At 39.5% G+C, this 72,089-nt stretch overlaps 1 protein-coding gene and 2 non-coding genes across 4 annotated transcripts; 2 read left to right on the top strand and 1 right to left on the bottom strand.

Annotated features, from left to right (window-relative positions):
• Positions 1–24,483: 24,483 nt before the first annotated feature.
• On the bottom strand, positions 24,484–40,716 carry usp46 (ubiquitin specific peptidase 46). 2 transcript variants are annotated; one of them, XR_008807860.1, is made up of 10 exons: positions 40,390–40,716; positions 36,181–36,261; positions 33,051–33,264; positions 30,868–31,109; positions 29,785–29,861; positions 29,584–29,667; positions 28,623–28,820; positions 28,193–28,271; positions 25,565–27,181; positions 24,484–25,506 (listed from the first exon to the last, which is right to left on the bottom strand). XR_008807860.1 is itself a non-coding variant. In XM_056259806.1 (9 exons), the coding sequence occupies exons 1-9, from the start codon at positions 40,423–40,425 to the stop codon at positions 27,080–27,082; spliced, it is 1,113 nt and encodes a 370-aa protein (XP_056115781.1). In that variant the 5' UTR covers positions 40,426–40,716; the 3' UTR covers positions 24,484–27,079. The 2 variants fall into 2 exon arrangements, 1 of the variants encoding a protein (XP_056115781.1); XM_056259806.1 differs by having other exon boundaries at positions 24,484–27,181.
• Positions 40,717–42,102: 1,386 nt separating this feature from the next.
• Positions 42,103–42,222, top strand: LOC130091862 (small nucleolar RNA SNORA26). Its single transcript, XR_008807868.1, has one exon. It is a non-coding gene; the product is annotated as a small nucleolar RNA SNORA26 (small nucleolar RNA).
• A 162-nt stretch (positions 42,223–42,384) lies between these two features.
• LOC130091863 (small nucleolar RNA SNORA26) lies at positions 42,385–42,507 on the top strand. The gene has a single exon (XR_008807869.1). It is a non-coding gene; the product is annotated as a small nucleolar RNA SNORA26 (small nucleolar RNA).
• The last annotated feature ends 29,582 nt before the right edge of the window (positions 42,508–72,089 follow it).

The following is a 72,089-nucleotide window of genomic DNA, read 5'->3' as shown; positions in this document are numbered from 1 at the left end:
TGTTCACACATTCAAATAATGAGATTCTTATTGTATATAGGCTACTGCTTACAAGTGCTGTCAATGTTAACGCTTGCGATTTAAGTTTGTCCAGTTTAATGCAGCGTCATCCTTGTATTGTAGCTAACTATCGTTACATTATATGAACTGCAAAAGCTTTTTTTGCATCTATGCGCGATTAGACTAAAGAGAACGCGCTGTATGTGAATGTCCTGATGCACACACTCATTCATTCATTCCATTCCAGCAATGACGCACACACGACGCGCAGAAAGACGCGCAACAGTATCGTGTGGCCAGACAGCGCGCCGGAATGGAATTCTCTTTCGCACTTAAACAACAATAACACAAACCATTATGCCAAAATCTCCGACTACGGAAGCCTTTTAACTCAAAGGCGCAGTGCTTTCTTGCAATTGGGTCGGTTCATGTTCACACCGTAAACGAACCGTACCAGAGTTCGTTTGGAACCGTACCGAGACCACCTCTTCAGCTGGGTCTCGGTTCGGTTGTTTGGTCCGCACCCGAGTTCGATTGCTGTATTCACACCTGCCCAAAAGGTCCGCACCAAGGGGGGAAACGAACTAGAGTTCGATTCAATCGAACCAAACAAGGCAGGTGTGAATACACCCTAAAAAAGACTGACATGATTGTTACAAATCGCATTGTCTGGGGGCTCTGAAGAACTCAGAACTACTGTTAGCATAAAGTTATAAGGTAAAAATAACTGCCATTAAATTATAGTATCTTACTACTATGCAATTAGATAAACTGTTCATTCATTACATCACTTTACCTCTGTCTTTATCCCCTTGTAGCCTCTTCTCTTTGGCACTGTATCTATCGCAGGCTGTAATGCTAATTTAAATGTGTCATGAAAATTCGGCCATCTGTCACAATGAGGTAACTTTCACCGTGTCTAGACCTGGCGCAAGCTGCCAGGCCCGTTTCTAGTGCTTGAGTGTGTTAAGCGCCCTCAAACGAAAGCAATGCTGTCTACATTGGATGCGGCGAGGGGCGACGCTACACAACAAATTACCAACAGTAAACTGATCGCGCGCGCTCTGTTTCTGGCGCACTTCAAGCACTCGCTGGGCGGGGGAAGATTGATGCGCTGGACCGGAGTCGGGGGACTTAGTTAAGTTTTTGTGGAGTTGTTTTGCTTTATTTTGTAGTATTTCGAATTAATGGTTTTAAAATAGTATTAGTAAAAAAAATATATATATTTTAAAAAAAATTCACTCGTTCACTCATTTTGGCGCCCCTATTGAGTGGTGGCGCCCTTAGCATTTGCCTATACCGCCTATGCCACGGGCCGGCCCTGGATGCCGCCGTCGAACATCACTCGTTCGAATCAGCTATCGCGTCTGTTTTAAGCGATTTAAAACGACATTTTTTTCTAGATATTTTAATTCCTTTCACAATGATGCTAGTTCCCAATCTGAGTGCACGCATTTTGGTTAATAGTATTCATTTGAGAAGAATTGTTTAGGGATTTATACCTGTCTTTTGTTTCTCCACATGCGGCTGCCGAGTCATCTGCCAAAGGGGGTGCTGGAGTTTGAGAGCACCTTTTATACTCCACCACAGGAAGTTGAAGGAACCAACTCCTGGCCGTGGGCAGAGGGACTCTGAACTACAAAGTTTTTAATAACACAGCAGCATGTGGATATTATGTTTGTTAGGTTAATATTGGGTTTCAGTAGTGTTTGTTTGTACAGTATATTCTTATGGTTGGTGGTTGGGTTTATTTTGGGTCTTTTTAATTGTAGTCAATTAAGTTTTCCCCCCTTTGTGTTTGGTGTAGGCTAGCCTGTGTGTATATATACCCCCATTTTGTGTCATTCAGAAGGTCGGATTTGTTACGTTCAGACTTATGTTGTGGTTCTGTTATGTTGACCTCAGTTTAGTTGAGACCCACTTTGATTAATTCTGTTGTTACTTTTTTTCTATGATTTGAAACTTTGTTTGATTTGTAGGCTAAATAAAGCCATTTTTTTGCAAATCCTTGACCTTGTGCCTTGCCTTTACTGCTTGCTGCGTGACACAATGTAATTATACATTTATTATGATGTTATTATACATTATAGTGTTATAATATGTTTGTTACAATGTAATTATACATTATAGTGTTATTATACGCGTATTACAATGTAATTATACATTTGTTACATTATTATTATTATTATTATACATTTGTTACATTATTATTTTGTTACATTATTCTTTTTGAAAAAAGTAGCGATTTTTGAAACGCTTATTGTTATCGTTTTCTCAGAGTTTAGGCTCCTGTGTAATAGCCTGGGCTATTCAGCAACTCAAACAAACCAAACCAAAAAGTACTAAAAACACACAAAAACATCTTGGTTACGTATGTAACCCTCGTTCCCTGAGTAGGGAACGGAGACGTTACGTCGGATGACGATGAATGGGGTTTCGCTTAGAAAACCTATCAACTTCGAGTATTACAAAACGAGCCAATGGCAAAGAAATGCCATGGGTCTGCGGAATTTGCATGCCGCAACTCTGCCCCACCTCGTGGGTATAAAAGGAGGACGCTGGCAACATGCAGATATGTTTCTTCGCTGAGGAGCCAAGACTGAGCTCAGGCGATCCCTGCGGCACAGCGGAAGTGGCAGGAAGACGTAACGTGTCCGTTCCCTACTCAGGGAACAAGGGTTACATACGTAACCGAGACGTTCCCTTTCGTTGTCACTCCGAGTTACGTCGGATGACGACGAATGGGGTTACCAGTCTAATCACGCCACCTTCACAGCTGTCTTCCAGTGCCCTGCGTAAATCTGAAATCCCTGTCGTGAGACTAGTACGGACGAAGGACTCCTATTTAGTACAGGAATACCAAGGTACACTGGGAAGCATATCTCAGTGGAAATATGCAATCAGTGCCTGCCCGAAGGGAGGACTTACAGAATACACATATGACCCGGAGGGGGGTGCATATGGGGAACACTGGGGTGTCCTGCCGAAGGTGGAATATTTCAACCCCAGGGGTAGCAAGGTAGCTTGCCAAGGGAAAGACACATGCTCAGAGAGGCTTACAGTGGATATACACATGCACACGGAGGCACCTAGCCAACGCACTGGCAATAGACACTGGCGTCGACGTCAGGAGTGCTGGAGGAACTCAGGGCTTGTCGGGGAAGCTCACCTGAGGAAATATCGCATGTATCCAGTCCGTGGAGTGGAATGGCGAGCAAGCGAAGACACCTGAGGGGATCCTATTGGCTGTTTGAAGCGAGTACACGAGAGGACACAGGCTCCACTCGGAGATTGTAGAATCTGGTGAATGTGTTGGGTGTTGCACAGCCTGCAGCTCTGCAGATGTCTGTTAGCGAGGCGCCATGCGCTAGAACCCAAGAGGAAGCCACACTCCGGGTGGAGTGGGCAGTCACACCAAGGGGGCACGGTCGACCTTGCTGCTGGTAATCCAAAGCAATGGCGTCCACTATCCAGTGAGACAACCTTTGCTTGGAGAGAGCCTTTTCCTTCAGCTTCCCACCATAACAGACAAAGAGCTGGTCTGAGGTCCTGAAACACTGCGTTCTGTCTACATAGGCACGGAGAGCACGTACTGGACAGAGCAGTGGCAAGGCTGGGTCTGCCTCCTCCAGGGGCAGCGCTTGCAGGTTCACCACCTGGTCCGGAAAGGGAGTGGTGGGAACTTTGGGCACATATCCAGGCCGGGGTCTAAGGATCACGTGAGAGTCGGGATTCAGTCTCCTCACTCCTCTCAGCAACATCCTCCAACCCATCTTGCAGGAAGGAAAGCACGACACTGATCGGGCATCTCCGGGGGTCTTCTCGGTGAGAAGAGCACCAGTTGACGAAGAGGTTCCACTTCAACGCATAGACATGTCTCATGGACGATGCTCTAGCGGAAGTGATGGTAGCCACCACCCCTGGTGGTAGGGTACTCAAACCTACCTCGTCCCGTCCAGGAGCCACACATGGAGGTTCCAAAGATCGGGACGAGGGTGCCATAGGGTGCTCCGTCCCTGAGAAAGGAGGTCCTTCCTCAGAGGAATTGGCCAGGGAGGTGCTGTCGCGAGGAGTACAAGTTCGGAGAACCAGGTCCGGGTGTCCAGGTGGGCCAGAGGCACGACCAGAATGACCTGCTCCTCGTCCTCCCTGATCTTGCACAGGGTCTTGCAAGGCTCACTGGGGAAAACCCATATTTGCGGAAGATGCGTTTAGCCGTGAGCATTTTGAACGGCAGCCTGTGAAGGGAGCAGTTCAGGATGCGCAGGTCCAGGATTGGCCGTGACCCACCGGATTTCTTCGGGACAATGGAGTAGGGGCTGTAGAAGCCGGACCTCATTTCGGCTGGAGGGACAATCTCGATCGCACCCTTCGCCAGTAGGGTAGCAACCTCCGCTCTCATGACAGGGACATTGCCACCGACCATAGTGGAGCGGACTCCCCTGAAGCGGGGAGGAGACCGCGTGAACTGAATCGCGTAGCCGAGCCTGATAGTTCGTGCGACCCAGCGGGACAGATGGGGAAGCTCTAGCCAGGCTCCCAAGAATTGCACCAGCGGGGTCATGCGAACCACAGACATCCCCTCGGTGGGGCAGCGAAGCGGAGTGACCGGCCCGGACGTGGACGGCATAGCGGCCCGGACGTGGACGGCATAGCGGCCCGGTGTGGGGGCACGGTCATCAACCACACCCTGACAGAGGAGGCCAGGGAAGGACCAGCATTCCGCGGGGGCCTGCTCTGCCAGGGGTCTGGTGACAGAGGGGGATGAGAGCGGTACGGTCCGGGGACGGCACGCACTGTCATCCAACTCTGAGACAGAGGAGGACGAGGGGTGCACGGCTCGGGGGCGGCACACCGTGTCGTCCGAGAACTGTGTGCTCAGGGGTGAGGATGTCACTTCTTTCTTTAACCACATTAGGGTGCTGCCCACCCGAGGGTGAGCAGCGGGGAGTGGAGAACAAAAGATTCTCCACCGGGGGAAGGAGTGGTCCTGCTACCATCTCCTGTGAAGTGACAGTCATCCCTGAGGAGCCCGTCTCAGGAGCGCCACTTGGCCCGGCGTTTATTGGGGGGCGGGGCTGGAGAGTGCCTTCTTGCGGCTTCTTCCATGACCGGGCCCGGGTGAAGGCTGCTGGTTGGGCCAGGCAGGAGGGGCGGGAGCCGCAGGAGGGCGCCCTCGGCGGCAAACAGACTGAGGAGTCTGCCCGGTCGGCTGAGCAGCGGCCCGACGGGGCAGAATATGTTTAATAGCCTCAGTCTGTTTCTGAGCAGTCGAGAACTGTTGGGCAAAATCCTCGACTGCACCGCCGAAAAGACTGGCCTGGGACATGGGGGTGTCGAGCAGGGGGGACCGCTCGGTATCCCGCATGTCAGCCAGGTTCAGCTATAGATGTCTCTCCTGGACCACGGCTGTGGACATCATCAAACCCAGGGAGTGTGCAGTCACCTTCGTCGCCCGGAGAGCGAGGTCGGTGGCGGCAGCTCATAAAAGAGCCCTGGGTCTGTCCTACCCTCATCTTTAAAAAGACGTGCCACGTGCAAGCTCTTTTGTGAGAGGAAAAACTCAAGTGTTGAAGCGCCCAGGGAGAAACACACTAACTGGCAAACCACTGCACAGATAAGCAGGAAGTGTGCACTCGCTGGGATATCGCCATCACACCAACACCGGAGAGTCTCGCTCGTCTCGTCTCTTGTATAAATTGTGTCTTCTTGTATATAGAAGACAATATAATCAGGACATGGAGGCGCCGGCGCATTAACTGAAGGGCGTCTCATTAATGAACCAAAACTCAGACCTGAGAAGTATATCTATAGAAAGCTCGAAATGTGTACTTTTAAACAAAACAATTAAAAACTAAAAGAAATTGGCTACTCTCTGCTTATGTTGGCTAATATGAAGTGTGCATTTCTCTCTATAGGCGCGTTAATACTGCGAAGATGGCGAGTCTGCATCGTCAACATTATCTTTGCAGCCACTGACATAGAAAACACTAGTTTATTAATAAACAGTTAAAATGTTTCATGCATAATCATTACTTTTGCCGGTTCTTTGTGGCAAGCTTTATTTCAGGTGTTGCGTGATATATCTGCGCCCAAGTAGCAGTACTTCGCCTGAGGCCACGAGTTATATATTGAGGCCACGAATTAACTATCTTGAGGCCACGAGTTAACTATCTTTTGAGGAGTTAACTATCTTGAGGCCACGAGTTAACTATCTTGAGGCCACGAGATACTATCTTGAGGCCATGAGTTACTATCTTGAGGCCACGAGATACCATCTTGAGGCCACGAGTTAACTATCTTGAGGCCACGAGATAGTTATAATTATTTTTTTTGACAAAGTGGGACTAGGGAGGCTCAGTACTACTGCAAATGTTTTATTGAAAGTAAAATCTTTCAAATGCAATTATCTAATCATCTAATAAGATTATCAAGTGTATATATGTTCTTTTACCAACTGTCAGGGTTTGTTTTGTTAGTTCTATGAATGGCTCAGCTAAACAGGCCAATAAGACTATGAACAACCATTATTCATTTTAATTATACTAACTAGTGCAATGCCTGTGCAAAATCTGTTTTTAGTAATTGTTGGTTTGGTATGTTTGAGTTGCTGGATAGCCTATGCTACTATTACACAGGAGCCTAAACTCTGAGAAAACGATAACGTTAAGCGCACCAGAATCAAATATAATATTCAGAATTAAACAGTGTAGCTGACTTACAGATTAAAATCAGTTAACATCCACAAATGAATAAGCGCGACGTTACGCTTGAGCAAAGGCTACTACAAATGATGGCCGTGAATAAAATATAATATTCAGATATTTTTAAACCACAACCCTCTAATGTCAGAATGTTTATTTTGGGGAGTGGCCACTCAGTGTGCAGTGTGAGCCAGAGTGGCCAGAGAGTGGCAAAAGCCAATGTGTGCTTCTTTTACCAATATATTTAACGATATCTTTTGCATTTCTAATCCAAACAACGTCAAACTCGGAACTGCACATACTCGTGCCCGTAGCAAGACACTCGTCAAGTTTGAAATCCATCGGTCTAACGGTTCGAGAGATTTGATAAACAGACAGACGGACAGACAGACACACAGACAGACAGACGTTCCTGTAATTTATAGATAGATGTCTAATTAAATAGTCTACAAATGTATAAAACTGATCAGAGATCAGGTAAAACCCACAGGCACTTGTTCAAAGGTTCTCAGTGAATCCTCATGATTCATGGGTTGACAGAGATCAACGGTGAACCATTGAAATTCAAAAGTGTTCCGAAACGTTTCGAAACAGTTATGATGTAATGAAGCCTCGCTTACTGAAATCATGTGACTCTGGCAGTTTGATACACGCTCCGAACCATTGATTCGGAACAAACGATTTGTAAAGGCTTCGAAGCTTCATGAAGCAGTGTTTTGAAATTGCCATCACATGTAGGCCTAACCCCTGTTAAACTAAATACAGAAGTCCAACTATTGCTTAGTGGAGAAAATAGACTTATCAACACGTCTGTTTGAGTTCTATATATTTTAGGGTGAATTGCTGATCTAAAATCAGTACTGGCCACATAAAGGAACCTGATCTTAAATCAGTATCAGTTCATGTGTTTGGCCTCAAGCCCTGAGCGCAGAACCAGAACACAGCCACAAATACAGCCCTCTGCATATACTGTATCTACTAGAAGGCTAAATATATGACTTTATATGAACACTTTGGAAGCCGTGTGTTTGTAATGGAGGGCCACTGTGACACCTTAATGAGTATTTTGAGATGGTAAATACAGTACTGAGCATCCTCACAAGCTTAGTGTGGGATTGTTTTTGGCTCATGTTGCTGAATAGAGCCACTGCTGCTTTTAAAGGGTTAGTTCGCCCATTTAAGACATGAAGTTGTATGCAATCCTTACCAGCACTATAGTGCATACACACTGACCCACTCTGTTGTCACCTCCCAGTCCCTGGTCAGAGTTCTGGCCGCTGGAAGTTTTTCAATAAAGTACTCCCGGTTATTTTCCGGTGCCACAAAACTGTGCGTTTTTACGTGAAAAAATTATTTGCGTTTCAAAGCTTGATTAATTTACAACACAAAAAACACGCCGGTCAAAAATCATACCTCAGTTTTAATCGGCACTATTTTCTATCCATTTCTATCAATCCGCGCTGCTGTCAATGTCAACAGTGCGCACGTTTCGATCAGCTGATAATTTTTTCACGTAAAAACGCACAGTTTTGTGGCACCGGAAAATAACCAGGAGTACTTTATTGAAAAACTTCCAGCGGCCAAAACTCTGACCAGGGAGGTGACAACAGAGTGGGTCAGTGGAGAACTGTTTTGGAGATCAGAATGATTGAATTGCAAAGAGTGTATGTTGCTTAGAAACAACAGAGGCTGTTGCTGTGTAAAGCCTTAGGAACACTTTGCTTGTTGAGATGCAAAGAGACAGGTGGCCAAAATACATATTGTCATCATGTGTGCTTTTATGTGTCAATTTATGTTTATTTGTCTGTGTGTGATTGGACAGTTTATTATTACTCACCAATTGTCTGTTTTCCTTTGGACCTCTTGGGGCTTGTAAGGAGTGTTATGGGGTTGTGATTAATCTTTGGATAGACTTAATAGTAGAAACCAAGACAGAAAGTGGTTTAAAAAGTCTGATCAAATTCATTAAACTCTTCTAGTTTACAGACACTCAAAAAAAAAAAAAAAAAAAAAAAAAACCTTGACAGATTGCATATGCAGACACAGACAGACATGTTGCTGATGTTTTCATAGCTGCAGAATCCATGTGTATGCATGTCACCAAGATGAATGGCCTATTCAGAGCGTTCATGTGTTCAGCTGAGTGCTTGCACCTCAGCACGTGTTTCCATGTGTGAGAGATTGCATTAATGTTTGTTGTGAAGGTTATAAGGCGGGTGTAATAAAGACATTCATATTTTATCTTGGAATCTTTTGTATTGATCGTTGTACAGGGCAGGGGAATAACAATCACACAATTACAGCTAAAGCTCAAAAAATAGGTAAAGGTTTTAAAGCATTTTTGTAGTGTTATTGAAGGTAAAATGTATGTTGCAGAATGAGAACATAATATAGAAAAAAAAATGTATCTATATGCCATGCATTGCAAGTCTAAAAGACTTTCAAGACTCTTAGTATTTAAAGTTTTATTTAAAAGTGCAATGTAATGCTTTGCATAAGCCAATCCAAGAACCTTTGGAGCCACGTAATGCACAGTGATGACTTGAGAAACCACTTCAAAAATGGTCTTTGAGCCCTTGTCTGCATAATCAACAATGTGGATTTTTAATAAAAACTGAATGATTTACTTTTTCTGGGCGCTCTCTGCATTGTCAATCACACAAACACATACAGACTCTAACTCTCAGTCTCTGTCAACTTTAAGGGCCTTTAAGTTTTTGTGTAACTAAACTCAAGTTTTATTCACCTAATATACACTCACTTGCACTGATTTACAATAATATTTGGTAACACTTTATTTTGATGCTCCCTTTTGAACATTCTGTTGACTATAAGTAACTTTGCAACTACATATCAACTAACTCTCATTAGAGTATTAGTAGACTGTCTGCTTAATATCTGCTAACTCTTTATTGTGATGGTCCTCCAACAGACATTCTACTGACTATAAGTAACTTTGCAACTACAGGTCAACTTATTCTATCCCTAACCCTACCAGTCTACTAATACTCTACTAACACTCTAGTGAGAGTTAGTAGAGATGTAGGTGCAACGTTACTTATAGTCAACTGAATGTGTTAAAGGGACCATCCAAATAAAGTGACACCTAATATTTTCTATGGACTCAACAAAGCATTGCCATAAGTTTTCAGTATTCAACATTATTTTTCAAAGACAGATTTTAACACAAATAGTAGACAATCTTAGGCTACTAAACATTATTCAAACACATTCAAATCCGAATATTTGTGGATCCGATTGGAATCTGATCTAAAATTATTGACTGTCCACATTGTGAAGCGCAACTGTTCAGATCTGATTTGTGTGTCTGCTCCTTTGTTTTCTGGAATATCTGCAATGGCTTTGCGTTGCGTTGGTATGTATAAGCAATATTTATATATTAGCAATTATTTATAACATGACAATGTGTAGCCGCCGCACTGGACTACTGCATCTTCTGAGGCAGCAGCAGAACTGTAGGAGGCTGGTATACATGGCTTTATTCCTTGCTGTTGTCTCCGCCGGTTTCAAAACATGTCTCAATTATATTGTGATTTTCTGCTTGTCCGGCACTTTTTGTAACAACACAACCTTGTTTCTGCAGCGACTTCCAGCATGTTTCCTATAACAATGTCTGACGTTTACATTTTAAGTGAGAAAGTCACATAAACCATGCAAAATCCGATCACAGACAAAATCCGACTGAAACAGATTTTCAGAAAAGCATTTTGAATAGGACCACATATGATGATATCCAACCACATATGATGAATGTAACTCAAAATGGATTTTTTAAAAATCGTATTTCATGCAATTTTTTTTGCTGGTCACACTTGCTAAATCGGATTTAATTTTGAATATGCACAAAAATTGGATTTGGACTGACAGTCTGAACGTAGTTTTAGTGTCACGCACTCCAGTCACCAGCCCAGTCACCTTAGCACGCTACAAATTTCCCATCATCCCTCACGTACCTAACCTGCCCTCACTCAGCAGCCATTACCTACACCCGGGTTGTACCAGCCGTTCCTAAGTTCTTTCTTAAATTGGAATGAAAGTCCACACCAGAGGCATAGTAACTACTAGCTAGTTTATAACTACTTTATTCCGTTGCACAATTGGTTCATAAGGCACAGCGTATCTAGTAGGTCGTAAACTCTCCGTAAAGTAATGCATAGTCACATAATGAGGTTTACCCTCAATGATCCAATAGCAGCCTTTAAATACGTGAGCAGAAGTTGTGTTGAAATGCTGTGAATTTCAGTTTATCATTCATTCACGTAAGTAATGGTAAAAATACGTTTCCATTAAAGGTACAATATGTAAGAATTTTGTATCAAAATATCCAAAAACCACTTGCATAGCGCTTTATATTTCTTTCAATTGCTTACATTATCATAAATGTTTCCAAGAATTTGTAAATTCGGAGATATTCACAATTTTAAATAGTGTCCGTCCCTTGTCACTTGTCGCCTGACAATGACGTAGTTTCCGCTTGTACTGCCTTAGTGACCATGGCGACAGATGTGGACAACTGCATAATGTTTAGCAGCACGCTGTTGTTGTTTCGTTCAAACTAGTGCTGTCAAACGATTAAAATATTTAATCGCATTAATGTCATAGTTAACTCATGATTAATCGCAATTAATCGCACATTTTTATCTATTCTAAATGTCTCTTGATTTCTTTTTGTCCCATTATTTTTTCTCATTTTAATGCTCTTATCAACATGGAAAAGTGAATCGGCTTGCTTTGTGCAAATGTTTTTTATTGAAAACAACATTGGCATATACTGTGTTCAATTTCACACTAACATTCTCACTTGGAGCAAATAATCTCTCACACAATGTAACACTCTCCACCAATAAAAGGGTGAAAGAAATACTGACGAGGTCTTGATATTGACGAGGGGGCGGAGAATTCGCATCAGCTGTGTGTGTGCTTGGCCATCAAGTGGTATTTCAGACTGGACGTGCTGCGATCGCGATGATGATAGCCAAAGTCCTTTTAGGCAAGTCATGCCACTCGGCCACCATCTTGGCAACGCCTCCGGGCAGCTATTTCGGACTAACAAGACCAGGCTCCTATCTAAATGAATGGGCAGAGAGTCAGAACTGCACTTTCACTGGTCACAGGGACATAAAAACTGCATGTATAGAAACAGCAGTAAAATATGATAAAAATCGCTGAAAAAGTTTGATGACTTTGCCCCAAAATAAGGTTTAAAACGCTTTTTTCCCCACCGGTTATCCTACGCATGCGCAAGGGTTCTCTCTCTCTCTCGTGCGCGCGCTACACAGTTTGAAGCACAGTATGTGCAAGCTCTTGCTCGCTCGCTCTAGATTCCGGGAGATTTGAACTAATCTGCGGCCATCAGGGAGCCGCTATCAATCTGCGGGAGACTCCCGGAACTTCCGGGAGACTTGGGATGTCTGATATTTACACAACTCACACATACACTGCATATCAAATCTGCCGCCTTTTCAAACATTAACGTATTTTCCGCTGTCACAAACCTCAACTGTGCGCATGCGTCAGTGGAACCGGACGATAGACTTAAATGTTTCCCGGCTTGACTGTTAAAAGCAGACGATTGGCTTTCCAGCGGGAGGGGCGGGACATGTGCATACAACCGCCATCTTTAGCGTTTTTTTATTTTTATTTTTTTATTTAACCTTTATTTAACCAGGTAAGCACGTAGAGAACACTTTCTCAATTGAAACGGCGACCTGGCCAAGATAAAGCGAAAGGTGCAAGACATAAAAATAGTTACACATTAAATTATACAGAATACACTATATATACACAAGGAATAACATTTTTAAATAAAATACAAGTTTTCTGGACAATCGAATAGATAGTGTCGGTATATAGGCAGTGAGTACAGCATAATCTATAATAAAAACATTAAATTGTTACCTAAAAAGTAGCAAGGCAACTACATAAGCAGTAAATGATACTGGGCATGATTGTGCAAGATATTGTACAAATAACATATAACACATAAGATAATGTGCAGGACAGTGGAGACATGATACCAATGACAAAGCACTAGAGCAGAGGTAAATTGAAAGTGAAGTTATAAGATGGGAAGTCAACATGTACATCGAACAGGCAAAAGCTCTGATAGTCGATTCTTAAAAGAGCTGAGAGAGATGGTATTCTCAAGTTTCAGAGTCTTTTGTAACTCATTCCAGGCGAATGCAGCTGCAAACTGGAAGGAGCTACGGCCGAAGGAGGTATTTGCTTTAGGGATAACTAGGGAGATGTACCTGCTAAAGCGCAGGTTACGGACAGGTAGAGCAATAGTAAGGAGAGAGTTTAAATACAGAGGCGTTTTGCGTAGGAGTGATTTATATATAAAACGATACCAATGGAACAGGCGTCGAGTATGTAAAGAGGGCCAGCCAACTAAAGCATATAAGTCGCAATGGTGGGTATTAAAAGGAGCATTGGTGACAAAGCGGATGGCACTGTTGTAAACCACATCTAACCTTTTCAAAATAGAGGTAGAGGCAGATCTATAGATGACATCGCTAAAATCCAATATAGTCATTTTTACCAGTGTATGTTTTGCAGCATAAGTGAATGAGGCTTTGTTTCGGAATAAAAAGCCAATTCTGGATTTAATTCTGGCTTGAAGCTCGTTAATATGGAACTGAAAGGACAGTGAATTATCCAACCATGTGCCTAGATATTTATAATTGTTCACGTAATCCAGTGTAGATCCATCCGAAGTCAAGATACTAGTCAGTTTGACGGGTACAGGCAGTGTGCGATTAAACAACATGCATTTAGTTTTGCTCGAGTTTAGAAGCAACTTAAGTCCCCGGAATGCGTGTTGAATGGCGTCGAAGCTCTTTTGGAGGTTGATTAGCACAGTGTCCAATGCAGGACCCGATGTGTATAGGATGGTGTCATCTGCGTAAAGGTGGACCTGAGAGATACCAATAGCGCGAGCAACATCGTTAATATACACAGAGAATAGTATTGGTCCTAGAATCGAACCTTGTGGCACCCCCATCGAGACATCGATAGGTCCAGACATCAGACCCTCCGATTTAACATATTGAACCCTGCCAGAAAAGTAGTTGGTGAACCAATCAAGGCAGTTTTTCGAGAAACCAAGGCTACCAAGTCTGTCAATAAGGATGCGATGATCGACCGAGTCGAAAGCCTTGGCCAGGTCAATAAATACGGCTGCACAATAATGTCTTATATCGATGGCAGATGTAATGTCATTTAAGACCTTGAGTGTAGCAGAGGTGCAGCCATGACCAGCTCGGAAGCCTGATTGCATGGCAAAGAGTGTGTTGTGGGATTCAAAGTGTTTGATCATCTGCTTGTTGATCTGGCTTTCGAAAACCTTAGAGAGGCAGGACAAGATGGATATGGGTCTATAACAGTTGGGGTCCAACGTGTCACCCCCTTTAAAAAGGGGGATGACTGCTGCTGTTTTCCAATCTTTAGGGATCTCTGAGGATACGATGGAAAGGTTGAAAAGACTAGTGATAGGAGTGGCAATGATTGCTGCTGAGAGTTTCAAAAAGGACGGGTCTAGATTATCTAGTCCAGCTGATTTATAAGGGTCAAGCATTTGCAAATCTTTCATGACATCTGCTGGTTGAATTTGGATAAAAGAGAAGTTAGAGGAATTAGAGGAACCAAGGCAAGATGATGCGGGGGGAGAAAAGCATATGGCTGTATGAGTTGCCAAATTGAACACGTGGCCAGCAAAATGCTTATTGGAATTTTCAACTATAGCAGTTTTGACAGTAGTGATGGTGTTGTCAAACCGCAGCGCAGTAGGCAATTGGGAGGAAGAGTTCTTATTCTCCATGATCTTCACAGTGTCCCAGAACTTTTTTGAGTTGGTACTACTGGCCACAAATTTCTGTTTAAAGAAACTACTTTTGGCGTTCCTAACTGCCTGAGTGTACCGATTCCTTACTTCTCTGAAAAGCTGCATGTCATGTGGATTTTTTGAGGCTATAGCAGTGCGCCATAGAGTGTTTTTGTGCTGGGCTAAGGTGGAAAGATCTTGAGTGTACCATGGACTGTATCTATTTTTTGTTCTAAATTTTTTGAGGGGAGCATGTTTGTTCAAAACAGAGAGGAAGGCATTTTTAAAAAATGACCATGCGTCCTCAATTGTTGGTATAAGGTCAACGTTCTTCCAGGGTACCCGGGCTAATTCAATTAGGAAAGCTTGTTCACTAAAATGCTTCAGTGAGCGTTTCACTCTAATGAGTGAAGGTGGTTTGATTACTGACCCATTACGAATACATGCAATGAGGCAATGGTCACTGAGATCCTGACTGAAAACAGCCGAGGTATATTTTGAGGGCATATTAGTTAAGATAATGTCAATAAGGGTTCCCTTCGAAGTGTTTTTTGTGTTGTACCGGGTTGGTTCATTGGCAATTTGTGTGAGGTTAAGGGCATCTAATTTAGATAGTACGTTTGCCGGAATGTTGAGCATGTCCCAGTTTAGATCACCTAATAATATAAGATCAGATCAGAAGATAGGTAGGGGGCTAACAATTCACATAAGGTGTCAAGAGCACAACTAGGGGCTGACGGTGGTCTGTAGCAAACAGCAACAATGAAAGATTTATTTTTGGAAAGGTTGATTTTTAAGACAAGTAGCTCAAATTGTTTAGCCACAGACTTAGATAGAACAATAGAACTCTGTAAACTATCCCTACAAAATATAGCTACCCCCCCTCCTTTAGTGGTTCTATCTTGACGGAAGATATTGTAGTTGGGGATAAGTATATCAGAATTTTTTATTGATTTTTTAAGCCAAGTCTCCGAGACTGCTAAGATGCCAGGGTTAGCGGAAAATGCTGGCCTGAAACTGTTGTCATGTATTGTTCTGCAGAACCAACGTCTGGTCTGAAACTGCTGGCCTGAATCTGCTGTTCTGCAGAACCAATGTCTGGTGTGAAATGGCTGTCCTGAAACTGCTGTTATATATGGTTCTGCAGAACCAACTCTAGGTCTGAAACAGCTGGCCTGAAACTGCTCTCATGTATGGTATTGCAGAACCAATGTCTGGTCTGAAACGACTGGCCTGAAACTCCTGTTTTGCAGAACCAAAGTCTGGTGTGAAACGGCTGGCCTGAAACTGCTCTCATGTATGGTATTGCAGAACCAATGTCTGGTCTGAAACGACTGGCCTGAAACTCCTGTTTTGCAGAACCAAAGTCTGGTGTGAAACGGCTGGCCTGAAAGTGCTGTTACATATGGTTCTGCAGAACCAACTACAGAATCCAGTCTGAGACTGCTGGCTTGGCTACAAACTACTATAGCACATGGCTTGGCACATCTACTGTGTGCCAAGATAGGCCTACAGTACTTCTAGTCAGATGGATAATCAGTTGACATAATTTCTACAGGTTCAGATAGGTTAACAGTACAGATAATTCTAGCAGTATCTGAACATGGTATTCTGTTCTTTACACAAATTAGGTCACTTAAAGTCATTATCTTTGACACAGTTTGTTCTATATACGTAATAATCTTTGGTATAAGGGTCACTGGTGAGTCATAAATTCTGGAAGGACTCTTCTCATCTGGGCCGCTGTTGAACTCTCCTGGAGACTATTCCTTTGGCGTGGCAATAATAAACGATCACTGCAAGCACAATTGTAAAACATAGTCGATATCTTTTTCATTCAAGGCTGCTTTTGTCAGGGCTTCACTGCAACAGAACATGAAAATATCCACACAGAGAACTGATACAAACTTCTACTCACGATTCACTGTCATAGTTTAACATATAGAGACAAATTGTGCTATAAATCCTAAAAAGAACTACACATAATATAAACATGCATTAGTGGACACATGTAATGCGTTATTGACCTTCATGACCTAAGACAGTGTTGTCTTTTACATGTCTCATAAAGCTATCATGATAAGAGTAGAATAAAGGTCAAACTAACACTTCTCTTTCTATAAAATGTGAGCAAATTCATTAATTACAAGACACATATTTAATCCCTGGAAGGTGGGCTAAATGAGTCAACACTGTTACTGCATTCCTGACATGGGTCAGACCCTCAGTCTCACCTAATACAGACATTGCATACCAGAATAGATATACACTAAAAAACGATTTTCAATTCATTAAAGAAGAGGGATTGTAAATCCACCCCCTTCACACAAAACGATACAATTCATCAAATCCATTGCTAATACTTACTGATGTAATAGTGTTGTTGTTTTCCTACCAAAATGATGTCACATCCTGGAGAATGATGTCATTAAGGAAGGATATGGGCTTTGGTTAAAGGGATTTTACAAATGACTAACAGGATGGGAAATAAAATTAAGGACATATGAAACCACTGTAACTGATTATCAATTAAAACAAAGTGGAAAACATTAAGAAGAAGCTACGTGTAATATTTCTATTTCTTTTTATGAAAAGGTTGATGATGCATTACAGGAATGACCCACAAACAGTACACCTTGGCAGCCTCACAGTTAGCCACAAACACATTCACACCTCTCTATTAGAGTGTCAGAGATAAACAAGTGGATAGGGTGAGAAAGAAGATAAATCAAGTTGAAGTGGAATGAGAGGACAAATGAAAATAAAAGTTCTTCAAACTCAAATCTGACAATACATAATCAAATACAGTAGTTAAAGGGTTAGTTCACCCAAAAATGAAAATTAAGTCATTAATTACTCACCCCCATGCTGTACCAACCCCGTAAGACCTTCGTTCATCTTCGGAACACAAATGAAGATATTTTTGATTAAATCTGAGAGCTGGATCACTGCTACATAGGCTTCCTAAGGGAATGACACTTGACGGCCCAGAAAGTCATTAAAGAAAATGTTTAAATATTCCATGTGCCTACAGTGGCTCAACTATAAGTTTATCAAGCGACGAGAATACTTTTTGTGCGGAATAAAACAAAAATAACGACTTTATTCGACTATTCCATTGCTTCCTTGTGGGCCTGAGACGAGAGTTCAAGAGATTTCCAGGACGCATGCGCGAGAACTGACCTTCTTCTTCTTTTACTATGTACAGCACGCGCAAGGGGGTAATCCATCGACCGGAAGTTGAAGCCCGCCGGGTGCCGCCATGTTGTAGCAGAACTTCACTTGCGTTAGCATTTCCATTGACTCCCATTCATTTTTGCGTCACTTTGACAGCGAATAACTTTACATCTGAGGCGTTTAAAGACTCCATTTGTCCATTATTTATTTCTAAAGAAACACGACAATGTATAAAGGGCTCCATTACCTTCTATGTTACACTATGGCTCCGTAGAAACAGATTTAGTAAAAATAGGCTAACGATTGCGTCATAACCACTCGACTCTCTGTCGCGCTGTACAGAAGTTACCGTACAGACAGGAGGAGAAGCTCGCAGGCAATCGGGGGGACGTCCCGTCAAGGGAGAAGCCCATAGATAATGAGTCCATAAAAGCAACGGAATTCTTACTCCTGCTCACTCACGCCAAAGAACTCTTTGCTCAAGTTCCCCGTCTCTGCAAGATTAACGTTGGCAGTTTTCACGCACAGCTACTAGAAGATTAACGTCTGTCAGACAGGTTGCTCACGTCATCAAGCTTAGTTTGAGTCGGTCTGAGTCTGCGCGTCAGGAACGGAAGTGCTCAAAAATCGCTAAAAGTGGGCTTCAACTGTCTCAACTGAGTTCCAATGAGATCGCTCTGTCCATTTCTTTTACTGTCTATGAGCACGCGTCTTCCTCTGCTTGTAAGACGCGCGCTGTGTAGTAGAAGAAGAAGGTCAGTTCTCGCGCATGCGAGACGAGAGTTCAAGAGATTTCCAGGACGCATGCGCGAGAACTGACCTTCTTCTTCTTTTACTATGTACAGCACGCGTCTTCCTCTGCTTGTAAGACGCGCGCTGTGTAGTAGAAGAAGAATGTCAGTTCTCGCGCATGCGTCCTGGAAATCTCTTGAACTCTCGTCTCAGGCCCACAAGGAAGCAATGGAATAGTCGAATAAAGTCGTTATTTTTGTTTTATTCCGCACAAAAAGTATTCTCGTCGCTTGATAAACTTATAGTTGAGCCACTGTAGGCACATGGAATATTTAAACATTTTCTTTAATGACTTTCTGGGCCGTCAAGTTTCACTCCCTTAGGAAGCCTATGTAGCAGTGATCCAGCTCTCAGATTTAATCAAAAATATCTTCATTTGTGTTCCGAAGATGAACGAAGGTCTTACGGGGTTGGTACAGCATGGGGGTGAGTAATTAATGACTTAATTTTCATTTTTGGGTGAACTAACCCTTTAATGTAAACAGCAACGACATAAATAATCAAGGTAAGTGCACAGTTGATCCTGTAGAGGTCGCGCATGAGCCAACAGAATCACAAGAAGAGAGTCAGTGCAGCAGCAGGTTCAGCGCTCAGGGCAATCGGAAATAACTGCAGTGGAGTAAACATTCCCAATAGTACGTGTTCAGAGGAAGTTCAGAAGAATGTCTAGCAATCTACTATGAGCCATTTATAGCCTTACATCACTGCAGAGTCCTAGGTTATGTGTGTGTATGTTTGAGTGGCACAGAAATAGCCATGAGTCAGGACTGAAGCATGCCTGATGGATCTCAGAGCATTCTATAGAAGTGGAGAGATGATTATGTGTGCTACAAATGATTACATGTCTCAAAATAGTAGGCCTATGTGCGAAGGCAAGATGTTCTAGTGAAGATCTTGTATTTAACTGGAAAGTATTTCTCAATGTGTGTGATTCATTGACATTAAAATACATAATTAGTGGTGAGTTTTTAAGTCAGAATATTTAGAAGCAATGCTAAATTAGTTATAGGATAAGATGCTCATGAGTAAATACTGATATCAACAGACATTATGGACAGTTATTCACACTGACTCACAAATGAGAGAAGCTGAAGCATTCAAAATTGACAATTCATGTTTAGTTTTTTAAATGGAATATTGTATTTATTATAAAAGATGTATCAATGCACATCATTATTTTCTTACAATTCATGTGCTGGATCAACCTGTCTCCAACTCACATGAGATCAATAGCAAAACACAACAATCCAATAAATTCATGATGGACAAAATCAAGTCCCACCCTATATTTTGTCCTTTTCAAGAATCTGTTTCACTTCATCACAATAGGGACTTTAAATGGAGATGTATTTTCTGCAAGTACCAGAGTACAGCAGACGACTCTAATTGCGGTTCATTAGAAGCCAAACACACAGCAGCTCATTAGTGCCACATACCTGCCCTTGCAGAGCTGACTGGATGTGTGAAGAAGCTTTGAGGTGTTTCACTGAGCAGACAAAGAACAGCAGATTAAATATAAATATAGAGGAGACCTGAACATTCTTGTGAGAAGATGTCCTTGTTATAAAGGTTTGTAGTGGCACATGCTGGCCATAGTTTTTTTTTTTTTTTTACTATATGATCAGTTAGGGCAAATATGAACAAATGGCGAATATCTCTGAATACTGATGGTATAAAACCATGATTGCACCCCTAAAAAAAAAAGAAGAGGCTTCAACAGTGAATTCACAATACTGTAGCAAAAAAATGGCATGTCCATATAAACATGAAAGGTTATTTACAAAATTCAAGGATTGATCTGAACTTGTACTAAAAAAACAGAGGATTTCTGCAGAGAAAAATAATAAAACTGCATAAAAACACATCAATATGTAAGTTATATAACACTGTAAATGGTCTCAGGAGGTTTAGCACACATAAGATGGAAGAAATCTTGGAAACAGAAGCTTTTTACAATTCCGTTTCAGGACTCTGTTTCCCTCAGAGTTAATAGGCAGAGCTGTTTTCTGGACTTCAGAGCCCTCACAAAAATGCACTTTGTAAAGTTTTAGAGCCAATTCCTTTGTTTTGTTTTTTGTGCACTTCTGGGAACTAGGACAACAAATGCCAAAAAAGCATTACTGGAAGGTTCAGCGCTTCCTACATGTCATGGTTCAGGTCAGAACACTGATTGCTTATCAGTGCAGACTGTGCTACCATGAAATTACAGTTAAAAGTCGGCACACATTAAAATTCATGATAGGTTTTTAACGTCTGGTGCAGAATACACACATAACAGCCCTCTGATCTTTGTTCTAATGCATGTGTGTGATGATTTGACTTGATGCTGCAAATATGGTACTTCCACCTTGAGTAGAAGAGATTGAATGATAGTATCTGTGATTTTAAAGCCTAATATATGCTGGTTAAAATGTAATTGCTTCAAAAGTGCACAGTTGCACTGGCATACAATTTTCCTCCATATGTACTCAGGAAACCAGACCTTTTCTCTAATCAAACTTTCTCTCTCTCTCTCTCTCTCTCTCTCTCTCTCTCTCTCTCTCTCTCTCTCTCTCTCTCTCTCTCTCTCTCTCTCTCTCTCTCTCTCTCTCTCTCTCTCTCTCTCTCTCTCTCTCTCTCTCTCTCTCTCTCTCTCTCTCTCTCTCTCTCTCTCTCTCTCTCTCTCTCTCTCTCTCTCTCTCTCTCTCTCATTGCACCATCACAGCTCTCAGTCTGACGCATCTCTTGCGGCTCTCAGCCTTGAGACTGAATCATTCTGCTTTGCTGTTTCATTCATCCAGAGGAGGGGAATAATGAGCCAGCTTTTCTTCATTCATTCATACATCAGTAAACACCCACGGTAATCTTGAAAGGACATTTTTAGAAAGAAAAACTCCAATTATGGGATGCCACTTTTTTGATGTACATGTTAATTCGTCATATAATGTTATACCTACTTATTTTAGCTATTAAAAAATTGTCTATCGTACAATGGAAACCATTGTAACACTTAAGTCTTTAATTGGCCTCTACAGTGACTGTGGTCATTGACACTAAATAATACAGAAAACATTAACTAAATAGACTGAAATGTCTCTTTTTCTGATAAATGTCAAAAAGCAAACTTTTTACTTTTATACAAACATAAATTTAATAATATTATCTTGCAAAAGTATTGTCTATTTGTCATCCATTTTACTTTAATTTGGGGGAATCCCCCTGAATGCAATAACTAATTTTTCTAAAACCGTTTCAAAATTTTCAGTAAATTAGCTTATCCATTATTTTATAAATATATTGTCTTTTTGAAATAAATTTTATGCACTAAGGATAAATTACAGTTAATTATTTAGTCAAAATATTTTTTTTTGCCATTTTACATTAATTTTAAAATGCTGAGAATTTTTACAGTATATGGACATAGTCAGACTTCAGTGCCTGATCATACACTGTAAAAAAAAATCATAATTTGAACCATTGTTGAGATTCTACCGCACCCAGAAACTACACACTGTCCCCCTGTGCAGCTAATTATGCACAATCAGGATAATTACAAACATTTACTAGACTTTCATTAAAGTCTTAAAAGATTGGCCTCTGATTCATAGGATTTTTTTATTATCAAAATCAATTTCCTTGTAATAATCAAACAGATTCCTTGCTTAAGGATGCATGCTTCCAAAAATATTCTTTTGGTGCTTTGATTGGTCTAAATTTCAAATGAAGATCACTGAAATGATGAGTTTGATTGCAGCAGTGCAATTACTAGCAAAATGTAACTGCACTGAGTCATGTTACTCAATGAATCACACGCAACTGGAGAGACATCAGAGGCTAAAACGGCAGTGTCAGATGCAAACACTCACTTTCCAGGCCAATACGACTTCTTGCTGGGAAGGAATCATGTTTATTTTCTGAGAAACCTCCTTATTTCAGCTTTACTTCTCGAAAACGTTTTTAATTCTTTTCTTAATTAGCCAGATAAGGCCTGAGGGGTATCATCAGCTCAGTGCTGATCAATGAACAGACATTTCCTCTGCCAACAGGAAGCCTATTTGCATTTGTATTTGTAGTTTCTTAATGAGACATGAATGAAGCAAGATCATCTGTGGATGGAACAAAGTCATGAATGAGCACAGAGAAAGTAAAGAAAAAAACAAGACACTATCAAAGATGTAAGAACAATTTTTACTTTTTTTTTCCAGAAAATGTTTTGAGATTTGAACTTAAATATCTTAGGCATGGTATCGGAAATTACATTGATAATTTAACTAAGTATTTATTATAATTCAGAAATACAATTAAGACATTTATGAAGGACAAAGTTACATTCATAACATCCACACTATAACGGCAAACCTGCTTTGGGATCACTTTAAATGAAAAAAATTATATTTGTATTATGTTAACTATATAGTCCAAACTGATGTTAGTCAAGACACAACACATCTTCAAACACTTGCCATATCTATTTAATTACTGAAGGATGTGCTTTAACTGTGAGTGATCTCAGGTTACGACTGTATAGTTCCCTGATAAGGGAAACTACACACTGTGTCTTGGATGTATGGGGCGCCATCAGTGTATCTTGTGTCTGAAGCATGTGTGAAAACACTACAATCTGATTGGTTGGCCACAGCCCATGACGTTATTAGCGGAGCGTCCGGAAGTATAAGAGGGCGCACATAGCACACGTCATTAACTTCTTTGTTTGAAGGAGACGTGCAGGCAGACCCAATGCCATGGCAATGAGACGCAGTGTCTTGTACCCCTTCTCCGGGAACCACGGTTACAGTCGTAACCTGAGACGGTCCCTTTGTGAATGGGAACTCTAGACTGCATCTTAGATTGACGCTATGGGGAACAAATACCCACTCCACCATACCGCGGGGGACCCCTGCCTCACTAGATGAAAATATGCACAAACATAGCATACATTGACTCAACGGATTACTTATCCAGAGTCAGAGTGTCCATCTGTGGTGCGCACATACATACAGACTGTCTAGTGGTAGCATTCCCTAAGCCATTATCTTCCACAAAAATAGAAGATCCCTTAGCTTCAATGCCTCTATAGCAGGGGTAGTCCCAGCCTCACTGGAACCTTCCTCCCTCCCCAGTGGGCTTTATCCCAAAGGCAGAGCTCCACGGAAAAATGGCCAGGCTGTGACAGCCTTTTCTCATCTGACACACTTTCTAGAAACGCCTGCTACAGGGAGTCTTTTTTTTTGTATTCCACTATCAATCTAGGCAGTACCACTACTTCTGTGTCAAACAATTTTCATATATTAGGCAATACCTCTACTCACAAACCTGGATAACTGAGATAAAGGAGGGCAAGGCACCCTACTTAATAACCCAAAATAGATGGGGAGGGACAACTCATTCAATCCCATGGCTCCAAGGGCAGCTTACCAAAGTAAGAGACAGATAACGAGGAGGGTGCCCCCTTAGACGAACTTCAAACCAACGGAAGTATAAAAGAAACAAATCTTTTAAGCTCTCTCTCTCACACACCCAGCATATAACGCACATACTGTGATGCACACATCAGTTAAGGTCTTACAACACACACACGTATAAAAACAAAATACATTGATATTCTAGAGAAGCCTTACTGTCCCTGACTCGCTCTTTCGCAGGTGTTCTTTCATTTAATGTGTGCAAAGACGTCACACATGCCCCTTGCGCGCGCGCGCATGTGCACACACACAGTTTGTTGCTGTTGATGCATCATCATTTTAGGCACATAAAGGACTTTCTGTAAACAGGATTTTTTATTATTATTCTCTTTTCACTCCCTCATCCTGCTGTTCTCTGCCCAAAGCCTTTGGTGTCTTTGTACAAAATTGCCATGTCCTATCTTTTTAGTCACAGAAGAGGAAAATAAAAACATGTGTGTCAGCCACAAAAAGTAGAATAATAATTAAAATGAACACAAAGTGAAAAAAACAAACAATTAAAAAATCACTGCTGAGCCACAGCTGGTAAAGTTGTGTTTCATTTATTGAGGAAAGGAAAATAAACCAAAAGAATCTCAGTCAGGATTCCAGTTCCTATGAGAAACCTTTTTGGTTCTGCTATGATAAAGTGCACTTACAGTTATCACACTTTCCATTAAAGTTTAAGTCCTGGTATTTCTCTCTCAGACACACAAACGAACATTGTACATTTCTTTTGCGGACCTAAAAAAAACACACACATTAAAAGAGGACAAAACAGACAAGTTTGTTTTTGCATACAAGGTGTGTAACTGTGAAAAGTGTCAGTCCAATAGGTTCTCAACGTATCCAGATGTTCATGTATGTGTGTGTGGGGATTCAATCCACAGTAGTAAGAAGTTACAGTACTTAGTTTAGTCTACTCTACAGAACAAACTTAAAAATGATCCAGGTCTCCATAAGGGACCTGATTGAAATCATAAAATCTCCAACAAACAGTAATCAGCTTGTAATTTCTTCATTTGCAACCATGACTTCCCCATGCGAATAATAGGTCATTTTTAATAGAATAATTTAGTGTTTTAAAAATAGAATTTATTTCTATCCAATATGTCTACATAATAGTTATGTACAGTTTCATGACCCAGAGATATCTCTTTCGTTTTTCAGTTTGAAGGACTGTGAGAGTTTCCCACCACAATTTTGGCACATTTCTGTTCATTTTGATCCCTAACGAACCAAAAGAACAGGCATGGGACAAGAAACGTGGTCTTAGTACCACTAAATCATCTTCAAACAACCACATATGCTCCTCTTTTTGAGAAACAGCATTCTGCTAGTGTCACTGGGGAACTGCGTATGAAAAATCTACCGCCCAAATGATCACTCAGCATCTGTCGAGCCTCGGGAAACAACAGGGCAAGCACAAACACTGCATAGTCAATCTCACATTGTGTTGTTACAGTGTTCACACATCTATATTGCATGTAGTGTGGCATTAACATATAATTACATATTATAATGATCTTTGAGGAGTGTGAAAATACAAGTACCACAGACTTAGAATGGGCTCTAGAACACATGTGAAGCAATGGATGAATCTAGATAACCTTTTTTTCCCTAAACACTTATTCTACTGTTACACTGAACGAACTTTGAACGGACAGAAAAAGGCAAATCATGTATTTTAGTTGTGGACTGCTTTTACTCAGAGAACCATCTTACAGTATTTCTGAGAGAATAAAACAGTAAATGACTATAAAACATGAATCTAAATCAAACAAAAACATTAAAAAGCTATACACTGAAGAAACGGGAGTACCGATCAGTTGTTAGTGTTTCTGTGAGCTTAGTTTTTTTTTTAAAAAGTAGAAATGTCGGTGTAAAACGAGCGTGGAATGGTTATCTTGTCCCTGTATTGCACCTTGTTTCCCTTTGGTGACTGTTTGAAGTCACTCTCTCCCATTTATATACAAAATTAAGGATTATCAGTACATTTCCCTACTAAAGTTTCCCATTTATTCGAAGACAGATGCTCTTATACGTATATTAAATAGTAAAAGCCCTCTCAGATAAAATGCCACTCATCACAAAGTTGAAATAATTGTGCGCATTGTCTTATCGTAACAGCGACGTCATATCAGATCCTTCGATAAGAGCCAAAGCTGAACTTTACAGATAGCAATGAAATAATCTCAAGGCTGCTTCTGTTGCATTTCATTATCTGTAGCCCAGACTTTCATGTATTAACACCTCAAAGTAATGTTAAAATAAAATGCCACGTCATCCAACTTCTAATAAATGACCAGGGACCAAGTTGCAACATCTATTTAGGAGAAAAAAGATGGAGTCAAATCATGGATTCAACCAAACTGAAGTAACTAAATCAGGAATTAAATCTATGTAAGGCCATTACCTACAACGGAAGTTAGGTAACAACAGTGTTCGATAAGAATGCAAGGGAGACAAAAGCAGCATTTCAGCCTTGCAATTCTGCCCTTTTTTTGTTACTGGAAGAGATGTCAACAGGACAACTTTTGAAAACTCTCTTGGTAACAAGACTGCAACTATCTCTGGATGAACAGCAAAGTCACTTCAGAGCAGCCTTTCTGCATTTACTGTCTAAATGCACGCACACACGCACACACGCACACACACACACACACACACACACTCATGTAACAGACTGCTCAGAATCATAATCCCACAACATGGTGAAATCCACAGAGTACCAGGACTCATTGCTCCGTTTGTAGCTTTTTGATTCCTTCAAGTTTTCACAAGTATTGTAGTATATGTTGTGATTTTTTCATTGTGTTGCTTTTGTGTTACTTATTGTTTTTTTTATAAAGTGCCTTCCAGATGCAGGTGACTGACTTGAGGGTCAGATTTGAAGATGTGTTTTATTCCCCCAGTGTGCAGCGAGTTTGGGAGAAAGGGACTTCTGGGAAATGTCATATTGGCAAATGGGACTACAGAGGGCTTTTGGCACTCAGTCTCAGCTGGAGACCCTGAGTATGAGATGAGGAAAAGGAGAAGGATGTGGAAAAGTAATCTAGTGGACGTCATCTTCATGTATACCCTTCCTTTTGATTTCTTCTCGTGTTCCTCCTCTGCTCTTCATTTGTCCCCCCTCTGCTCTTTCATTCTCTGGACTGATAGAACAGGATGTATCCCGACTCAGAGTTCTTGGAAATGTCAGAGGTCAAACCGTAAAACTCCTCTATCGCCTGTGCATCAATTTTCTGTGAGAGAAATTAAATGGATTTGAATAGAGAAAAATATGGTGAGAGAGAGCAGGAAAGAGGAAAAAGTTATATTCTGCATGCATTAGGGTTATATATTTTGTCTGCATGGGTTAGGTATTTTTAGGTTTTTGAAAGAAGTCTCTTATGTTCACCAAGGCTCTATTTATTTGATTAAACATACAGTAAAAACAGGACATTTTTACAATTCAATAATAGAATTTCTATTTTAATATATTTTCAAATGTAATTTATTCCTATGCTGACAAAGCTGAATGTTCAGCAGCCATTACACCAGTCTTCAGTGTCACAGGATCAATATGCTTCTAATATGCTGATTTGCAGCACAAGAAACCTTTTGGTAATACTTTATATTAGTGGCCTTCAGGGACGTGCACAAGGGGGTTGCCCGGGCAACTGCCTATATTCCCTTCTCGACTCACGTTGCCCTTCCGAGGGGGAATAAATAATTAATTAAATAAATCGTACAATGGATGCAGAATTTCACGTAACATTAGGCCTAGATAAAAAAAGAATAATCGCAAAGCCTCATTCACTTCCATTCGGTGATAAGTGAAAGTCAGTAGGGGAAGGGCAAACTCTGTTTACGTGGCTGCAGCGCTGCACGCGACCGGTGTAGCAGTCGATTCTGTTCCCTACCGGAATTCCTGTTCCCTTTACGCAATCATACTACAAATCATGCGTAGTTGCCCAGTTACCATAGGTACCATCAGAACTGAATACGAGCAAGAAGCACAACTGAATGTACGGGCAGCCAAAAGGTTAAAAAAATAATTGTATTTTCCCCCGAAATCTAAGCCTTTTTTTTTTTTTTTTTTAAGGCAGTTGCTCATTCATTCATTCAATAACAGTAAATTGTGCATAAATTATAATGACACGGAAATAACCCTAAACTAAGAGTGTGTGTGGGTGTAAATGTATTGTGTATATGTATACTGTATATATATATATATATATATATATATATATATATATAAAGAAGGTGCATACCTCCACAATGTCATCATCAAACAGCAGCCAGAAGCCGTGACTCTTCACGATGCTGATGTAATGCCCTCTGTTTGGCCCACTAATACAAAGAGTTACAGAGGCAGTGTTTACATTTTTCAAGGAAATCAAATCATATTTTAAATATTTAGAAACTGAATATTTTTTCAATATTTTATACATAAAACACCCAAAATTCAAGTCTAAATTATTTTTATTTTTTTTACATTTATCATTCCTAATAAATACATTATTCTTGTATGAAAAACCATTACCATTATGGTGTACTTTCAGACTACGATAAATTCGCAAATATTCGCACCATAGTGCTTGAGACTCCCAACTGCTTATAATGTCAATATTTATCAAATATGACTGTGTTAAGTCAGTCTGTTTATATGTTGCAGATGTGCATGTTTGACAGTTCTCGTACCTGCCACAGTGGACCACCACAGCGACAAGGTCATACATGCGGTCGAGGTTGACAGCGTCTACAGAGGTGTTGAAGAGGCGGAGCTCCAGTGGAAAGACCACACGATAGCTCAGTTTAGTGTACCGATGCAGCTGCTCCATGTACTTAAAGCGCTTCAGATGAAGAGCCAAGATCATGGGCAGCTTCTTCACACGCATACTGCAACACATACAAACCCAATCTCAAAACAAACAAGAAAAATCACTGGCACGTATACCTTCACATTACAGTCTCTAGAGCAGCACCACTGCTTTCCCCCCACACTGCTGACACAGACTTTATTAATTATTAATTAATTACTCATCTAATTACAGGCCACAATAGTTCATATGACAAAAACTACATTATTAAAACAAATGACACACAAACTTATTCTGGAATGGAATACTAGCATACTGTTCTTTTTACATCGTATAATTAACAGTAATGATAAATGTTGTATACAGTATATGCTACATTTTGGTCACACGACATCACAATTTTGCACATATAATTCTCAATCGCGAAAATAAATTATTCTTTTTTTGTCTAAAAATGTCTACACTTGTGACAGTCTGATCAAATAATGTTAAAATCATAGCTAATAATCATGCGCACAGTAAACATACTGCTAAAATACTATGGAGTCACTAAATTGTTCACTTAACAGTTCCTCTAAATTTGCAGTATTTCAGCTTACTGAGTCCTTTGGTCTGAATAAACTAGACAGTTTTTGGGGAAAGTCTGCAACATTTGCATTACAGTTGATTCACATTATTTCTTTAGCAAATCAGGTGATATGCTGCAATGTTTACACTGAAATTAACACCATTAGCATGAGGAGTAGTGAATTCCTCCACATGGAAAGTATAGTAGTACGTCATTCTGAACAGTAGTTTTACGCCCTACCACATCATATCAACACACATCCGCTGACGCTCACCGTTTCTGTGCCTCTTGTTTGCTACAGCACATCTCACAGTAGTATTTATACTCACTGCACAGGGTCTCTGTATTACTGAAGTCCCTGTAAAAGCCATCAGACAAAACACACATCTACTAAAAAGCATGAACAGTGGGAAAGAACTGGTTGTGTCCATCAGCATGTGTGATTACTGTTATGTCATTGTGCGTGTATGCTTACCTGAGACAGTGTGTTATTGAAGTGTTCTGCTCAACATCTACAGACAAATCCAAAAAGTCTTCATCCTTGCTACTGACCTGTAAAAATGCAAGCCACAAATCAGCTACATATTGAGGAACAAGAGAAAACACATCTATGCCCCATTAACAAAACCTCTTGAGAAACTCTGATCTCCCTCGCCGCAGAGACAATCTTAGTTTTCAAGCATCTTCGAGGGGTAGAGAGTTAGAGGGAACTGTTTATCACGCATTTTGGCGACACCTTTCTACGGTTTCAGGTGTTTAAGGTGAATGGGCTGAACTCTGGTGACCCGATTGTCTCCGGTTGGCTTGCACTTATTGCACAAGATGTGAGCGAGGGTGTGTTAAAGCACTGGCGTGTGACGGCGTGATAGCACTGTCGAGTCGAGTGGCAGTGTTAATGAGAAGAAAAAGTAGGTTAATCAACAGAGAACAGTTTCTTTCCTCAGACCGAATGTCGTTGTATAAGACCACTCACAATGATTTTGCAAAATAACCAAACAGTTCTTCTAAGGCTGTCTAGCAGAAGAGTACTCTGATGTTTTTTGAAAAACAAAATATAGCTTTGCTCATACATTTACATATCCCTTTTAGAATTGAAATGTTTTGCATTTTTAAATAATTTCAGTGTATATTTTTATATTAAGTGCATTTATGTACAGTAGTATTGCCCTGAAGAAGCTGCATATCAGATATTAGTATACATTTCACAAGACTAATTTTAAACAAATTATCCAGAAAAATATTATTTATATTGCTTACAGCCTTCTGTGATGTTTTGCATTCATAAATATGGTACAATATTTATTTCTTTTTATTTCTTTGTATTTATTAATACAGCTCCATCAGCTGTATTAAATAAAAACTAAATAAAACAATAAAATATAAACTAATACATATTTATGAGATCCCTCTTATTATTATTTTTTAATTTATATATATATATATATAAACGTTGGAGATTCTGCCAGGGTTATGTAAACTTTTTTTTTGCAGAACTGCACTTCAACAACATTTGCATCTGTGTATGAAGCAAACACTTCAGGTAACACAGCACTCATACCGTCTCACAGTTGAGACAGCGCGTCTCATTGGTCAGCGTGCCCTGGAAGATATCGTGAACCCAGGTGGGCTCGGCCTTGTTCTGTTCTGGCTCGGTGTCCGTGGCGATGGCAGTGCCGTTGTTCTTCAGCCGTCCATTCTGTTTCTCCTGTTTCTTCTCCTCTTGCAGGATGTCAGCCACAGTGTTTAGCAGGTAGTTCAGGAACTCGTGGGCATCCTGCTGCATGTAGTTATCAAACAGGTCTATAGGAAAAGCCAGAAAGTGTAACATAAGATATCAATCCATATCAGTTTACTTGGTGGATATTTTGGTAGCATCCCCAGGCGACTATTTTCTATGTAATTAAAGAAAAAAAAAAACTACTTTCTAATGCATGTTTTTGATCTTACTGTGAAAGATTAATTTATGCATATATTTCATTAAAAAAGTAAGTTTTAATTAAAATTTCATAACTCGATCTTCCAGGGAATCCACGTCCACCACAGAGAATCAACCACCTCTCTGGTGATGTATGTCTTCTTCTCCAATTATTTTGTCCCTTTCTTACAATGGACTGCAAGGTCACATTCAGATCTGCCTCAATTCAATCCACATTCGATGGATAGAACCAAATCGGTGGCCTACTTTTTTTCCCTTTTTCGATCATCTGGTACATCACAATTCGTAAGAAAATATTGGTCACTACATCTGTTTCCTTGCAACTTCTCAAGTAGATCAATCTACTTAAATGGGAAAAAAATTTGAAATCTCCAAAAGTTTGTTTTACAAGATTATGTTTCAATAGCATATTTCAAATCAGAAGTACCATCTGACAACAATTGCCTCGTAAATTAAGCTTCTTTAGCATAAATCATGTAAAAATAAAATAATAATAAAAAAAAGTTCCAGTTATTGTCTATGTAAGTCTCTAGAGAAAACAAACTCTATAAAAAGATGATTGACTCTTGAAACAGAAAGGTGAAGGTATCATTTTGGACATGGTGTGATCACGTGAACTGAGAGGAACTCTATGGTCACACATTTGAGCACAATGTCGGTACATGCCATAGCATGTGCAATCATAAACCTAACTATCTGTGAGTGTGTAGCTGGTGAAGTGACGTCTCTCTGATAGAGGTCTGTATTGTTAATTCATAGAGAGGGCCTTTTCTGGAATGAGACAGAAGAACAAATCCTCTTTTATACTACATATTATCCCTCCCCTCTCCCTCAAAACACACACACCTGATCTGTTACACCTGCCTCTCATTCAGCATATCACACAGAGGCTTACTGTCAGTGCACAGATTTGATTTTTCACATAGTCCCCTCTCCGAACGCATGTTAATATCTTTACCATCAAACACTTTATATTGGATACACAAGCAGATTTTAAATTTCTCATAAACATGTTTTTCTGCAAATATTAACAACATCAAAGTGTATATGAGGATATTTTAGCAGTTTTGTGGGATTCTGGCTTGACAACAGATGGCTTAGTCATAGTAGACACCATATTTATCTTGATGTGAAAAACAACAGGGACAGTACAGTCTGTTCAATATGTCTTTCTTTTGTGAATGTGTCGATCATTCAGTCAACATTGGAAATATGTTGTTTCACGAATTTCCAGGGACACAAAATTGGATGGATAGAGCCAAATATGCCATCTATTCTGATTAAGATCGAACAGATCACAGTTCAAATGATGAAGATGTTGTGCTATTCATTTAGGAAAGCTGTTTTGGTTGCAGCTGAAGCTTCTTGATTCTTTTCAAGGAGGTCTATACCTGGAAAACGCAATTCATTACCATTCATCTCAATGGAAGCTGCTCAAAGCAAGTTTGTGATTTCAAAATCTGTCTATTTGTTTATGAGCACTCAGTTGCAGATTTAGGTTTTGAGCCAATCACCTAAGCTGTAAATGCATTGCGATTAATAATTTGAAGAATTAGGGCCCTATGATTTGCAAGATGCAGAAAACGTGGACATTTTGATGATTACATTTTAACTATTTCATCAGAAAAATTTAAATGGAAAACACAAAATATGGGAAAGAAAGACAATCCTTCACTAGTGACTGCACATGTGTGTGTGTGTGTGTAAAAATAATATAATATTATATGTTGCAATTTCACAGCTACTTTTAAATGGACGTCAATGGAGAAAGATGCTTTCGTCTTCCTCAAACCTCGACCCCTCACCATTCTCCTTCCGCAGACGTGAGATGAACTTCTTGGGGGGGATCACGCCCACCTTCTTCTTCTGCGTGGCGATGCTGTGGAAGAGGTCGGCCAGACAGGTGAGAAGGTTCTCCTTTTTCTTCTGCTGGACTTTATACGCCAACACATTCTCCCTGAACGGCCGGCAGAAATACAGAGCCTGCAACACTGAGTTACAGTAACATGTGTTTCCAAACTAGAGAAAAAGACACAGAGAGAGGAATTCATTTAGGTTGAGCTAATCAATTCTTGAGCGGGAAACAAACAAAGAACACTTGGGACTCAATTAAATCTGATCTGTGAAGAGATAAAATCTGGAACAGTCTATGCTGGAGGTGCACCAGGGAAGAAGCATGCATGGGTTAAGCAAATGTGGATCTAGACGAGACATTTACAATCAAGAAAGACATCCCTGCTCACCGCTAAAAGCAAATCAAAGGGCTAAAAAAACGAATGGTGGAACCAAATGCTTTTAAAAACATGACCTGCACGGGCTGACAGAGCAGCACTTGCTGTTACTGTGACAACAGAGCATTGTTTCCCTACCATAGGGCTTTTTCCTTCCGCGCACACTGACAATGATGTGGTTTTAGGGGCTTTTTGGCACTTTTATTGACAGTGAAAGCAGAGTTATGACAGAAAATAATAGGAAGAAGAGGGTCAGAATCATGTCATGAGTACTCGGAAGTGACAGCAATGAATGATCATGAGACACAATAATAAACAAAAATGTTTTCACACCAATCGAAATGTAGTAATTATTTGGAAATGAGCTGAACCTCAAAAATGTGTTTTCAAGTCACATTTTTTTAAACAACTCTTATTAACTTGACACATTTTTAGTGCCTGATTAATATTTTATAATGTAACTATTTTTCTTTGTAATAGTATGTTTTAATTAAAATCATTTATTTGTTAATATAGCGCATCTTTTTTTTTCTCACCTTCATTGACAAAAATCACAGATTAAAGGCCAAATTTACTAACAGCTTGTGTCAGCGCAAACTCTCTTTTGGCGTTAAACAAATTCTGTCAGGATTAACTAAAGACACGCTGTGAGACATTTTTTTGCAGCTGATCTTATTGCATATGTATTTGTAGGAGTTTACATGTCAGACGAAAAATTTATGGGAGGGGAGTATTTAAATGAATCATGCAAGGTGATTTACTAAGGTTTGCGCTGGTCAATTTACTATTTTTACACCATATTTACAAAAAAAGCATGTCTTAAACCAGACGCTAATTTACATTGCTCTTGGTAGATTGCGCTGGTCAATCTTTTGCGTTTTTGGCTTTTAGTATGATTATGTTAGACTTACTGTTATCTAAGCTAGTGTGCTTCAAAACAATGACAACATTTGCATTTTAGAAGATATAAGCATTCAAAACGTACAGTCTCTCACTTCCGCCAATATGGATCAATGCTTTTAATGACATCACTCAGCACTTCAGCTTCTCATCAGATTTTCTGTCAAATCAAATGCTCTCTAGAATCTAAAGTCTGGTTTCGCATTAGTGTCACACGAACCACCGCAGCGCGCACACAGTCTGCTCCTGTCCAGAGACATGATAGCACAGAGCGGAACATATGCGCATGTCGGCGCATACCAGAAAACGTATCGAACCCATTTGAATTCTGCACAGAATGCTATATTTTAAAGCGATATAAAGGATATTCGGAGGACAAACGGTTAGAGATTGGGAGGAAACTACGGCTTTACCAAGCTCAATGGCTCTGGCCGAGCTGTGATATAAATGAAACGCTATTGGCAATTTGGCAAAAGGTGTGGAGCTGTTCGATAAGTCCCACCCAGTCTTCCTAAATAGTAACATATTTAAAAGTTTTTCCTGTGAAAAAAAAATTCTTCATGCCTTGAAATAGCTTGAATGCAATTCTACACCCTTGCTTCATTTAGTATACGCAGATCCACGAATATGCAAATTAGCCCCGCCTCCACTCACTCACACCAACTCAGAGATCCACTCGGCCAACTTCCTGAGGTAAACGGTGCACAATAGTATCGCTCTTTAAAACGTCGGACACATAACTGAAAAAATAATCTGTCAGTGGAGAAAGGCATGTAGTTCATCATACACCAGCTATATTGCTAAATCTACCCGATTTTTCATCAACAGAAAAATATACTGGGATAACCTGGGTTCTCTTGAGACTTCACTGCTTCAGAGCGGTCATAGTTAATGATATGCTAAAGCCCGCAAGGTGACGTGATTGGTTACAAGGTAGTTTGTGACGTCAGAAACATCAGCGATTTTAAACAGCGTTTTTTTTTAATACTCGCGAGTTTTAAAATACTCAGCAATGGTGTTGACTTATGACTTATTTGCACATGGTTTGTCTTAAAGCATATTAAAAACACCACATATACATATAAACAACATGAAAAACTTGATTTTCACCACAGGGGGACTTTAATTGAAATTAAAGCAGTTCCTTCCTTTGGCAATTTTCATTAGATCAGGGTGACAATTTCCCTTCTAATCTAAAAAAAGGAACAATAATAATACCTGTGACCTATTTTTTTGTGGATCTCCTTCTACTCCCAATAAGTTAATAGCAAGAAAAATAATAACTGTGACCTGATTTCTGTGGATCTCCTTACTGAATTTACTGTTCTGCCAAAACAAGAGGCAGCTTGACCTGAAAGATTCAGCTTCAAGGCTGAACAGTAATGTTCATTAATCATAGCAGGAATTAATACTACGTTGTCAAGCTGCCCTGCTCTGCAGTGAAAATCACATGCTAATATATTTTGCAGAAGAGCACAAACAAACAGCTCCCTTCTCTTAAAAATAACAAAAAAGAGGGTTGCCAAGGTTGTGAACTGTGCTTTTTCAACAGTTCAACACTTAAGCTGGTTATTTTGCCTCAATGTTGTTGTGTCCCCCAAATTTACAATAAATAATACTAAGCAATACAACATGGCACGATAACGCACACAAATGAGAAAGGCTCTAGTCTGTTCACTTAACAAATATGCAAAAAGTTACCATATGTATATTTTTTGCTTCCTAACCAGGTTTTCACAACAATGGCTCACGTGTGAAGCCATGTGTTTGTTTTAGGGTTATTCTGGCACTGTGTGGTACTTACGTTGACCAATCCAAAGTAGTGTTCATTAATGGGAAACTGCTCTGGACCAATGTCTTTCTCCAGAGCAGAGGCATTGGTGCCCTGAAATGACAGAAAGAGAGAGGGAAAAAAGTAAAATATCTGTTAATTAAATTGAATATTCATTCTCATTTAGAATTTTTAAGACAAAGTGAAAACACTCACAGCTATAATTACATTTTGATTTTTCTCTAAATGCCAACACATTAAATATTCCTTGCATTAAGCAACCAAAATGGAAATATTAGGAACAAATTCACAATGTGCCTTCACATTTTTATGACAGAGGGAGTTTAAAAGATAGCTAGAGAATGACTCATCTTGTATATGATGTGGCAAGTGGCACAATGACCTGTTCTGTTTGTTTTGCAATGCTAAATATTTTTATTTTTACAATTTTATATCATAGTCGGTAAGACATAATTATGGCTGGTAAGCTTTGTCAATTCACTCACCATTGGCAAGTGTGGCAAACGTTATTTTAGTATTATTTATATACTACTATAACTTTTATTTATTTTCATTTTAAATTTAGTTTAAGTTTAGCCATTTTATTGTGGTTATATTATATCATTCACAATATGCATTACGTATTTGATTTTAGAGTCCAGTTCTCATCCATTCAAACTGGTAACAGAGCTACACAATGCCTTATAATGGATAGAACAACTAAGCAGGAAGTGATGTTGGATAAGAACCCATGAATCAGTATGACAAGCTCAGAGTTTTACTTTGGCCTCAGTACAAAGAGACTCCAAACGTTTTCTCTTCTAGTAACACTAAAACCAGTGACAGAGTAGTTTAAAAAGTGGATTCCGTGTTATATTAACCCTTTACATTTTTTCCCCAAAGAACTGTACACAATACCGTTAAAAATGTTGGGGTCAGTAAAAATATGGTTTCATACTTTCAGAATTTTATTTAGTAAGGATGCATTAAATTGCTCAAAAGTGACAGTAAAAACATTTATGTTACAAATAAATGCTGTTCTTTTGAACTTTCTATTCATCAAAAAACCTGAAAAACTGTAATCAACATTGAAATGAGCACCAATTGTTTTAGAATGGTTTCTGAGGGATCACGTGACACTGAAGACTGAAGTAATGGCTGCTGAAATTCAGCTCTGCATTAAATTATATTATTATTTCACATTCACAATTTTTCTGTTTTGACTATTTTTTTTTTGGTCAAATAAGCACAGCCTTGGTGAGCTTGGTTCCAAAAACATAAACAAATATTACCGACCCTAAACTTTAGAACAGTATTGTAAATGGCTGCCCTTTTATAACCCAACATATCTCTGGATGACTCTGAATGAGCAGATCAGGTAATGACTAAACACCACAATTGGATCCAGACATCAAAGTCATACATCAGTTAAGTCAAGACCATGACTGACAGTTGAAAGATGGGAAATAGCCCCACTCTCTATCTGTGCATTGTCTAGTGTAGAGTTATTACCCTGACTGAGACAGCATCCTTTTATCTGTAGGAAATATGAATCCGCAATGTCCTTCATTTCCAGCACTAATAGATCTTTATTGCCTATTGAAATATAAATGCGACATTGTGCAAGATATGTTTTGCCAACATTTGACTTTAAATAGGGGTAATTTTCTCATTGTCTACACACAATTGTCAGCTAAGCCATCTTACGTTTCTGCTTAGAAACACAAGCACACACAAATATATAAGGCAATATATTGCCAGAAGCATGTTCTCAAACTAAAGTACACGTAACACTTTTTTTTTGTTTTTGAATGGGGTTTTGGTTAAATGGCTGAAATAAGGTCTGTGGTGAACACAAGCTCAAGACACTTTCACGTTTTATTCACCGACATAAAATACATCAATATTACCCCACTCGCGATTTTTTGAAGCTGTTGCATGTTTTGAAAAAGGCGGTTGCTAACAAGTGGCTAAATGGGACTAGAGGCTGTCGAGGAGAGTAAACGTCATCATGCCAAAAAGGTAAACTCAGTTCACTTTTACAGCCTTGTTATGCTTATAATTGTGCTCTTATAAACTATTCTAACTCAAACGTTCTGGGAAAATGTTTTTAGATTAAAACTGAAAGAGTTGTCGGAAGCTTAGTGATGGTGACGTTGAATTCGTGGGACCGTAGTGTAGTTTGTTTATAGCCTATAGGCTTCAAAATTCATAAAAATTGTGTTCATCTGTGATTATCTTGATGGACAAAACATGCAAGTTTTATAAACTTTTATTGTTCACAGAGCTTGTTTTTAGCGGTAATCCAAAAGCCTATGGGAAAATCCTATTGGGTTTTTGTCGATGGAACCAGCGTGATGCTAACTGCCGGTTAGCCTACAAAGTGACGTCATACCTGCACCACTCTATGGACTCATGTTTTCAAACTGAAGGACAGGTTTGAAACACCAAACACACACTAATTGAGGTCATTTAAGCAGGAAAGAACATGGAAGACATAAAGAAGAACATTTCATTAGCTTGCCTTGTATCCATGGTCAATGAGCCACTACAAGACGAGGCCCCAAACACATGCCGATGAACAAATGAACCCTGTCCATCCATTAGTTACATAACTAGCACTAAACAGCAGTCAGACGTTAAGTCTGAGCCCCCTCATGCTGGAAATAATTCACTCTTCAGGTTCCTAACCACATCTAGCCCTGGCTGACGCAGCACCTGCAATTATCTAAGGATGAACAACTGACAGTGGTTAGAGGTTCAGGCCAGTTTCAGCCAATGAAATAATATACTCACATTAGCCTTCTTAAACCCCTTTTTAAAAATGGCTCTGCAGAAAGCTCTACAGGGATGATTAGTGAGATCAAATGAAACACAAATATTAGATGAACATTTTATTTTATTTTAAAGCCTTAATTGCAGAACATAAGGAAACTGCAAGGACACATCTAGATCTTTCTTTTCTCAAAATCATTAACTAAATGTACGTAGCCGACTTTTTGAACCAGTAAAAGATCCTTTGAAAACTAATTCAACATTCCTATGGCAAATTGCAATTCTATACTCTTTGCAATTCTTTCTTCACAGAGAAAAACTTCTAAAGTGAGCATAATCTGCCGTATGCTTGATGTGTCAAGTCACACGGACCGCACCAATCAAAACCGGAGGAAATAATCCAGAATTTGTCTGCTTTATTAATAGAATTTTCTTATCTGGATTTCAGCAGTGGCGTGTAACGCAGCCCCTTTGGTGGGTTGAATTCTATATATAATTCAATTGTAGTCCTTTAAAAAGGCCCCTGAAATATAAACTAAATGCAGTGTAGTGTTGTCAAATACAAATACACACAAAATAATGTCAAAATGCCGGTCTTGGCGAGTATTCACGTAAGTGAATGTAAACAGTTGAAAGAAAACGCATGTGTAACAGTATAATGGATCCGTGTGTCAGGTCTTAAAGTGACAGCAGCCTAATATACCTTCTGCCAAATTATGAGATAATATTACAAAATATCTATATGGCAGTTTTACCCCATGGTATCAGACATATTCTCAATCCCTTGATGCCGTTGCAGCGGTTAACTGCACAAAAAGGTATATCATATTGTTTCAGAAGTAAATATTGGCTACTTTTATGGTGCGATTTTAACCTTTCTGAATTTTGAAAGTGCAGTCTCCATTCATTCTAACTGCATAGAACGAAGTGACCTGCTGTACATTACAAAAAGAAATCTTTTTTGGGGAACTGTTCTTTTAAGATCAGCTCTTTAAAACGCAATCATCTTTCAACACGTTTTTTAGCCTAATTTTTCAAAATGGCATCACAGCAATACAAAGAGAGTACATGTCTATGCAAAGCACACAGCCACTCATTTATTTGTAGGAAGCAAAAATTATAGATACCTATTAAAAACAGACTAGCATACTATTTTATCACTGAGACTGTTTTATCGTTTAAAATTCCAAGATAAAAACACAGATCCTAACCTGAGCTATCAAAACATAAAGGGGGCATCACTGACACTGCTATTTTCCTTTAGGTAAAGACATTTTGAATGCAATTTCTTACACTTTCAGTTTATTATTTGAGCATGTAAATATTTCTAGTTATGATAGATGGGTTCATTACAGCGGTGATCTATGCATACATCAGCTCATAAATGAGGTCATGCACCTGATTGTGAGGAAAGCCATTCAACCATCATTACGTAAGAGCTAGCCAGCGCAGTATCCACTCACTTACCATATTACAAATGGAGGCGATGTTTCTGACAGTCATTTAGTTTATAAGGTGCCCCTCGTTGCCATCTTTATGAATTAAACATGATAGTAACAGCAGTACACTGACAGGCCAAGCTGCAATCCCAACCGAGGACAGCAATCAGTGACCATTCAATTCCCGCTGCTCATGCAAAGTGCAAACAAAGCGAGAGATAAACGTCTACGGCTATTTGTTTTCTTCATAGTCACTGCAACTAAGAATAAAAAAACAGAATATATTTATTGTAAACATCTTTGCCAGTTGTACGTACTAAGCGAAACATTCACATCCTGGATTAGCGATCAAACACCGCCCACTGAGACGCGATTGGTGCATTTGTTGTATACGACATGAAACGCTGCTCAGTTGATTGACAGGTCGATTTACCAATGAATATCGAAAACATTCGTTCGAACTTTCGTTGTGGCCAATAGAATTAGGATTAGATAGTGTGGGTCTGCGGGTTGTCCCACAGTTCACAACTTTACTGTACATTCAACATCTATAATGAATTATGAAGAAACTAAAGGTGAATTGTAAATTTCTTCCAAACGGTAACATGAGGTACTCTTGTACATCACATACACTGATACATAAGTTACACATATCAGGCGTAATAGTTTAAATGCGAATGTATAAAAAGGGAATTTCTCGAGAAATAGTTTATGAATATGACCCTGTTGTTTTAAAAACTGTCTCATATACCCTGCTAACTGTCATTCATTGCTACTTTACCGCTGGATTGAGATGTCTGATTCGTGAATTATAGTTCTTTTGAGTCGGATCTTTTCCCAAAACCATTCTGAGCGATTTGTTCACCAATCGAACTGACTCGTCCGAGCTATTCTCGGAATCGTTTTGTCTTTACATGGACCGTTTAAAAGAACTGAATCGCGGAAATGAATTGGAGGCGGTCTCTTTAAATGTCCCATAATTCCACGCAGCAGTCACATGTGCTCATTTCGCAGAGAGCTCACTCAGGATCGGACGCAACATGGGCGCTGGTAAGTGTCTGCATTCACACAGATCTTTGTACTAGAATACTTTTTTTTCTTATATATGTCTTAAGTTATGCTTCATTTTACATTTACATGTAAATTGTGCTGTAAATAGTCGGTTTACTAGAACAGTTACAATTAGTTAATTTAGCATCGAAATGCGCAGAAAAGTGAAATAGCTAGCAGAAAAACAGGAAAGGCTTAATAAAACATGTTGTACATCTTGATATTAAACCATGATCATAATGTGGAAGTGTTAAGTTGATGTGCAGGAAGGCCACGTGTGGCTTGAGGACGCACGTGGTGAATGTGCGGCCTGTCTCCCCGCTTAAGCATATAACATTATGCATGCTTTTTTTCTTTAAATAGTTTGTCTGTCTGAACCCCCTGACTGAAGAGAAACTTGCAAGTTTCGATGATGTTCACTATAACGGTAAGGAAGCGTTTCTCAACTTTTTAAGTTAAGGTCCTCCATGACAAACAAAAGGGGAAAATCTTTCTCTTATTATTCCAGATCTTGCTCAAGGGAAGCTCTGCTCTAAAACATAATATTGATGTCCTTTTTTCTTCAATCCTCATGTCTAGGCTCCTGTATTGGTTTGGCCCTGAGCCGAGGCCACACTCGTGCTGAAGAATCCTTCTCTAAAAATTCTTTGGTAAGTGATATACCTGTTTTTCTAGTTGTTAGCCCCTTTTATTGCACACTCAAGTCCTGCATGTCTTGAGTGATCAACACGGAGGGGTAGAGGAATTCTCTCAAAAACCTGAAGTATTGGCTTAATATTCCTTGCTTCGGATCCTGTCGGGAGAAACAATTTTTGTAGTAGTTAGTCGTGCTAATTTTGTGGTAAGATACCTGCTCATCTGTCTGCATTTATTTTGCAGCTAATAAATCACGAAGGCAGAAAACAGAAGAGCCACAGTCATTCGGTGAGTATTTATACAACCAGTCTGAAATACTAATGTTCCCTTCTTTGCTTTGCCCTCTGGAGGCTGTCGGTGTCTCTAGTGGCCATAATAGGGGGGTACAGTAAGCTACTCTTGCTAAAACCTAGGTCAGAGGTTACATCTCTGTGCCTGGATCCTGTCGCAAGAAACATGTATATCAGGATTCAATGTTAAATTCAGTAGTGTAATCTGATTTGTCTTGATTTAAGTGAAATTAGGTTTTTCCTCTTTCTCAACAGATCCCATTGATGGCTTTATTCCTGGGGCACTTGTGTTCAGTGATTGTGGTGGCGTGTTCCTCATAGTAATGATGCAGTATGAGTGGAGCTAATTTTATCACTGTGTTTGGAGCATGCCTGAAATGAGTGGTGGCGTTACTATTGTAAACCATGTGTTTATATATTGTATAAATGTTTTGAAATGTATAGCTTGTAAACAATAAAGAGAAGTTTGCTTTAGCTTTTTGTGTTTTGTTCTATCATCAAGTCATGAATCATGATTCATCTGTATTTGGGTCTGCATTTTCTTAGAAACCTTTGCAAATTTCAGCAATTTAAACTGGGTACACTGATTTTGGCCATCTGAGACAAATTTTTGCAAATCCTAAAAGATTCCTCTGATCCTAGGCTAAAATCTGAGATTGTTAGTTTGACATGCTTGATTAATTCCTATTGTGATCAAGTTTTACCCCCTGTGAAACTCTGGCAGGGTCAAGATTTGACTCAGTCCTGCAGTGTAACTTCTCTGATGACCATCAAGTTCTCTTGGTAGTTCAAGACAAGCCATGACCAAAATTAACATTAGAGATTTATTTGTAACCACCATTTCAATCCTGCATGTAATGCAGCTCACTTTCACAGAATGTGTCATTGATTGATGGAAAAACTGACTCTTGTGTGCATCTGATTTTAATGTGTCTTCACTGTTGTACAGTATGGCATTAATGATAACCGATCTCACAGTGTGACATGGCTTACAGTGATACTCATGTTTGTACAGTGACAAACAATCGTAAAGGATTATTACAAATCGCACAGCTTTAGGCAGGAAATGTTTAAATAGATGGAGGTTTAGCTATCGATGCTTTTGTCTTCCAGATGGGAGCTGTGAATAAAGTCCTGTTTCAGAGTGACTCACTTTTTGTCTCCATACAAGTATGACAAAATGGAGTATTAAATGTTGAATTTCAAAGGATGTTTACCAGAATTTGCAATGAATTTAGCAACTTAAATATTAACAGTCCTGAAATACAAGTGATTCTGCAAGGTAACAAAATTCAATCAAAACCTATTAATATTATTATGAATTACATAGCTTTAACAATATGCAGAAATATCAATGTTTGGTTTCTGCATTTGAGTTTTTTATTTCATGCTTCTTGCATAAGTAATTTGCACCATTCAAAACCTGTTTGTGGTCTTCACAAATCATATTTAGCATCATTGGACTTAAATACGTAATTAATGTAATCTGGGACATAATTTCCTTTAACTTTAATTTTCTGTTCATTGTTTTTTGCAATAAAGGTGTCCCTTTGTATTGGCATCTTCCTGATTTACAGCAAAGGATATTGTTAGCATTGTTTTCCCCTGCTGTCTGTGGCCATCAGAACAGACCTGCGACCCATTTTTGGATCATGACCCACCAGTTGAACCACTACTGAAATAGACAATGATGTAAGTTTGAATGCAGATGTTACAATAACAGGATTTATGTGATTACAGCACCTGATAAGGGGCTGAAATAAATTGAGAACTCTAGCTGAACTAACAAACAAAGGGCCTCAGAGCTGCATAGCACAACCGCTTACTTTTACCACACATGGAAAGTGCCTGTCACAGAGCTCTGACACATGGCCATATAGGTCGTTCCCCTCAGTGCAGTGCCCTACTCTTGTTTTAGAGCAGTGGTTCTCAACCAGGGGGCCGGGGCCCACTAGGGGGCCTCAAGATGACTTAAAATTAGTTCAAATATGAAGAAACAAGCATGAAAATAAGACAATTAAAAAAGGTAGAAATTGCTTACAAATCAGCAGCACAGAAAGATACTAAACTGGTGAATATATATTTATGTATTTGGCATTTTTTTTCCTGGAAATGACATTTTTGGAATAAAATGTCTGACTCTTTTGCCTGGCTAATTTCTTCACTACTATTTGATAAATTATAAATACACTATAAAAATGTGTTATAAGCTATTAACTCCACAAAATAATTTAAGCAATTTCAACTTTTTTATATAAATCGTACAAGATTACATTTTTTGCAAGATTTTTTAATAGTCAGATTAATATATTTTCAGTTTAAATGACTTGTACAACCAATTTGATTAATTTAAGGCAACAACTGAACTTAAGTTGTAATAGGTGGAACTTTTTTTTTACTGTGCACAAATATTTTTAAACACTTTAAAATTTTTATTTGAAAATATGGATATTGAAAAATATGTATATCATTTTTCTCATTTTATAACAAAAAACTTTGGCCATATATACTGTATATATACATTAGTCAACATTTGAAGTGGATAAAAAAGTTAAAATAAATAAAACAAAACAAGAACGGGTATTGTTCAAAATTCATGTATAACTTTGATGAAAGGTTTTGAGCCCCTTCAAATGTTGACTGTATATACTGTATGTATGTGTATATATATATATATATATATATATATATATATATATATATATATATTCACATAGTAAGTATTAAAAAGGAGTGTAATATATATTTTGACGATGGATTTTCATATTTTAAAACAAAAAGATACCAGTAAATAACTGGCATTTGAAAAGTAGCGAAATTAAATGATAAAGCCAAGGACAAAAGGTTCCCTTTATATAACAAAAAGGTTTAAAAAAATGTATTGTAAGTTTTAATAAAACCAACTCCTGGGATATAAAAGTGCCTGAAATAAAAAAAAACACTCAGCTATAGAAAATAAGAAGGCATAACATCATTAATGCTCAATAAATCTGATTATAAACGCAACATAATTCATTTACATGATTCATTCTGTGTTGACGTAAGTTTAGAGCGAGGTCTGCTGACTGACGACACTATAGAAAATTATATTAAGACAGAATCTAAAAACAGTAGTTTGAAACAGTAAAACTTGAAACAGTAGTTTGGTTATCTAACATTCAGGGCGAAGTAAAATGTATGGGCACAGAAGTGATTAATGGTTTCATTACACAAACTGGGTCCTTAGTTACAGTTTCTGCATTGTGAATTTCATTGTGAAAGGAACAGACAGGTGGAAGAGGAAATTGAATTTCAAACATTATAGTAATGGATATGTTACATGATTTTCGAAAAGGGAGAGAACAATTACTTTCCTAACGTGATTTTAGACAAATCGTACGAATTCGTACGAGTGAGGTCGTATGAATTCGTACGAATTAGCCACCTTTTAATCACTCGTACGAATTCGTACGAATTGGTCGTGAGACAGCGTTGGAATATACTTGAGCACAGCACCCAAACACTTGCCTCTGCACAGGTAGACAACAAGGGAAAGGCGTCTTTAATTCAAGGAAATATATGAGTGTTTCCTGCCATAGAGGCCTAGTGATGGGCAGATGGCAAATGTTGGATGTTATGGTATATCCTCCTGGGACCCAAGAATAGACTTTTGTCCACTGTAGTGGACATTATATTTTAGTGAATTTCTCTGACATCATACATGTCACATGACACAACCTGGGTGTCCTGTAAAGAGCACATTCAGGACTTTTCAGAGATACCAAATGTTTGGAGGTTTCACCATGAAAACAACTTCTCCTTGGTCTTTAAAAATGTCTGACATTAATTTAGTGATCAAATGTAGCATTCTTATGGAAATATGATAATATATTGTAATTATATTTAAATTGGACTACTTTTTCAAATTGTATTTCATAAAACAACATCTCAGGAAAATGTTAAGGGGTTTCAAATAAAAAAAATACTTTCTGTTACAGAACAGGGCATTGATTTCAAACGTGTCCACTGTAGAGGACATCAGGACTAAAACCATGTTTATCAGGCATTCTGGGAGACACAACAAGTGAATATGGAGATAAATTATACATCAATATTCCTATGAAATATTAGATGATATTATTAAAATGTTGCCAATAATTACTCCAATTGTTACACTTCTTTTTTCATTAAATGTTGCTCCAAGAACACATTAATGTGCAAATTAGATACAGTGTATAGATACATTGCATTGAATGGGAATATTAATTTATGGCCATTTTACCCACATATTGCAAAAAGTAAAATGGTGTATCAATTCATTCCATTATTTCTTTCATAACATAGTTGAGAATAATCTTTATACAAATTTTGGTTGAAAAAATCCTGAAACCCCAAAATTTATTGGTGATTGAAAAAAAATCCCATTGTTTTTGCCTATACATATAATTTCATGTCATTTTATTTTTTAAACAACTTAGTCCTGGCGTCCACTACAGAGGACATAGCATAACTTATGAATAAAATATTATTTTATATATGTGTTTTTTTACCATTTGTTTATTGTGCTCTAAACAGTGTGATGACATGGAAAAAAACTAAATTCAAAAAACTTTTTTTTTCTGGGTCTCAGGAGGATATGGAATGTTCAAAGGGTCAATTTAAGCGTTCTATGATTGGCAGGTTTTCGCTTGCTACGGCCTATTGTGAATCATTTTTGATAGACACATATACAATTAAGATGCCTGAATCAAGTATTGGGCCATAATTATTAACCCTTGTGGCTTTTGTTCTTCTAAACATTGTGAATGCAGCTCATATTAATTATTTTTCCAATTCAGCACTTCGCTACCAGGAGGAACCAGGATTCTGCTTCCTTGCTTTATTAATTCTTTTAGTACTTGTAAGGAATAAATGGTAACACTTAAACGTTAATCCATTAAACTAACATGAACTCTTTCCCTGCCAATGTTTTAGAAAAACTTTGCCAGTCAGCGCCAGCATTTTTAATCATCTTCACAAAAGTTTTTTGGCCCCCAGAATTTTTTTGTATGAATATCTGAACATACAATATTTCGAAAGAAAAAACAGACCCTCTGCTTAAAAAAAAAATTCTATTCTAGCTTCATGCATTTTGTTTTTTACCAACACTTATGTGGATAAGTTTCATTAAAAAAGCAACATTTTGAGCAAAAAACTAAGAACACAGATAGATGGAGTAGATCGAGCCCATCAACACCCCCAAAGCTCACAGTCCTGTACCTCTTCCTGAGTCAACATTTCATTCGGTAACATTTGGCAGTTTTGATTTATATGCTGTCTAATGTTTGATGATCGCATATATATATATAAAGAAGTATTTTTCATGTAATTACATTATTTAGGGCATAAAAAACAACTGGGAAAAAATAACTTTTTTGAAAAAATATATATTATTATTCATATGTTATGCTATCTATTTCATATGTTCATACATTAATATGTTATGCTAGGTCTTGTGAACAAAAAGACATGAAATGACACGTATAGGCAAAAACAATGGGATTTTTTTTCACTCACCAATCAATTTTTAGGTTTCAGGATTTCGTTAACCAAACCTTGTATAAAGTTGATTCTCAACTATGAAAGATATAACAGAATGAATTGATATAACTACCATTCTTTCCCTATTAACTTGTTGTGTCTCCCAAAAGGCCTGATAAACATTATTTAAGTCCTGGTGTCCTCTACAGTGGACATGTATGAAATCAATGCCTGTTTTGTAACAGAAAGTCATATTTTGATTAGAAACCCCAAAACATTTTCTTGAGATGTTGATTTATGACAAACAATTTGAAAATGAGTCAGATTTAAATGATAACTAAAAATATTTCCATAAGAGTGCTAAATTTGATCACTAAATTAATGACTTTTTTAAAAGACCAATAAGTTGTTGTCATGGTGAAACCTCCAAAGTCAGTAACTACACTGATTAGTTGTGTGTATTTGATTCAGTAAAAAGAACTGACTCATTAGAGTCATTCATTCTGGAATCACAGTGTTGCGGTGCCACTGAATAAGTGAAGGAAAGTCTGTCAGCAGGGACGTGAACAGGAATTTTGTGGGGCAGTTGCTCTGACCTGAAAAAAGGGCACTACCCCCAAAACTCACGGGCTATATGAAGGAATATATTCAGTTGAATTTTGCCCATACAAATTGTCTTATCTGATCGTGTTTATGTCCAAACGACGCAATGCCTCATATTATGGTCTTATTATTATTTATTAAGATTGCAAACGTCAAAGATGACAGGTTTATGATATACAACTTTGTAAACAGTATACAAAATGTATTAACAATATGTTAAATGTCACCAAAATACACATGAGAAAAAGAGTTCCTCATATTATTGTTTTTTAATTATTATTATTATTATTATTTTTTAAATAAATAATCTGGATTGAATTGACAGATGGGGAAAAACTCGCTTCTAATAAAAATACAATTAAAAAAACGCTTAGATTTCGGAAAAAATACAATCCGTTTTAACCTTTTGGCTTCCCGTACATTCAATTGTGCTTTTTGCTCATCTGGGCAACTACGCATGATTTGTAATATGATTGCGTAAAGGGAACAGGAATTCCGGTAAGGAACAGAATCGACTGCTACACCCAGTGCCGATCCTGACCTCCCCCTCGGGCCCTAAGCCTAATTCTGCTAAGGGGCCCTCTACCTGACCCGTGATGTCGTGAGCTATGTAAACCATTTGCCATTGCCACAGTCACACCTGACACTTCAGTGCTCTCAATACAATCCTCCCTCCTTTAAACAAAACAGTCAAAGAATAAGTACAAGAATATAGAACAGAATGAGGTTCAAACACACAATATTTATTGAATAGAGTATTTTCTATAGAATGTTAAGATAATAAGTGAATATTATTAAGTAAATGAATATTAACGTAAACATAAATAAGAAGAAAATAATAAATTATAACCCTGAGCTTTGGCTTTTGGGATTAACTTTGGTTCTTTCTACAGCCTGGGCATTTTCGGCATCAGTATGATTTTTTAATTTTCAGTTGAAGCAATTCTTGATTTATGGTTATTATTTACTGAGGGATGTGCATCCATATTGACCAGTATGTCCAGCTAATCAACATTTTAAATTCAATATAGCCTATAAATCAATAGTCAATCAATGTCAAATTGTCAATACATTGCTTTCTATCTTGCATAATTAGTGTAGTTGTTTAGAGTTTTTAACACTGAGACTAGATAATCAGTGTCTTGTTTTAAAAGTATAATGTGTACTTTGATTGGGAGTGCCATCATTCACGTGCATGTATTGTACAGTATGTCTGGTCTCCACATATTTCTGCTTGAAAAATGCGAGTTTCATTTCGGCAACGCGCATATTAACGCATGATAACACACGCGACGCGGTTATGTTTTCCGAGCTGCAGTAAACAAACACTGTTGCACTTTGTCGTTTATCAAAAACAAACGTAATAAATAATTGTATTTTACTCTCACTTTTGTCAGCCACAAAGTGATGCAACAGATGCACTGCCTGCCCAGCTAGGTTAGCAAGACCGAAAAACATCAAACTTTGCTGACATCAAACTTAGAGAGGAGAGAACACAAGTTTACCTGATTGTTGTTCCCGCAATTCACTCTCATGGTTTTTTTCTTCTTCCTCTTTTCGTGAAGTTTCGCTTCATTTTGTCGTGGATGTTGTAGCTACACATTTGACGGCGCGCTATGACTATGACACGAGATGGAGGCGTGGCCTTAAGTAATTTGCGTGGCCCTACGCCGGTCGCGTGCAGCGTTTGCCCTGCATACTGACTTTCACTTTCGGTGCCCGATTGGAAGTGAATGAGGCTTTGCGATTTTTTTTTAAATCTAGGCCTACGTGAAATTCTGCATCCATTGTACGATTTAATTTTTTTCTCGGAAGGGCAACTTGAGTGAGAAGGGCATATGGGCAGTTGCCCGGGCAACCTGAGCAACCCCCCTGTGCACGTCCCTGTCTGTCAGAGTATTTTAGCTCAGTGTTTCATCTGCATTGGCAGAAGAATACACGTGCACATATGTACTCTGAGAGTAACAAACAACCTCTATGTCATGAAATTTAAACCCAAACAAGAACATTTGCTCTATTTTTGGCCTGTACATAGATGGGGGATGTTAAAGAGTTGGGCCATACTCACACAGGACTGTTATTGGATCTGGACAAAGTGCCAGTCGGCTGTCTTCCAGGACCATGTCTGGTTACTTGATGTGACCCAGATGTAAAATGTGGTACAGGATTGGACAGGATGGGCCACGTTCATGCAAGCTACATGTTTTTTGGCAGAGAGAACTCTACTGGGGAAAGGGGTTTCAGGCTGAATGACTTGGTCATTTTTCAAAGGGGAATAACAAGATGTGTTTGGATAACGCAGCAGTGAAAAACTCATGAAGGGGTGCCATAACAAGTAGGGCCTATCTGAGGAGTGTTGAAAACAGTCTCTCACCTCCATTGTTTTTGATGATGTGGGATGCGAGCCTCATGTGGTCAAGCAGTTTCATCAGAAAGCAGGACCATCGCTAGGGTTTCGAGGGCCTCGGCCCTCATTCGGTTGAAATCGATGGTCATGTCAGAAAGATAATTCAGAAAGAATTTTTTTGCTGGCAAATAACATGGCTGCACCAACACCAAACCAGCTTGGACCAGCAAAGGCTATCACATAAATAATCTCTCTCAGTGTCTCTGATACAGAAACATACTTCCTCCTTTCCCGCTCACTCTCCTTCTATCTGTCTCTTTGTGTTGCTCTCACATGAATGATGATCACTTTCATCCAGTGCAACCCACAGCTTTATATATTCTCTGTCAAACACACACACAAGCGCTTTGAAGTCTGCTTGTAAATGGAGAAAAAAAACTTCTTGACCTTCTCCAGGTCACCGATGGAACAAAGAGCTGAATTATGTAGGATCCTTTCACATTTTTCAGGAGGACAAAACAAAAAATCATCTCATGCAGGGGATCGCTGTCAGACATAACACTCACTTCACCTCGTCCTGCTCTAGAAGAGGTTGAGCTGTGGGCAGACAGGATGTGTGTGTGGATAGATGCCATACTGTTCTTTAAACTGACTTGTTTCAGACTGGTCTGAACCAGGTTTCTTTACATTTGGAATATTTCGACGATATTTGACACTTTGCAGTGTAGATGATGTGAGCCTATACCTATTTAACCTCAATATTGGTCGTCAAGAAGTTTAATGTAGAGAAGAGCACCTTACAAATGAGCTGAATGCATCATCACATCATGTTGTTTGATTTTTTTGTTTACTTTTTTGTATTTTCTTATTTGTATGTGCAGAATGTTTGATAAGGCCACAAACTTGGCCTAAGCTAACATGGTAAAGCTATAAGCAACAACAAATGAGGGAATGTGGATTTATAATGTAGTTTCCCTTAACTGGAAAACATTGAATGTTACCTTGTAATAATAAAAAAAAATGCTCCATTTCAGGTCTCAAGCAGGGGTCCGGAGCCCATTATGTGGCCTTAGCAAACTTCCAAATAGGGCCACAGGATGTCTTATAGATTTTGTTTTTAATTGAATTGAATAATTGTAACTTAATTAAAATGCTAAAAACACATTAAGCAAGATTTGAACAGGCGTTTCCACTATGGGAGGAAGGCGCCCTAACACGGACGTAGCCTCCAACGTCTATCACGTGCGCCTCTTGAGATCAGGGGAGTGAGGTTTACCTGCACAGTTCTTACCAGCTGGTGTCAGTTTCACATACAGTTTTTGAAACTTGAATCTGGAATCACTTGGGTTAATTAAATATCAACACTCAATAAAAAAGGAAAAGACCTGCTTTGTCTACAGAAATGCTGAATTAAGAAGGTATCTTAACCAATATAATGGCAGACCTTCAATAATTGTGTTGGACGATAACCTTTGAGTCACAAAGGTTTAGAAACACTGGTGTATAGTGGAAAGTGCAATGTAGGCCTATGTGTGATGTATTTTCTGGCATATCTTTATATGAAAGAAATAGTATGATCAATATGAAAGTTTGTTATTCTGTTATTATAAGGCCCACCAGAGTTCATGTGACCAAGTCACTTACAAATAAGGTGAACTAAAGGCAATTTTTTTTTTTTTTTTTTTGAATTGTAAGGTTAAATCTTTTATGTCATAAAAGAGCCAAACGTTGAGACTGATTTTGTTTAGTGTCTGGCCTAGAAAGTACGAGCTGTAGCCAGAATGAAAAGTCCAAAATGCAGGACATTAGTAAACTCCGTCAATCATGAGAAATGCTGATACTTTGTGTATGCTGAACATGTGCTTTTGATTTTATGTTCTGTACCTTCTCACAGACACTGATTGTTCAAAGGAGCAGAATAAAAGGAAAGCCACATTTAGTCATGAGAAATTTGTGTCTGGCGAGGGACATTGAGCACTCCAGCACTGTGTATTACCAACAAATACTCTTATACTCACACATCCTTTAAATGTTTAACTTACTATTTACATTAAAACCTCAGTTTCTGATTTCATTTGTTCATAGTTTTTGCTGTAGCCTAGTGTTGTGGTAGATTCAGGTTGCCAGTGAACATGAGCAACAGTCCTTTATAGCTTGACCATATCAAACATGTCTGCAGCCTTTCAGGAAATTAACTAGACTAAATCAATAAAACAAAATTCACAATAAACTATTCATAGATGTGATATTTAACAACAACAACAAAACAAGGCTAAGACAATATTGGAGAGGCTTTGTGCCCATTTATCCTATGTCTGAGGTTATCGTTTGAACCAGTCCTTTAAGAGTCATGAATTTGATCCTCTTGTACACTGTATGTGTGTGTACAATATCTGTTTATGACTGAATAGCCTGAATAACAGCATACTAGAATCACGTTAATCAGGCTAATTGGCTCTGATTAAAAATTAAAGTCACTTAGAGCCCTTGTTTAGGCTGAGAAAATATCATTTATTGTAGCCTATGTGTGTACATTATTTAAAAATGATTAGTATTAAATGTGGACCTCCAAATGCAAACTTTATGGGAAATAATAAATACAATTTTACTACAATACAGGTTGAGCTGTGCTATAAAGGCTAATGATTCATTTATTCACTTGATGAAATCAGGGCAAGGTACATTAACTATCAGGCAGTTAATTACTTTCACATAATTACTCACATTTTAAATCGTTCTGTTTTTTGTCTTGAGGTTTTTATTTTACAAACAAGTCAATACCAAATAAATAAATAAAAAAACGAGTGTATTCAATGTGTTTATTGAAGTAAATACATAAAAGGTGGTAGAGGCAAAGTAGATGCAATAACAAATGAAAAAAGTTGGGAGGCGTAAAAAGTGCAAGAGAGAAATTAAAGGGTGACTTTGTGTGTATTGCAACCAGAAGACAAAGTGTTCCCAAGACCCATCTGCAATCCATCTGAACGTGCCCTGTTGAGTCTTATTATAAACACACTGCGTACTTGTGTATGCATGAATTCATGACCGCTGTGACACCCCTCAACCACCAAACTAATGGCAGAGAAAGTAAAAAAGAGTGTCTTAATTTACGTGTGATTTAAGAAACATTTAGCAGCAGACAGTATTCTAATCTATGCGCTTGTTGGTGGAAACAGTAAGTCATGTCAGTTATGCAACAATTACATGTCAAATCAGATTTCATTTTTGTCACTGAATATCCCAGGAAATGTCACATTGCAGTAGAAAAATGTGTAGCAAATGGCATTTCATGTTGTTTTTAAGTGCTTGAGTGAATTAAATCCAATAAGAGGGGAGGAAAATAGGATTAAGAGGAGTGCATGATTCCCATGGTGCACCTGAAATGTGACATATTAAGATTTAGGGTAACACTTTATTTCGATAGTCCACTTTAGACATTCTACTAACTATAAGTAACTTAGCAGCTACATGTCAACTAACTGTCATTAGAGTATTAGTAGACTGTCTGCTTAATATCTGCTAACACTTTGTTTTTTTTTGTCCCCCAACAGATATTCTGCTGACTATAAGTAACTTAGCAACTACAAGTCAACTTGTTCTCCTAACCCGAACCCTAACACCTAACCATTACCTACCAGTCTACTGACAGTCTACTACAGCCTACTAATACTCTAAAGACAGGTAGTTGACATGTAGTTGAAAAGTTACTTATAGTTAGTAGAATGTCTAAAGTGACTATCGAAATAAAGTGTAACCAGATTTAGTCATCTGAGAGTCAGAGTTGGCTGCCATAGCAACAGTATTACAAAGTGTTCATTGTGTGCAGGGGCACAGAGGATCACCCTGACCATTTCACACTGAGAGTGTCACTGTGTGAGAGTGTCATATGTGTGTGCAGGTGCTGATGAAGACGAAGTAGCTATGCCTCAGCAATTTAAGTGTTAAAAATAAAGCTGGTACACGCTTTACAGTGCTTCGCCTGAATGGATAAAGACCAATATAATTCTAGGTCTGTAAGCGTGCATGATGCATTTTGATTTTTCGTTTCAGTGACCTAGAAACAAAAAGATAGAGAGACAGTCCTCTAATGATTATGGTTACATAAACAAATGTGCATGTGAAATGCATTGCACATTTTTGCCCGAAACCCTGTTGAAAGAAAAACTGTATTGCAAGTTACCAGCATATGATGTGTACTGGATGGTGGCTGGAGTCCCCAGCAGCTTTTTTTTTTTTTTAAATCTTAAAGGGATAGTTCACCCCAAAATAAAAATCTGACATCATTTACACACCCTCATGTCATTCAAAATATGTCTTCTGGATTGCAGTGAAAAACAAAAAAATATATATACAGTATTTTGAGAAATGTCTCAGTGTTTTGTTTCCCTGCATACAATGGTAGTCAAAGGTAACCAAAACAGTTTGGTTGCCAAAATTCTTTAAAGGAATACTCCACCGTTTTTTTTTCATATTAAACTATGTTATTCCCTTAACTAAGACGAGTTGATGCATACCTCTCTCGTCTCAGTGCGTGCACTAAATCGCTCTGTCTTGTGGTGAAACTTTGTTAGCACTTATCTTAGCCCAGTTCATTCAATAGGATCCAAGCAGAGAAGCGACCAAACACCTCCAAGTTTTCCCTATTTAAATACAGTTACACGAGTAGTGTAACTCGACCAAGAATGGTGACACAAAATAAAACGTTGTGCTTTTCTAAGCGTGTAAAGTGGATAACTATAATGTATGGTGGAATACCACAGCAAGTGCTTGGGAGCACTTCGACTCGGCGCATATAAATCTATGTGGACTCGGCGCAGTAATATCATCACTCGTGAAAAATCCTCTCCCCCCTCTCCCTTTCCGGAGTAATGATATTACTGCGCCGAGTCCATAGATATACACTCACCGGCCACTTTATTAGGTACCCCATGCTAGTAAAGGGTTGGACCCCCTTTTGCCTTCAGAACTGCCTCAATTCTTCGTGGCATAGATTCAACAAGGTGCTGGAAGCATTCCTCAGGGAGTTTGGTCCATATTGACATGATGGCATCACACAGTTGCCGCAGATTTGTCGGCTGCACATCCATGATGCGAATCTCCCGTTCCACCACATCCCAAAGATGCTCTATTGGGTTGAGATCTGGTGACTGTGGAGGCCATTTTAGTACAGTGAACTCATTGTCATGTTCAAGAAACCAATTTGAAATGATTAGAGCTTTGTGACATGGTGGAAGTAGCCATCAGAGGATGGGTACATGGTGGCCATAAAGGGATGGACATGGTCAGAAACAATGCTCAGGTAGGCCGTGGCATTTAAACGATGCCCAATTGGCACTAAGGGGCCTAAAGTGTGCCAGGAAAACATCCCCCACACCATTACACCACCACCACCAGCCTGCACAGTGGTAACAAGGCATGATGGTTCCATGTTCTCATTCTGTTTACGCCAAATTCTGACTCTAACATCTGAATGTCTCAACAGAAATCGAGACTCATCAGACCAGGCAACATTTTTCCAGTCTTCAACTGTTCAATTTTGGTGAGCTCTTGCAAATTGTAGCCTCTTTTTCCTATTTGTAGTGGAGATGAGGGGTACCCGGTGGAGTCTTCTGCTGTTGTAGCCCATCCGCCTCAAGGTTGTGCGTGTTGTGGCTTCACAAATGCTTTGCTGCATACCTCGGTTGTAACGAGTGGTTATTTCAGTCACTGTTGCCCTTCTATCAGCTCGAACCAGTCTGGCCATTCTCCTCTGACCTCTGGCATCAACAAGGCATTTCCGCCCACAGAACTGCCGCTCACTGGATGTTTTTTCTTTTTCGGACCATTCTCTGTAAACCCTAGAGATGGTTGTGCGTGAAAATCCCAGTAGATTAGCAGTTTCTGAAATACTCAGACCAGCCCTTCTGGCACCAACAATCATGCCACGTTCAAAGTCACTCAAATCAACTTTCTTCCCCATACTGATGCTCGGTTTGAACTGCAGGAGATTGTCTTGACCATGTCTACATGCCTAAATGCACTGAGTTGCCGCCATGTGATTGGCTGCTTAGAAATTAAGTGTTAACGAGCAGTTGGACAGGTGTACCTAATAAAGTGGCCGGTGAGTGTATATGCGCCGAGTCGAAGTGCTCCCAAGCCCTTGCTATGGTATTCCGCCATTCATTATAGTATATGCAAATGTTAGGTAAACTTTACTAAATATGTGTTCTGCTCTATTCACCACAACCAGCTTCATCATCAGTAATCACTTTTGTCTCTATGTAGGTTCACCAGCTCTAACCAGCATGGAAATTCATAAACTAGTCTTTTCAACAGGGAACACCTTATCAATAACAAGCTTGATGATAACAAGTTGCATTGGCCACTATCAGTGCTGCTTATTCATTCTATCGTTTACATCACACAATTTCAATCTTCAATCATGCTCTACCTCACAAAAACAGACTCACGTCTTACTTTTACCTGTCAAACACGTGAACGATGAAAGAATTGTACTGTAAGTGTCCATATTATGAAATACATGAATGTCACATTGCTGGAAACTGTGTTTTGGACTGTGGTAGCCGCTCATAACAGCTTAAGGGGGACAAGCTGGTCCTGTGCTTGACTTGAATCTCTTCATCTCTCCTCCCTTTCATCAGTACTTCACTGTCTTGATAGCACCTAATACATGTGCTTTTCATAACCCACTTACTATGTCTCATTTCTCTCTAAATCATCTGCTCTTGTTCTGTCTCTATTCTCGTCTCTGGTCGCCCTACTTCCTGCAAGCACACTCCTAGCTAATTGTACTATCATTTGTCAAATTTAAATTATTCAAGCATTATTGAATGCACAGTAAGGTCAAGATGATTTTTCAATCTGTCTGGTTGTGCTACTTTCTGTCGGTTTCTCATTCACTGCAAAGGCTGCTGTACTTGTCAGGCTAAATGTCCTTTTCTCTCTGCAGCGTGTTCTCTTCCTCTGTTTTGACCCAGAGATTCTGTTCTCTTTAAGAAGATGCGTAATAGGGCCCTGTACCGTATAACAGTAAAAACTTGGATTGCCGAAAAATTCTGTCAATGGCAGGGAAAAGAGTTATGAACAGATTCAGAATGAATGAGAACATTCCTATGCTTTAGGATGAAACCGATTCACAAGAATGATTCAGCCAAAACAGGACCCGTTGGTCAGGGGAAAAACAATTTGGTGAGTATTTTGGAGAGGTGCCCGCAGTTAAATTAATATAATTTAGGAAGGACCCAGAGGGGCACAAAAATCCCCTGTCTTTAAAAATTGTAAACCACCAGTCATTGACTACGCAAGCAGCCTATTATTTTAAAGGTGCTCTAAGCGATGTCACGCGTTTTTTAGGCCAAAACATTTTTTGTCACATACAGCAAACATCTCCTCACTAACCGCTGGCTGCCTGTCCCCTGAACACACTGTAAAGAAACGCGATCTCTGTAGACAACCCAGGCTTCACAAACAGCAACAAAAGCAAACTGCGGCGACCCGCTCCCCAAAACATAACAAACTGTTCCAGCCAATGACCGACAAGAAGGGTTTGGGGGCGGGGTTTGGGGGGTTAGTGTGCGGATGAGGAGGAGGGAGGGTCTAGCTAGCCTCCGTTTTGTTTGACAATAGTTCGAACGTCAACAAGAAGTGACGTAACCCAGGATCGCTTAGAGAACCTTTAATGAAGATTATATTTATTTATATATAAAATGGCAAAACAAAATTCTGGTAGCCTACAAAGTTAGGCATTTTCAATTGAACACTGACCTCATAAAAACTCTTTGAAATTACTCCCAGGAAACACTGTGCATTAATAGTTATGATAACGATTATGCTGTGGCGTCACATCAAGTGACGTTACTGTAGAGTCCCAGTCCACGGAGGTGTGTTTGTAAGGGTTTCACACACACCACAGGTTAACACAACTCTGTTATTCACCTACGCACAGCGTACTTCCGGCAACACACACGTGCAAACCCCCATTCAGAGAGTGACCTTGGCAGTCCAGACAGAAACACACACATCTCAGGCATCTCATTGACGTCAGTGCCACCCTTATGCTGAAAAGAAGTAGAGAGTTAGTGAATGCCAGTTGGTTATATTCTATTGGATGATTCATAAAGTGCCTAGTTTTGTATGAAAATGTGTTTCCCAACTCATTTGACATAAAATGGTGAATCAAAGTAGTACCAAACCTGCTTATTGTACAAAAAGCGAATGACTTTGAGAAGAATCAAGTCAAAATTCAACATGACATCATGACTTTGCGTAAACATACACGCCACTTTCAAGTCAAGTGGCGTGTTATCTACACGCATTTTGAGCTATCCGCGTGTAGGTCCACGCCGAAATCTTTTGCGTGCATGTCTACGCCATTAAACGTCCGAGTGATTCCCCGTGTATGTGTACGCTGTTAAATGTCCGAGCGAAACGAAGCAAAATCTATATCTACATCTGTGGAGCGATATTTCTTTTCCTAGGATGGTAGGAGAACACTCATAAATGGTATTAACCCCAGTGACGGGTAGGTTTAGGGACGGGGTTGGGGTAGGTCATATATCTATATATACATAATACAGTACGTTAAGTCAAAGGCGTTGATAAACACGCTGAAAAGCGATTATGCGTGTTGATAGCACGGCAAAAATGGAAATACGAATTGGCGTGTCATACATACGCCATTTCATGAGATCAGTCTGCAAAATTTTACATATTTGATACAGCACTACAAAAAAAAAGTATAAAACTTTCAAATACTGACCCGTATGGACTGCTTGCGCTCTGAATGTTTGTATTGTAATGGCATGTCTGTCTGCATGAGTCTGTGTATGAATGAACACTATGTGCTAGAAAGAGAGTTTACGTTTCACTAACAGTTTTTGTCTGTCTAGTCCACATGTGTAGAAGCCGTTATGTGTGAGTGCAGCAGTCTTAGACGTACGGTAAATTATATTGTCTGGTCTGAATGCTTACATAAACTAGATTTTGAGTCATCCTTAACGTCTGCTGAGTCTCCTCCATTGGCACAGACATGCTCCTCAACATCTGAGAGTGCCGGCTGGGCTTCAGCAGTGTCTATCTTCATACAATAGAGGACATAGAGTTCAAATGAAGGATTTTACCTATTCAGATAAAACACTCCATAAGAAGATTCAGTTTTAATACTGCACTCTTAAAAAAAAGGGTTCCTCTGGGTTCTATATAGAACCCTTGGGTTCTGTACTTGGCCAATAGAACCTTTTACCAAAAAAATGGTTCTATGTAGAACCCTTGAAAGCAAAGAACCTTTTTTTATTAAAATGGTTATAATTCATGTTTTATGACAGAAGTGTAAACTAAAGATTACACAATAATTATAGGCCTACACAACACATTCACAAAGCTTTTTGAGTCAAGACCCATGAGAATGACTGCTTTAGTCAAAAACAATGTCACTAATATTTTTTGTATAATCAATTGAATAAAATAATTTTTTGAACTTTCTGGATTGATTATATTTTCTTATTCAATAATAATTATCTCGTTTAATAATAAAGAACCCTTAAATGGTTCTATATAAAACCATCTAACTTGGATTCAAAGAACCATTTGGGGTTCTTTTTATGGAACTCCAAAATGGTTCTATATAGAACCATTTGGGGTTCTTTTTATGGAACCCATTAAAATGGTTCTATATAGAACCATTTTGGAGTTCCATATATGAAGCGGGTAATGGAACCATTTCTGGTTCTAAATAGAACCATTTCTTTTAAGAGTGTGTGTACAAATCGATTAAGGGTAGTTTGGTTGTTAGGTTCATGCTGAGCTGTTGTTTGATTTAGTGTTGTTTCTAAAGAACTGCATTGAAGATATTCAGGGCAGGCTGATAGATTATTTGACTTCAGTCTATTATACAATCCAATGAACAATGACGAGGATTATGTGCTTGAAGAAACTACTTGGTTACTTACGTAACCTCAGTTCCCTGAGTTAGGGAACGAAGTATTGCGTAGCTATATGCAGTGGGAAAACTCCTTTTCCTCGATTTACTGAAACCTATATGTAAAACGCATTTGCAGCTGCACAGCTCGCCCATTGAGCGTCTAGCTCGCTCATAGGCTGTGCTGCAGTAACTGCACATCCAATGGCACGTGCGACCAATGAGACCACTCTACGTCATTACACATCAGAGCCCATCAAGGGGGAGAGGCCTCAGCCTATATTAGTCCCCGAATTCGCCATTATAGCAGGTTTATACGACTGAAGCAACAACTATCCAGTTAAAACAGTGCGGCTGGCTACGCAATACTTCGTGCCCTAACTCAGGGAACTGAGGTTATGTGAGTAACCAAGTAGTTCCCTTTCGAACGGTCACTTCGTATTGCATAGCTATACGCAGTGGGAACGCTGTGTAAAATGCCGCACCGAGTAACTGGTTGCCAATGCAACTCAGGATCCCTGAGCATACAGAACAAGCTATAACCCACGTAATTATGTATAAACCGGACCAGACCCCGTCAGGTCTGGGAGAATACATCAGTAATCACAACATATCATGGTCAGAAACAATGCTCAGGTAGGCCGTGGCATTTAAACAATGCCCAATCGGCACTAAGGGGCCTAAAGTGTGCCAAGAAAACATCCCCCACACCATTACACCACCACCACCAGCCTGCACAGTGGTAACAAGGCATGATGGATCCATGTTCTCATTCTTTTTACGCCAAATTCTGACTCTACCATCTGAATGTCTCAACAGAAATCGAGACTCATCAGACCAGGCAACATTTTTCCAGTCTTCAACTGTCCAATTTTGGTGAGCTCTTGCAAATTGTAGCCTCTTTTTCCTATTTGTAGTGGAGATGAGTGGTACCCGGTGGGGTCTTCTGCTGTTGTAGCCCATCCGCCTCAAGGTTGTGCGTGTTGTGGCTTCACAAATGCTTTGCTGCATACCTCGGTTGTAACGAGTGGTTATTTCAGTCAAAGTTGCTCTTCTATCAGCTTGAATCAGTCGGCCCATTCTCCTCTGACCTCTAGCATCAACAAGGCATTTTCACCCACAGGACTGCCGCATACTGGATGTTTTTCCCTTTTCACACCATTCTTTGTAAACGCTTGAAATGGTTGTGCGTTAAAATCCCAGTAACTGAGCAGATTGTGAAATACTCAGACCGGCCTGTCTGGCACCAACAACAATGTGTGACGGTCTCGGACCAGTCAGCTCCTCCTCCTTTGCGGTTTGCTGTTCATTACGTCTCCCCTATAGGTGAGAGGAGCGCAGGTGTGGTGTGTTGCAGATGATTGCTCCAGGACCGCGTGTGGTTGCTTCCAGTATCCTGGGTGTTAAAAGCTTTCCAGACTTGGTTGAAGGAGGCCACCGCTTCTCCTTCTCTCCCGCACCGTTTTGCTGATTTTTGTTTCTTTTTGCATGACACTTCACATACCCTGATCGCTTTTGTTTTCGTTTCAAGTTGTACATTTATACTGACTTTAATTATTTTATGTTACTCATTCTTTGTCTTTAATAAATATATCATTTGAAATCATATAATCCGCGTGGTCTCCCCTCTCTGTTGCATAGGCCGGCACGGGCTGTATGTAACAGATTGGTGGCTCGTCAAGGGATTTGAACGTTCGGGATCTGAAACGACAAACAGACTGGGGGGCTCGTCAAAATAAGGATTTGAAACGACATCGGTAAATATATTTTTGATGCTTATATCTAGGTTTTGAATGGCCTGGGCGTTAGAAGCTTTAAATATATTAGGACCGTTGCATTTAGGTACGTTTGATTTGGAAAGCGCTTTGATAGTTCATTGAGTTGAACGTTTTGTTTTGAATCATTGGGAAGACGCATGTGGATTAGTTTGAAATTAGTTGCGTTCAAAATTATTTAATTTATATTTTGTTAGTGGTGCGGAGAGGAGGAGAATATTTTTGTTTAATTTGTGCCTGGGCTGTTTTTGAAGGAAGCCAGGTTGAAGAGTTTGCGTTGTGCCATTGTTGGGTGAGTGTGGGTCTGCACTGCGCGTGCAAGATTGAGTTATTAATAAAGTATTCGATAAGATAATCATCGGAGCTTTGCGAGTGCCCGTCAAGTTTTAATGTTTGTTTGTTATTTTAGTTTGTTATTTTTGTGCTATCCTGGGCAGAGGGCACCGTCGTGGACGCCTGCTTTAACGGCATTTTGTCGGGGGAGTTAAGGCACCGCTGATATTGTGTATTAAAAATCTCTGTCCTTGGGATAGGCATGAAGAGGATCGTTGTTTTTCTTGTTTTTTTTTATAGGGCAGCTCCGTTTTTGTCTTGTCTTGATGCACAGTGTTGTGGCCACACTTACAATTTGAAAAGGTGAGCTTGTTTTTTTTCTTTAGTAGGTTATCTGTAAGAATTGTATGCTGTAGAATTAGTTTAATTTTTATGGCTAGTTTGGAGGATTTTTTTGTAGCTCCATCTCTGGAGGTTCTGAATAATTTGACAAAGGATCAGTTGCGCCAAGTTTGTGAACATTATAATTTTGATTTGGGTTTACCCAGAACAGCGAAATTAGCCCAGATTAGAGTGTCAGTTCAGGCGGAATTGGTCGTTAGGAATATTCTTTCGTCACCTGCATCTCTAATTATGGATGAGTTAGAGTTCGGAGAAGCAACGTCGACACCTCTTTCGACCGAATTCTCTAAAATGTCACTTACGTTTGAGCAACAAAAGGCGTTGATAGAAATGCAACAGAAAGAGAGAGAAGCTCAACGTGAGGCAGATCAGAGAGAGAGAGAGAAGCTGAACGTAAGGAGAGAGAGGCTGAGCGTGAGGCGGAGAGGAGAGAGAGAGAGGCTCAACGAGAGGTAGAGATGGAAAGAATAAAAAGTGAACGTGATGTGGCTTTAGAACGGTTGAGACTGAGCGCTGAAGGTAGGCTTTCAGTTGATGGAGGTGAGGGTACTGCTCTTAGGGGGTTTGTGCGTTCCCCTGATATATCTAACATGGTTAGGTTGCTGCCGAAATTCAATGAGAGAGATCCCGATATTTTCTTTTCTTTATTTGAGAGTGTGGCTGATGACCGTGGATGGTCTGACTCTGAGAGAACGTTGTTAGTCCAAAGTGTTCTGGTAGGTAGAGCACAAGAAGCGTTTATTGCGTTGCCTGTGGCAGATAGAAAAAAATATGTCAGAGTAAAAGAGGCAGTGCATAAAATTTATGAATTAGTTCCTGAGGCTTATCGTTTGCGGTTTCGCAGTTGGAGAAAAGGAGAAAAACAGACGTATACAGAGGTAGCGAGGGAGTTGAACAGCCACTTTAATCGTTGGTGCTCTGCAGTGGGAGTCACTACTTTTGAAGAATTGTCTCATTTAATTGTTTTAGAACAGTTCAGAAATATCCTTCCTGAGCGTGTTGCTACTATTGTATTTGAGCATAAGATGAAAACCGCAGCGGAAGCCGCAGTCATGGCTGACGATTTTGCTTTGACACATAAGTATAGTTCAAAAGAAAACAATACAGGTAAGGGTTATCAGGAACAACGTTTTGGACGTTTCAATAGAGTTTTGGGGTCTTCTTCGTTGGGTCCATTGGAGTCAACTACTCAGAGGAAAATAGATTCACACTCAAATCAGTCACACAGAGGTGTTGTGAGTTTTCGCAGAGACTCTAGGTATTCTGCGTTTACACCTGGTGGTCAGGCTAAGAACGATGCTGATGTGTGTCGATATTGTTTAGAAAAGGGGCATTGGAAGAAAGACTGTCCTGTTTTAAAGGGGAAAAGTCAGAGAAATGGTACTGATGTTGTTAGGGGGGTCACACTTGCTGTATCTGAGTCAGTTATACCTGCTAAAGTTTTGGTGGGTGAGACTGAGGCTAAAGCGGAAGGCGTTGTGACTTCATCTCAGACATCAGGCCTGAGTTCTGCTGAAGTTAGTGAGAGAAATGGTAGGGCTGATTCAGTTGTAACGGGTGGAAGTGGTTACTTTCCTTTTGTTACAGATGGCTTAGTTTCCCTGGTGGGTAGTTCCATCCAGGTGCCGGTTAAGATACTTAGGGACACAGGGGCGTCTGAGTCTTTTATCTTGGGGTCTGTGTTGCCTTTTTCTGTTGACTCGAGTACTGGGAACAATGTTTTAGTCCGGGGGATTGGATTGCAGGTTGTTTCTGTTCCTTTGCACAGAGTTAATCTGCAGTCTGATTTAGTACAGGGGGAAGTAAAAATAGCAGTCCGCCCTTCCTTACCTATAGAGGGTGTTCATATTCTCTTGGGTAACAATCTGGCTGGAGGCCGTGTTTGGCGTGATATACCGCCCCCTGTAATTGTTAAGAATGTTCCCTCTATTGCAGATGATAGTGACGTTCATGGTCAGAATTTTTCAGTTTTTACGGCTTGTGCAGTGACACGGGCTATGAGCCGTGGCGTTAATGATGATGTTTCCCAGACTAGAGAGTTTAAGTCTGTTATTGTGCCTAATCTACCACCTTCTCTCTCTCATAGTGATTTTGTTGCAGCTCAAAAGGAGGATGCGACATTAAAGGATCTGTTCGTTGGGGTGTTACCACCTGAGGAGTTGCGCAATGCAGTAAGGGGTTATTTGGTTCAGGACGGGTTGTTGATCCGGAAGTGGTCTTCTCACACTGACGAAGGGGTTGAGGATCCAGTATTTCAGGTGATAGTACCAGTTAAGTTTAGAGATTTGGTCCTACAGACAGCTCATGGGGAGGTAGCTGGGCACTTGGGGGTAAGGAAAACCTATGACCGTCTTATGAAGTACTTCTATTGGCCTCGTATAAAGAAGGATGTGGCATCCTTCATTAAGACGTGTCATGTATGCCAGTTAACAGGGAAGCCTAATCAGGTGTTAAAGCCAGCTCCACTCTACCCTATTCCAGCTGTAGGTAAACCATTTGAACATCTGTTAATTGATTGTGTGGGACCATTGCCTCCATCTAAGTCAGGGTGTGTTTACCTGCTTACTGTGATGTGTCAGTCAACCCGATATCCTGCTGCCTATGCTTTGCGAACAATAACCACTAGATCGGTGGTGAAAGCCCTTTCACAATTTATTTCTATTTTCGGTATCCCTCATACAATACAGAGTGACAGAGGATCTAACTTTACGTCACGCATGTTCAGAGAAGTGCTCGAGCAGTTGCGTGTGAAACATCAACGTAGTAGTGCTTATCACGCCCAGAGCCAAGGTGTTCTGGAGCGGTTTCATCAGACACTGAAGTCTCTTCTCAGGGGTTATTGTGTTGAGTTTAACAAAGACTGGGAAGAAGGGCTCCCATGGCTAATGTTGGCAGCACGAGAGGTAACCCAGGAGAGTACGGGTTTCTCGCCTAATGATCTGGTCTTCGGCCATAGAGTTCGTGGGCCTTTAGCAGTTTTACAGGGGGAGCTAAAGAGTCCTGAGTCTCCTGTTAATCTGTTGGACTACGTTAATGGTTTTCGTCGTAGGTTGTTTTTAGCCTGTGAGATGGCGACGGACAACCTGACTAAAGCCCAACAGAAAATGAAGAGTTGGTATGACCGTCGAGCTGAACCAAGGGCCTTTAGTCCGGGTGATCAGGTTTTGGCCTTGTTGCCAATAGTAAACTCTCCTTTCCTTGCAAAATATACGGGTCCTTATAGGGTGATTCGACAGGTGTCAGACCTGAATTATTTACTTTCTACACCAAATCGTAGGCGTTCTACTCAGCTCTGTCACATAAATCTGTTGAAGTCCTATTATAGCAGGTCTTCGGTCTCTGGGACAGCAGAGTCTAGTGACCGGGTGATGGCCGTTTCTTTGGCCGCTGCTGTTGAGGCTCCTAGGGCCTTGGAGACTCCCTACATGGTGGCAGCTTGTAGTGGTGAGGATATAGTAGGTCCTGATGACGGTATGTTGAAACCTCGTCTGAGGAACTCTGAAAAACTGGGGGAGTTGAATACATTGTTTGGACATTTGCCAGAGGAACGTGTATTAGAACTGTCGTCTTTGTTGTCTGATTTTCCTTCTTTATTTTCAGATACACCATCATGTACTCATTTAATTGAGCATGATATTGATGTTGGTGACGCAGAACCAATAAGACAGCGGTTCTATCGGGTGTCACAAGATAAACAGCGACATTTAGAGGCAGAGGTGAAGTACCTGTTGGATAATGGTTTGGCTAAGCCTTCCTATTCGAGTTGGTCTTCTCCCTGTTTATTGGTCAGTAAACCTGATGGGACATATAGATTCTGTACTGATTATCGTAAATTGAATAACATCACGAAATCAGATTCTTTTCCACTTCCAAGAGTTGAAGATTGTGTTGATCGAGTAGGATCCGCAAGGTTTGTAAGTAAGTTTGATTTGTTGAAGGGTTATTATCAAGTCCCTTTGTCATCTCGAGCTCAGGAAGTTTCAGCTTTTATAACATCATCTGGGCTATATTCTTACTCTGTTATGAGTTTTGGTTTGCGAAACGCTCCAGCCACATTTTAGCGACTTATGAACCGTGTCGTATCTGGTTTGCAGGGGTGTGCTGTGTACCTTGATGATGTGGTTGTGTATAGCGAGGAGTGGTCTGAACATCTGGACCGTGTTCGGGCTCTCTTTACTAGGCTTGTTGACGCTCGTCTCACTATAAATCTGGCCAAGTGCGAGTTTGCCCAGGCTACAGTTGCATATTTGGGGAAGATCGTAGGGCAGGGTCAAGTGAAGCCGGTCCATGCTAAAGTGGTGGCTGTTGATAAGTTTCCTGTTCCTACCACCAAAACTGAGTTGCGACGCTTTTTGGGGATGGTAGGGTATTACCGTAGTTTTTGTTCCAACTTTTCTACGGTAGTAGCCCCTTTGACTAACCTGTTAAAAGCTAAAGTAAAGTTTGAATGGACTGTGACCTCTCAGATTGCTTTTGATAATGTCAAGTTGTTGTTGACCTCTGCTCCAGTTTTGATGGCACCCCGTTTAGATCAGCCTTTCCGGATGCAGGTTGATGCAAGTCATGTGGGGGCTGGTGCGGTGCTCCTGCAGAGTGATGAGAAGGGGGTGGACAGGCCAACATGTTATTTCTCAAGAAAGTTTAATTGTCATCAGTTGAATTATTCAACTATTGAGAAAGAAACATTGGCGTTAGTTTGGGGTCTACAGCAGTTTGATGTATATTTAGCTGGGGGTGCTGTTACTATCACTGTTTACTCTGACCATAATCCACTGACATTCCTCCACTCTTTGAAGAGTCCGAGTCAGCGCCTTATGCGCTGGGCTTTATTTTACAGCCATACAATTTAGAGATACGGCATATTCGGGGCGTGGACAATGTGATGGCAGACGCTTTGTCCCGTGCTCCGGGTGGGCTGGATTGAATGTTTTGTCTTGTCCCATTTTTCTCCCTTCCTGTTTCTACACTCTCTTCTTCTGCTTAGTCTCCTTAAATGTAGCTTTCCAGGTACCGGGATTTGCTGGAGTTCTGGGATGAGGAGGGGCGATTGGAGCTGCTGGAGGGTAGAGGGGTTGGGGGCCTGTGGACAGAAGGGTTTTTCTGTCCAGTCTATGTATGCGGATTATCCATATCTCGGAACTAAAGTTAAGTGCTCACTTTTAGATAGGAAAATAAAATAAAATAAATAAATAAAATTGTTTATTTTGTTGTGTGGGGTTTGGAAAGTTTTTGCAGAGGCCTTTTAGGGGCCTCTGTTTTAAGGGAGGGGGTGTGACGGTCTCGGACCAGTCAGCTCCTCCTCCTTTGCGGTTTGCTGTTCATTACGTCTCCCCTATAGGTGAGAGGAGCGCAGGTGTGGTGTGTTGCAGATGATTGCTCCAGGACCGCGTGTGGTTGCTTCCAGTATCCTGGGTGTTAAAAGCTTTCCAGACTTGGTTGAAGGAGGCCACCGCTTCTCCTTCTCTCCCGCACCGTTTTGCTGATTTTTGTTTCTTTTTGCATGACACTTCACATACCCTGATCGCTTTTGTTTTCGTTTCAAGTTGTACATTTATACTGACTTTAATTATTTTATGTTACTCATTCTTTGTCTTTAATAAATATATCATTTGAAATCATATAATCCGCGTGGTCTCCCCTCTCTGTTGCATAGGCCGGCACGGGCTGTATGTAACAGATGCCACGCTCAAAATTGCTTAAATCACCTTTCTTTCTGACATTCAGTTTGAAGTTCAGGAGATTGTCTTGACCAGGACCACACCCCTAAATGCATTGAAGCAACTGCCATGTGATTGGTTGATTAGATAATTGCATTAATGAGAAATTGAACAGGTGTTCCTAGTAATCCTTTAGGTAAGTGTGTGTATATATATATATATATATATATATATATATATATATATATATATATATATATATATATATATACGCTACAGGTCAAAAGTTTGGGGCATATAAGATTTTTTTTAAGTCACTTATGCTTACCATGGTTGCATTTATTTGATCAAAATACAGTAAAAAAATATTAGTATAATTCAAAATAACTGTTTTCTATTCTAATATGACATTTAAAATGTAATTTATTCCTGTTATGGCAAAGTTGAATTACAGTCTTCGGTGTCACATTATCCTTCAGAAATCATTCTAATATGATGATTTGCTGCTCAAGAAACATTTCTTATTATTATTATCGATTGCTTACTATTTTTTATACACTTTTTTCTAGGATTCTTTGATGAATGGAAAGTTCAATTAGAAATAAAAATCTATAATATCTGTATAATTTCCTTTACTTTTGATTAGTTTAATCAAGGCATGCTTGCTGAATGAAAATAGTTTAATCAATGTATGCTTACTGAATGAAAATGAAAAAAAAATCTTACTGACCCAAACTTCTGAACTGTAATGCATGAATAAAAGTTTTTGCTCAGAAATTGTTAGTACATTTCACACTCAGACAGACACACAGACATAGACACCACAAAAAGAACCACAAAAATCAGTGTCAGCCCATCCTCCCAAGTTCAGGCTCATTATAGCTGAGTGAGACTCAACTGAAGGTTCATTTTGCCTCATCACCAGTGCTGTAAATTCACAACTTTGCAGACACTGTTGTTTCCCATCATGACTTAGTTGGTCAGACCACCTGCATTTCTGGACCTACCACCCACTGCATGGCCCCTCCTCTTCTTCCACTGCCATTACGAGGGACATTTTTTTTGTTCCACATTCACCCCAATGCCGCTTTTCTTACCTTATGTTTCTTTATTTAAAGTAAAATCTTCTCTGAGGTGTGTCACCACATCCCACTGTGTCTGCCTTCAGTCCCGGCCACCCACATAGAAACTGCAATGTTAAAGACAAAGAATTAGACACAATTCATCATAGAGTGCTCGGCAAGTGCAAATGACCTGAGCGGAGAGAGATGTGGAAAAAAACACACTCAGTGGGATTTAATTTGCCCTTAATATCTGAGGAGAAAACACAAAGACCCGCGGGGAGCAGCTGGGATGTGCACTGCAGTTAAGCAAAATGAAGAAGACAGACTAACTAATGGAAACCCTCCGACACTAAATGTGCCATTAGACGCTTTATGTGGCTGTAGGTCTCTCTGTTATAACAGCCAATTCTATGTGAATGAAGATATTTGAAGCATGGATTTCACAAACAGCTGCAAAAACTATAATTAGAATAAAGAGAAACAATTTTGCTTTTGATGATCTAATTGGTTGGACAGAGTCTCACACACACACAATAACATACACACACACACACGGTTTCACTATCTTTGTGGGGACTCTCAATAGGCGTAATGATTTTATACTGTACAAACTGTAGTTTCTATCCCCAAACCCAACACATCACAGAAACTTTCTGCATTTTTATATTTTCAAAAAAACATAAACATTGTTTAGTTTGTTTATCAATCCATTTCCCTCATGGCTGGCTGGTCCCCACAATGTAGGTGATCTCAGGTATACTATCCTTGTGGGGACAATTGGTCCCCACAATATAATATAAACCTGCATGCACACGCAAAATGTCCCCACAATATAATATAAACCTGTACGCAGTGCGCACGCACACACGCACGCACGCACGCACGCACGCACACACACACACACACACACACTTCCCTGTTTGACCTCAGTCTATGAACCTTTGAGTATTATTTCACAATAAAGATACACAATGCATATAGTTCTTCATGTATTTTCCATCTGGAAAAGTTAATTTTGTACCCAACTAGAACATAAATAAATAAATAAATAAAACGAGAACAACCAATGTTTCAGAGGTGACTCAGTTCACTGCACTTTTTGACAGTTCACATCTGTTTAACAAAAAGGACACATCGAAGGATGTCAATCCTCGGAAAGCCTGTCCATTTGCGACAAATTAATCATACATATGCATGATCACAGCAGACATTTTAGCATTTTCTTTTTTTTTGTATCGTCTTAACATAGTGTGCCGAGGCTGATTGGTGTCTGACAGTGAGAGGAGGACTCCGGAGTCTCTGCGGTGTCTCTGCACTGTCTTTCTCTGACAAATGGGTTTCCTCTAGACACTCTCTTATGCACACAGCAGACAGTAATGAGTATTATGCTCATGTACTCCAACACACAACCACACAAACCACACATACACACTCACAAGTCAAAGCCAGTCACGAAGCATGGAAAAACACTTAATACACAGACATAACATGTGATTAGTTACACCTAGTCTGTTGTTACACATCTCTGTTAGCAGCGCCACAGGTTGATGTGCCGCAGTCCGCGTATTTCGATTATCATAGTCAATTGTTTTGTGAATGTAGACCTTTAAAAACCATGGTCAAGGTTTATCAAATAGCCATAACTACCATCACTATTAGAGTAAAGAAAAACAATTTTGCTTGTGATTTAGTTTTAGTCAACTGTCGTATGGAGTTAAATATTCACTTCCATATTCCTGGAAACAATTTAGATTTAGATTATTAAAAAGCAAGCAAATAGTTGATTGTTGTTTCATCAATCAAATGGTATATCATTGGTTCTGTGCAATAACAACAAATAATATACAAATAGGAATTATAATTAAGATTAAAAAGGTATTATGTGAACTATAGTCCTATTGACATACTACATTAACATAACATATAAACATTGACTCACAGACAAGCAGACTAGTAAAAGTAAGTCAAAAATGAGTAGCTCTACACATGGTATTAGCATAGTAGCATGTCTAAAACGTATAAAATGACACTTTTTTACAAATCGTAACTATTTCAAGTTTTGGCGAATTAGTGGCAAATTAGTTAGATCTTATGTTTTCGTATGATCTGCTTACGCACCACTATACGGGTTGGGTTTAAGGGTGGACCTTCGTGCTTAGTTTTTTTTTCTAAAAGGCAAACATTTTTGTGCAAATCAATTCATGCGAAATCATTCG

The sequence above is a fragment of the Rhinichthys klamathensis genome, unplaced genomic scaffold, assembly GCF_029890125.1.
Source record: "Rhinichthys klamathensis goyatoka isolate OS25496 unplaced genomic scaffold, OSU_Roscu_1.1 h1tg000170l_1, whole genome shotgun sequence".
NCBI classification, from domain to species: domain Eukaryota; kingdom Metazoa; phylum Chordata; class Actinopteri; order Cypriniformes; family Leuciscidae; genus Rhinichthys; species Rhinichthys klamathensis.
Note: the sequence above shows the minus strand (reverse complement) of the source record. Positions and strands in the feature narration are given on the sequence as shown.

Excerpts from the sequence above, each read along its gene's own strand:
- usp46 (XM_056259806.1), bottom strand. The coding sequence starts at position 40,425 with ATGACTGTCAGAAACATCGCCTCCATTTGTAATATG. Across the intron at positions 31,110-33,050 it reads ACGTCTGCGGAAGGAGAATG|ACCTGTTTGATAACTACATG; the intron begins GTGAGGGGTCGA and ends CTTTTCCTATAG. Across the intron at positions 28,272-28,622 it reads GTGGTGGTCCACTGTGGCAG|TGGGCCAAACAGAGGGCATT; the intron begins GTACGAGAACTG and ends TCTTTGTATTAG.